General features: G+C 50.9%; 1 protein-coding gene across 1 annotated transcript; it reads left to right on the top strand.

Annotated features, from left to right (window-relative positions):
* The first annotated feature begins 37526 nt into the window (after positions 1 to 37526).
* On the top strand, positions 37527 to 49777 carry LOC135893249 (butyrophilin-like protein 9). The gene is made up of 10 exons (XM_065421050.1): positions 37527 to 37596; positions 38378 to 38725; positions 39844 to 40128; positions 43112 to 43213; positions 43439 to 43495; positions 44822 to 44857; positions 47024 to 47050; positions 48107 to 48127; positions 48276 to 48302; positions 48927 to 49777. The coding sequence occupies exons 1-10, from the start codon at positions 37527 to 37529 to the stop codon at positions 49775 to 49777; spliced, it is 1824 nt and encodes a 607-aa protein (XP_065277122.1).
* The last annotated feature ends 21505 nt before the right edge of the window (positions 49778 to 71282 follow it).

Here is a 71282-nt window from a genome sequence, read left to right as displayed (position 1 = left end):
GAGTCAGTGTCTCCTACCTCCTGAGTGCCTTAATCCCCGGGCTGGAGAGTCTCGTGCTCTTTGGCCCAAGGAATAGCAAATTGTTACCTACTATTTAGGGGTCAAACACACACTTCTGAAGCTGGCCTGAAAAAACGTATTAAAAACCTTTGCCAAACTAAAACTAATTGGGTCAAATTTGTGAATAATTTTGGGTTGGCCAAAACAGTATTTTTCAGTAAGTAAACTATTTGTCCAGAAATTTTCATCCAGCTCTACTTGTGAGAAAACAAACTGGTTTGTTGTTGTAGGATCATTTGTGAGTGCCAGGACTGCACACAAAGGGGTTTGTTTGAAGGTTTGTAGCTGCTGGGATTGCATTTTGATTTATTTTTGTAGGTGCATCTGTGAGCACTGTGACACTTTCCATGTGGGATTGTTGTTGTAGGGTTGTCCATAAGTATTGAGGCTACTCATATGTTGGGGCTGCATGCATACTGGTTTGCTATGAAAGGGTCTTTTTGTGAGCTGTGGGGCCACTCCTGCTGGTTTGATTTTGTAGTGTTTGTTAGCGCACGGGCTGTGATCACACTGGATTGTTGTTGTAAGGATGCTTGTGAGTGCTCGGGCTGGGGTTGCACTGTATTGTTATTGTAGGGTTACTCATGAATGCCGTCTGTGTTGTTAATAACAACAGTGAGGTGGAATAAGAATCCCCAGTTGTTTTCATGTGTAAATTGCTGCCTCGCTCAGTGTGAAACTCCAATGTGGGGTGAAGCTGTTCTATGGGGCAGGGGAGGTGACTTCACTGTTTGGGGGAGATCCCCCTGTGTTTCTCTGCGTTGTTTCCCCAACTCTGCCCCAGAGAAGAAACTCCCTCTCTCTCCCAAAGTCATCCCTCAGGGGGTTGTTTTTTGTTTGTTTTTTATAAATTCCACTGCTGGGATAAAGGCAGGTCCATAGGTTTGGGTCTTACCCACAAGGGGCCCCCCTGTTTCTCCTAGAGCAGGGTGTGTGAGAAGCTGAAGCTACCTTTGTAGTTTGTGTGTGTGTAGAGCAATCCCTTTGGGTGCCCCATCATGCTAGGACCCCCCCATTCTGTGACATGTGACTGAGGGGAGCAGGGGCAGTCACAGCCGTGGACACACCCTGAAAGTGCTGCTGGAGAAAAAGAGGCCGCACCCCATCCCAGTGTCTGTGCCCTGAGCAGAAGCCTGGGCCCTTGAACCCGAGATGTCAGGGAATGTCGGGGAGTGGCGGGCCAGACCCCCGAGGATGCAGCGAGCAGGAGGGGAGGCAGAGAGGTGAGCGCACTGGATTTTTAAATCAGTTTTTTATTGGTTTAACACTTGGTGTGTTTGGCAATGGCAATTCCCCCCCCCCCAATAATGTTGCTTCTTCTATACACAGGTTTGTTTATTTTGATGTTGTCTTTCGGATGCTGGGGCTGTGCACACACTGGGTTGTTGTCATTTCCGTGTCTGTTTTCAGATTAGCCCTGGTTGTTAACACCTGTATGAAGCACACAAATGTTACTTGCCCTGGCTTTAGAAGGGCAAACTGAGGCACCCAGACAGGAGGGGACTTACCAAAGTTTACATGGTGAGTCATTAGCACAGCTGGGATTGGAATCCAAGTGCATCAAGCCCTGGCGTTAGCCCCATGATCCTTGTTCCCACCCTCTGCAATGGGAAGTCTCGTGTCTTGTCAGTGCATGGAAGTGACACCATTGACCTCTGGAAGCAAAATATAACTGGGGGCTGGGATCTGTCTGGATTAGGGTGCAGCCGTAGTTGCACCTGAGCTAGGGTTGTGTTAAAGACATTTGTGTTTTGACAATGGAAAAGATGGTGAATATACTTTGGTTTTGAGTGTGTTTTAATAAAACAAAACTTGGGTTAAAATCTTTATCCATTGATGGACTATTTGGTGTATTGATTGTATAGTTTGTGTCTCATTGCACACTCCACTGGGCCAGCCAGTTCCCCCAATTTGGGACTGGATCAGAGCCTGAGTGCCCTCTATTGGAAAGGCCCCATATCCCATTTCATTTCTGGCTGATATTGGAGGGTTGAAACCATGGCTGTTTTTAGCTGAGGCTGTCATGAGGTTCCCCGCTGGGTGGGGAGTGTCAGAGAGGGGTTAGAACTGAAGGAACAGAACCAGACAGCGGGAGAGAGAAATTTTCCTGTTGAGAAACCAGCCCTTTCCCAATGCGGAATTTGAGGAGAAGCCAATGTGGGGGTGGCCACAGGGATGTTACGTGGGTGCTAATGGCAGGGGAGGTGTCTGCTAGACAGTCTGTCTGCTACTGTCAGCTCCACATAACAGAGAAGTTCATGAAACTCTGGTGCAGAGACAAAAAACATGAAAAATTTGCACAATTGCAATTGTAGCTTTGGCCAGTGGATGGCGGTATAAAGGTGTGACTGGAAAAAATAGAGACAAGGCCTGGGAGGTAGTATCTTTTATTGGACCAATACAGGTAAAATGGAGTATTCCACTGGGATTGGTGTAAAGTGCCATCTAGTGGATGGGAAGGTGCCTTCACTGGTATAAGCCAGCAGGGGTCAGAGATGAAATATTTCCTGGGTTTTTTGTTAGCTCTGCTCCCCTACTTTAAGAATTGCACGTTGTCTAGTAACTCTTGCAGCACCGTTGACATTCCCAGCCAAGTGTATATCGCTGAAGACCCTGTATAGACGTGAGACATCCAAGGGGGCATGTGCCCTTCAGTGATGGCAAACGCCCCCACACCCACCCACAGATTAGCCCCAGTCGCTGTTCTCTGGCCACTCATCCTGTGACTCCCCCGATGGGAACTTTACACTGATCAGAAAATAAACACCAAGGAAACTAACAAGAGAAACCCAAATAATTAACAGGAGATGGGACCTTTCACTCAGACACTCTGCACTGTTACAACATAACATTTCTATTGTGGTAGCACCTAGAGACCAACCAGGTCAGGGCCCCATTATGCCTGGCAGTGTACAAAAAGAGAGCGAATGACAGCCCCTACCCCAAAGAGCTCACAGGCTAATATCTGAATCCCAAGCATCCACTGGAGACAGAAGAAAACCCCAGTATGGTACTGCTTACCACTATATGCTGGCTAGCATCTATATCTCTCATATTAATAATATGTACAATCCTCACCATATATATATATGATATGCATTAAGCACAAATAATATTAAACACAAATATTAGAGCAATTATGTAGCTTAAGTTGGCCTACAATTTTATTATAGTCCTGTTCACTTGCGCTTAGTATCCTATCACATCTTGCATTTGCTGAAGGAAGCTTTGGCTTATAAATAGGGAAACTGTCAGGATCAGGACATGTGAGGATTTTATCTTAGCAATATGTAGGGAGTTACTCTTACAGATCTGTATTCGAATGTCAAAGGAAGAGGGCAAGACATATGATTATTCCAGCCTAGTACAGACCTAGGGGTTGCCGTCATGCCCCTTGGTACCATGCGTTCAGAACAAAGAAATAAGGGGTACGCCATGGTACCAGAAAAACAAGGTAGAAAGCTGATTGGTTAAATCTAGTGTCAGATGACATACCCAGCACCTTTTACCTCTGAACAGGTAGGGTATAAAAAGAGGGCTTGGGGAGCACACCTTTTGTGTAAGGGGAATGTAACAACGCTGCACGAGATGGCTTCTCAGAGACTGGTATCGTATTGAACCTTTTCCCTATACTATATCATTGTTGGCTTAAACTAATAAACCTGACTGATATTGGTAATTTGGGCTCTTGAATACATTTCATAACAAACAACAGTGTAGTCAAGCCATTGATTTTACAATTTATCCACAGTACAGAATATCAAATCAGAAATAGAGACCTTGTTCCATAGCTCCTGTCCACCGAGCCCCCAACTGCAATTTACTGTGACTATATACGTTACAGCAGCCCCTGGAGACCCCAGCCATGGTCAGGGTCCCTTTGCACTGGATGCTGCACAGACACTAATGGCTGGTCTGTATGGTACTCCTGGGGGAATTCTGCGCCAAAAAATGAAAAAATCCTGTGCAAAATATTTTTAAATTCTGCAAAATTCTGCAAATTTTGTTTGTTAAAATAACACAATATAATCACGCCAGTTTCAATTGTTTTGGCAATTTATTTAAAACTATGATACAATGGGTGAAGAATGGGAGTTGGGAGCATTGGAGGAAATCCCCAAACCCCCTTTGTCTAATAGTAATGTAGTTTGACCCTTTATTTCTAGTTATTAATACACAAATACATGCAGCCATATGCTCAGTATTACATCACAGGCAACTGAAGAGCAAGTGAGGGCTGGTGGATCAAACTCACAATTTATATTGGCTACTGACTATCTCCAGAAAGGTCAGTAGGAAACAGTTCACGGAGCACGTTTTGATGGGAAAATTTATCAGTCCAAAAATTACATTATGCTGTGCCTGAGGGGACAGAGGCTGCCACACGCCTACCTCCAAACACCCCAATGCCCTGGCCCTCCACGCCGGGCATGCTGGAGTAGTGAGCCCGAATCTCACCCACTCGCCCAGCCCCACCTCCCAGGGGGAGTACTTTGGCCTGTCACCTCAGCTCCCATCTGTGAAATGGGGATAATAATTTTGCCTTGTCTCAGGGAAGAATGTTCAAAGCCCTAAGGGATTTAGCAGCAGAAGTACATGACTGTGCTTTGTGCCCACTGCCTTGTGCTCCTAAATCCCTCATAAGTGCTAGAAAATCTTCCCTTAGATTGTGACCTCTTCTGGGTGGGGGTTGTCCCTCACTAAGGGTTTTTCTGCACAAGGAGCAGCTGGCAGAGACGTAAATCATTGCGGGGGTGGGGGAACTGGGCATGCATGGGGAGATGTCAACCACCACCAGGGGGGCAGGGCTGGGCATGCGTGCCATAGGGTGCTTCTCCTGGGGACGCTTTTACTCAAATGTATGAGGGGCATTTTCCAGTTTACCTCATAGTGAAAATGGTGTAAATTAACCCTGATGAAGGCTCTCTAATTCCGGAATAAGGGTGTCCCTACAGGGAATTATCCCAAGATAACTGCAGTGATTATTGACATCAGTATAGTTCTGCTGGGCGATTTCCTTCTGCAGACAAACCCTTAGTGAGAGACAGCCCCTGTCTGGAAGAGTTCACAATCTAAGGGAAGATTTTCAAAAGCACTTGAGGGATTTAGGAGCACAAGGGAGTGGACGTGTCATGCACGTGTGCTCCTAAATCCCTTAAGGACTTTAAAAATTCAGCCCTGAGACAAGGTAGAATTATTGTCCCCATTTCACAGATGGGGAGCTGAGTCACAGAGAGATGAAGTGACAAGCCCAAGGACTCTGCAGCAGAGTTGGGACTCGAACCCCAGTCTCTCAGCAGTGTCACCTTGGTGCCTTAACCATGAGCCCAGCCTTAAGCCCTAAATGTGCAGTGTCTCTGGAAGGAGGGATTATTTGTACAGAAGGAAGGACAGGGCTGGGCTGTCTGGCTGGGACAGTTCATGGCAGGGCTAAGATCTGACAGAGCTCGGCATGGCCCTGGCCTGGCTGGGAGTGAGCAGAGGCCTGTAGGCTGCAGGGCAGAGAGTTGCCAGGTACCCAGTTTTCGTCCGGAAGGTCCTGTCGAAAAGGGGAACTGGCAGTGCCCAGTCAGCTGTACTGACCGGACCCACCCTGATGGTCCGGTTATTGGGGGGGGAGGGGGCAGTGGGTCATCAACCCGAATCAGCCCCTGCTCAGCCAGGGCCACCTACTACCTCCAGGCAGGTTCTGCATCAGGCTGCAGTAGCTCCCATCCCAGCCCTGGAGCAGAGGCAGCTCAGCAGGTTGAGGGAGATGGAGACGATCCAGCGACGAGGAGTGGGGGCAGAGCAGCGAGGGATGGAGGGAGGCGGGAGAGGGGTGGGGGGGGGACAGGGTCTGGGGAAGAGGCAGAGAAGGGGTGGGGCCTCAGGGGAAGAGGCAGGCAGGGGCGGGGACTCGGGGGTCTGGTTTTCAGCCAATAGAAAGTTGGCAACCCTAGTCACTGACTGACAATGTCCCTGATGGGGAAACGGAGGAGGACTGAAGGTGGCTGGAGGAGTTCCCTGGGGAAAAACTGTTACCGCAGGGGCCTATTCTGCAGCACTGACCAATGGTGTCTCCCCAACACCCGCTCAGAGCTGGTCACTGGTATCTCCCCAGCCCCCTCCTCACCCTCCCTCCTGCTCACAGCTGGTCAGTGGGGAGCTCCCTTTGCCTCCTCCCCCAAAATGCTGCCGCTCCCGCCACAAGTCTCCTCCACCTCCGCAGGCTGGGGCAGGCCCCGTTTCTCCATCATGAAGGTGATGACGGGCGCAGACACCAGAAGAAGCAGGACCAGGGCACAGCGGGTGGCCCAGATGGTGAGGGACATGGCCGGCCCTGCAAATGGAAAGGGACACGGTAATGGCCATGTGCAAAGCCGCGTGTGGGACTGCAGTGCCAGTACTGGACACAGAGCAGCAGCTCTGTAATGGGGACCCCGTGTGAGCTCGAGGAGGCCTAGATCTAAGGTGGGATCATGCTGCAGGGGGCCCTAAGTGATGGCGCTTCTTGGGGAGGGTCCACCCTTTACCCCAGCACTGGGTCACTCTTACCACAGTTTGCTCAGGCTACACCCAGATTCTGTGCAAAGGCCTCACAAGAGCTTGTGACAGACCCAGCAGCCCAGACCCTATTGCCCCTCTCCAGTGTGGCTGGCAGTTCACCATGGGGGTGACCCCACCCTGGGCAGAGGGCAGTATGAGGCCTTGGCACCAGCTGTGTCCTCAGAAAAGGGTGACAGTGGGACGTAACCAATTCCATGGGGCTGTCCTACCCTTCTGTCTTGAAAGAATTGCAACGGCACAGCCCAGTTCGTACTAGGAGTGACTGTGCTGCAGGCCGAGGAGTTACCCACCCCAGGGTGAGTTTGTCCCAGACTTTATGCCCTGAGGTCAGAGCTGGGGGCACAGAGCCTGGCTCTGATAATCAGGGGGTGACAGAGCAATAGCCCGTTACCTGTGCGGGTCGGCTCCTCCCCTCCTCCTCCGCTGCTCGTGCTGCCTGTGGGACAAGGGCAAAGAGAATTGCACCGTGTGGGAGAGATGCCTGCAGCCTCCCAGCGACAGTCAGAGTGGTTCTAACAGCCACTGGGGCCAGATTTCTCGTGGGAGAAAATGAGCATCACACTACTGGAGTCACTGGGGCCAGATCCCCAGGTGCTGTAAATTGGCATCCCTCCATTGGAGTCCATAGGGCTTTGCCAGTTTACACCACTGTTCCCTGGACTCTCTCTCTTGTTCTGAGTGTCACACTGAGTTTCCCCACTGCAGACTCAGTGAGGATGTCACTGTCCATTTAACAAACCAACATTTCCCTGATCCCTGGCAGCTGTCACTGAGGTCGAAGCTCCGCGGGGGTGAAAATGCTCCAGGAAGCCCTGAGACAGGATTTCCCTGACCCCTTGTCAGACGCACTGGTCCGTGGAGCACCCTCGGGGATCTGAATGTGCTGGAGACCCCTGCACCCTTCAGACAGCCCGGGGCTCACCTGGTGGACAGAGCGGGATGTGTGATAGGCTGTGTGCACGGGCGACATTCCCCAGCCGCCCCTGTGCCTGGGGCAGCACCAGGCCTAGACCCTGCTCACGCCCAGTGCTGAGGGTTCAGGGGAGTTAAGTGCTGCCTGGCCCTGGGGCTGGGCCCTCTGCACAGGCCGGGTTTCACTGCAGAGAGCTGGGTCTCCCCCTGGTGTAAGTGCTGCAGGCAGAGGCGTTACCCCAGGGGTGAGTTTGGCCCAAAGTCTCTATGCAGCGAGGGGAGAGCTGGGGGGACAGAGCCGGGCTCAGATCCCTGGGGTCTGGCCCAAGAGTGTCTCTGTGAGCTGTGGGGTCAGACTCCTCTCCACTGCTGCTCGCCTGGCCTGTGCAATGGGGACAAGGAGAATCTGGGCCTGTCAGTGCCTCCAGGTGACACTCAGTGTGTGAGAAAAATGGCTGTGATGGCTGAGCCCAGCCCCCTGCACCAGTCAAATGGGACATGACTGTTCCCCAAATGGAAACCACCCCAGAGGGGCTCCCCCTGGATCTCTCAGACCTGCCAAGTGTCATGTGCTCCACGCGCATTTGGCAGCCCTGTCACCCTGCGTAGAAGCTGTGGGTGTGGGCCTGGACTCCTCACTCGGTGTCCTAGAGCCAGGGGGTGGCACTCAGCTACAAGCCAGGAGACCCTACGCTCTAGACCCAGCTCTTCCACTGAGTGTTATTAACTTCTCTGTGCACCTCACAGCCCCAGGTACTGCCTCTACAGTACAGGTGACAACTGTCATTCACTCCTTGTACAGATCAATGTGGTGGCAGAAGGTCACTTGAGGCAGTGCTGGGAATACAGAAAAAGTATTGAATACAGCAAATCCCAGTCCCATCTAGTTTCTCTAGCTGCCTTTCAGAGGGAATGTGCCAGATTTATGTGCTTGGCTATGCTGCCCTTAACACTACTCACAGTCTGCTCCCTGAGCCAGGAAGAGAACCCAGGATTCCTGGGAACCAATGTCCCCATCCCGTCTCATTAACAACTGAGTGACACACATACAAAGCAGGTGTCGTGTCTCCATCTAGGGGCTGTTGCACATGGAGGATAACAACCTACTTCTGCCCATCACCCTGTCACTCAGCTGTGTGTCTCTGGATTCTCTCTCAGCCATTGTACTCTCTCTGCGGTTCATTACTCTTACCAGTGATGCTGAACTGCTTGGCAGGGCTGAGTTGGGATCTGCTCACCCGGTTGTCTCTGTCCTTGGTCTCATACCCACAGGAGTAATTCCCGGAGCTGCTCCTGGATACTGTATGGTCCCAGCTGTAGATGACCTTCTCTGATCCTTTCTGCGATGAAATCTCCTCCCCGTCCTTACAGAAGACGATGCGGGTGGCAGGGACCTGGGAGAACACGGAGCACTGGAGCCGCATGGAGTCACCTGGCCGGGCGGACGTTGGGCTCAGGTGGAGGTTGGGGGCACGGCGAGCGCCTGGGAAGGGGAATGGTTCAGATCTGTCAGTGGGGCTGTTGGTGGTGCCCATTTAGGGGGGGAGCCTGGAAGCAGTTTGCCAAAGGAAGCTGGTTACTGTGGAAACAGCTCACAGCTGCTCCGAGTATGTCTACACTGTAATCAAATCCCCATGGCTGACCCATGCCAGCTGACTCAGGATGGCAGGGCTTGGGCTATGGGGCTGTTTGCACAGCACAAGCCGGATGTGGGCATCTAACTGCAGTGTAGATGCACTCTGCCTGCTGCAGGGCTGTGGGGTCTACACAATGTGTCTGGAGCAGGCTCTTATTTCAGCACAGCTGGGTAACAAGGGGATAATGTCAGATCTGAGACTGTCAGCTCTTCGGGGGCAGTGACCAGAGCCTCACATAGGGGTGTGCAGCACCTGGCGCGATGGGGCCCTGATCCCTGAGAGAGCGTCTGGGGCAACAGTAATCATAATAATTAATAATAATCTTCTGTAGCTGGAAGCCTTTTCTATCAATACAAACCCCTCTGGCATGAGTGTGTCTGGGGACAGACAGACTGACTCACCGGGAGCTGAGCAGATCTCCTGGCTGCTGGGACTCAGCGCTGGGAACAGAAAGGTGACGTGTGGTTAGTGCTGGAGATAAAATCCCCCCCTTGTCTGAGGTCCCTCTTCAGGGACAAAAGCTGTCTTTAATAGACAGGGAAATCAATTCCTGATTTGTTTTTTGGTGAAGAAGCAAACGGGGCAGGACGTTAGATCTGGGACATGGCAGATTCCTCACGCACACAGACCTTGGCTGAGCTGGGAACCCACTTTCCCTTCAGCTCTCTAGCCTAGTGGTTTCTGCTCCTGATGAGCTTAGGAGGGGACAATTCGCAGTCGCTCCGAGATCCCACCTGCTCCCTTTGCCCTGTCTGAATTCAGCAGAAGGGAAACTCTGGTCTCTCTCTCTCTTCTCCGATCTGTCCCAGTCTGCTCCCCTTGGTAGGAAACTCCAGTGAGTCCCTCTCCCAGTCCACGGGGTCTGTAGATGTTGGATGAGCCTGACTCTTTTTCCTCCATCCTGGTCTCCAGTCCCTGGTGAGAAGGACCCAGCTCCCCCAGGGTGAAATTCACCCTCTGGGGCTAAGGGGACATAAATGGAATCTGGGCCTCAAGTTGGACCCTCTGCACAGGGGTGAATTTCAGAGAACAGCAACCACGGCACTGCACTGGCCTCCCCACCTGCTTAATCTGCCCCTGTCCTGTCCTCCATCCCCAGTCACTTCTGCCCTGACTGCCCTTGCTCCCCATTCTGGGCTCCTGAGGAGTTTGCTGTCCCTGCTGAGAGAAAGACACCAGGTCCCTTCCCCCTACTGGTCCCTTCTGCATCCCTGCTCATTCTGCTGTCCCTGCTGAGAGATGGGTACCAGGGCACTGCCGGATGGGGAAGAACACAAGGCAGTTGAGAAAGAGCATCCAGACGTGACCTCTGAACAGGTGGGGCTGGAATCAGTGTGAATTAGGGGGGGGGATAGCTCAGTGGTTTGAGTGTTGGCCTGCTAAACCCAGGGTTGTGAGTTCAAGCCTTGAGGGGGCCATTTAGGGATCTGGGGCAAAAATCTGTCTGTGGATTGGTCCTGCTTTGAGCAGGGGGTTGGACTAGATGATTTCCTGAGGTCCCTTCTAACCCTGACATTCTATGACTAAGCAAGTGGGGGAACCAGGCAAAAGATGAAAAAAAGAAAGTCTTGTGAATAGACGTTAACAGCTCTGTGGGAAGCCGAACAGCAGAGGGCCTCAAGGGAAATGTGTCAGGCACACAAGGCAGAGCAACTTTGCAGAGAAATGGATGCAGAAGTGGATTGTCCTGGGATGGTGGCTGGGCACATTTCACGCCTGGGATGGAGTCAGCTCTGCACAGCAGCTAGACAGGGGATATTTGGAGGAGTGGGGATGTTCAGAGGAGCTCAAATATTAGATGGATGATGGGGGAGCTCATGGTTGGGGGAAATCAGATGTTGGGGATAGGTGGGCTTTCAGATGTTTGGGGAATGGACTGGAGGCTGTGTTTGAGGGATGTTTTGCAGAGATCAGATGATGGAAATGATCAGGGTGCTTAGATGTTCAGCGTATGCACGGGAGAGCTCAGCTGATCAGGGGATGGTTTGAGGAGCTAGCTGTAAGGGGGGAACATGCTGCAGGGGGCACGTTCCCCTGATGGAAGGTCTAAGTGATGGAGGCTGTTGGGGAGGCTCCTCCCTTTGCCCTGAGGGGTTGGAGGAGCAGGGAATGGCCCAGGTTTGCTCAGGCTGCACTGGGCCTCTCTGCAAAAGCCTCACAAGAGCCAGCGAAAGACGCCGCAGCCCAGACCCTATCGCCCCTCTCCAGTGTGGCTGGCAGTTCACCGCGGGGGTGACCCGCCCTGGCCACAGTGGCCGCACGAGGCCTTGGCATGAGCTGTGTGCTCAGGAGAGAAGGTTCAGAGAAGGGCAACTAAAATGATTAGGGGTTTGGAGAGGGTCCCATATGAGGATAGATTAAAGAGGGTAGGACTTTTCAGCTTGGAAAAGAGGAGACTAAGGGGGGATATGATAGAGGTATATAAAATTATGAGTGATGTGGAGAAAGTAGACAAGGAAAAGTTATTTACTTATTCCCATAATACAAGAACTAGGGGTCACCAAATAAAATTAATCGGCAGCAGGTTTAAAACAAATAACAGGAAGTTCTTCTTCACACAGCGCACAGTCAACTTGTGGAACTCCTTACCTGAGGAGGTTGTGAAGGCTAGGACTATAACAGCGTTTAAAAAGAGAACTGGATAAATTAATGGAGGTTAAGTCCATTAATGGCTATTAGCCACGATGGGTAAGGAATTGTGTCCCTAGCCTCTGTTTGTCAGAGGGTGGAGATGGCTGGCAGGAGAGAGATCACTTGATCATTACCTGTTAGGTTCACTCCCTCTGGGGCACCTGGCATTGGCCACTGTCGGTAGACAGATACTGGGCTAGATGGACCTTTGGTCTGACCCAGTACGGCCGTTCTTATGTTCTTATGAGAGGGTGGAAGTGGGATGTAAGCGATGCCGGGGGCTGTGCTGTGCCTCTGCCCTGCGGAAATTGTACCAGCAGAGCCCATCCCATCCAGGGATTACTACACTGCAGGCCGAGGAGTTACCCACCCCGGGGTGAGTTTGGCCCAGACTTTATGCAGTGAGGCCAGAGCTGGGGGCACAGAGCTGGGCTCTGATAATCAGGGTGTGACAGAGCAATAGCCCGTTACCTGTGCGGGTCGGCTCGTCCCCTCCTCCGCTGCTGCTCGCGCTGCCTGTGGGACAAGGGCAAAGAGAATTGAGACGTCTGCAGCCTCCACAGGGACGCGCCTCCCAGCGACAGACAGAGCGGTTCTGCCAGCCACTGGGGCCAGATCCCCAACGGGTTTAAATCAGCATCACTCTGCTGGAGTCCAACGTCCAGATCCCCAGCTGGCGTAAATTGGCGTCCCTCCACTGGAATCCATAGGGCTCTGCCACTGTACACCTGCCAAGGAGCTGGTCCCTGGGTCTGCCCCTGTTGTAACTGCTGCAGGCCGAGGCATTACCTCAGGGTGAGTTTGGCTCAAAGTCTCTATGCAGCGAGGGGAGAGCTGGGGGGACAGAGCTGGGCTCGGATCCCCGGGGTCTGGCCCAAGAGCGTCTCCGTGAACTGTAGGGTCTGACTCCTCTCCACTGCTGCTCGCCTGGACTGTGCAATGGGGACAAGGAGAATCTGGGCCTGTCAGTGCCTCCAGGTGACACTCAGTGTGTGCGAAACGCAGCTGCGATGGCTGAGCCCAGCCCCCTGCGCCAATCAAATGGGATATGACTGTTCCCCAAATGGAAACCTCCCCAAAGGAGATCCCTGAGTGGCTCACTCAGCCCAGCCACATTCAATGCACTTTATGGGCATTTGTCAGCCCTGTCCATCTGTGTAGAAGCTGTGTGTGGGGGCATGGACTCCCCACTCGGTGTCCTGGAGCCTGGGGGTGGAACTCAGTGACAAGCCAGGAGACCCTACGCTCTAGGCCCAGCTCTTCCACTGAGTGTTATTAACTTCTCTCTGCACTTCACAGCCCCTAGTACTATCCAAACGCTCATGTCACTGCAGTTTAGGTGACAGTTGTCATTCACCCCTTGTATGGATAATGAAGGGTACACAGGGTCACTTGAGGTGGTGCTGGCAATAGAGGGGAGGGTTCTCACATAGCAAACCCCAGTCTCATTCACTTTGTCTTGGTGCCTTTTAGAGGGAATGTGCCAGATTTATGTGCTTGGCTATGCTGCCTCTAATACTAACCACAGTCTGCTCCCAGAGCCAGGAAGAGAACCCAGGAGTCCTGGGAACCAACAACCCACCGCTGTTTAACTAACAGTTGTGTGACCAACGGACAAAAAAAACATTGTGTCTGCAGCTATGCGCTGGTGCACACACATAACCTACTTCTGCCTGGCACACCCGTCACTGAGCTATCTGCATCTGGATTCTCTCTGCCATTGCATGGACAATTGCACTTGCTGTGTAGATCATCCCTCTTACCAGTGATGTTGAGGTGCTGGGCAGGGCTGAGCTGGGATCTGGTCACCTGGTTGTTGCTGTCCTTGATCTCGTACCTGCAGGAGTAATTCCCGCTGCTACCCCTGGACACCGGATGGACATAGTTGTAGGCGACCTCGTCCTCTGAGCCCGTCTGGGACAAAACCTCCTCCCCATCCTTACAGAAGACAACGCGGGTGACTGGGGCACGTGAGATCATGGCACACTGGAGCCACACGGAGACCCCCGGCTGGGCGGATGTCTGGCTCATGTAGAGGGTGGGAGCATGGAGAGCGCCTGGAAAGGGGAATGGGTCAGAGCCGTCAATGTGGCTGTCGGTGGAGCTCGGTCCATTTCAGCTGGAGCCCAGGGAGCAGTTTGCTAAAGGAAGCTGGTTGCAGTGGTATGTCTACACTGCAATCAGAAACCCACGGCTGACCCATGCCAGCTGACTCGGACTCGCAGGGTTCAGGCTACGGGGCTGTTTACATGGCACAAGCCAGCTGCAGGCCTCTACTTGCAGAGTGGACGTACTGTGCCTGCTCTGGGGCTCCAGGGTCTGTGCAATACCCCTGGATCGGGCTGTTATTTCAGCACAGCTGGGTATCGGGGGGATAATGTCAGATGTGAGACTGTCAGCTCTTCGGGGGCAGGGACCAGAGCGTCACATAGGGGGGTGCAGCACCTGGCGCAATGGGGCCCTGATCCCTGAGTGGGGCGTCTGGAGTCACAGTAATAATTATAATCATTAATAATAGTCTTCTGTAGTTGGAAGCCTTTTCTATCAAGATGGATAGATAGATAAACAGAGGGATGAGTGTTTCTGGGGACAGACAGACAGACGGACTCACCGGGAGCTGAGCAGATCTCCTGGCTGCTGGGACTCAGCGCTGGGAACAGAAAGGTGACGTGTGGTTAGTGCTGGAGATAAAATCTCCCCCTTGTCTGAGGTCCCTCTGCAGGGACAAAAACTGTGTTTAATAGACAGGGAAAACATTCCTGATTCATGTTTTGCTGAAGAAGCAAACCAGGCAGGACGTTAGATCTGGGACATGGCAGATTCCTCGCACACACAGACCTTGGCTGAGCTGGGACCAACTTTCCCTTCAGCTCTCTAGAGGGCCAGATCCTCAGCTGGCCTAAACCAGCATTGACTCCAGTGGAACTACACTGATTTACACCAGCTGGGGATGTGTCTCCTCTGATCCCAGTGGAGTGACACCCAATCACGCCAGCTGCGGATCTGGCCCAGTAACTCTCATACTCAGTGTTTACACTGGTTCCCATTTCTCTCCCACTAAAGAGGATTTGCCGACAGTCTGGGCCAGGGGCTGCTCTCGGTTCTGTTTTCTCCCAATCTGGTACAAATTTGCACAGGATTCCCACATACTCACCGGGAAGCAACAGGCACAGAGACAGGATGATCGGGGTGGTGGGGTGAATCACAAGGGATGGAAACAGCCAAGCAGCATCTGCTGCTGCCGGGGTCAGCAGGGGACAATCCGCAGTGGCTCCCTGCTCCCACCTTCCCCCTTTGCCCTGTATGACTTCAGGAGAAGGGAAACTCCAGTTTCCATCTCTGCTTAGATCTGCCCCGTCTGCTCCCCCTGGTAGGGAACTCCAGCCAGCCCCTCTCCCTGCACCCACGCCCCCTGTGGTCTGCAGGGCTCAGGCAGCAGATACACCGCAGCCTCTCTCTGACCTGCTCTGTCCCCAACTTGGGTCAGATATTTGTCACCACTCCCCATTTCCTGCCCCATGCCATCTCCTTTTCCTGCCCTGGCCACAATGTCTCTATTTAGGGCTGGAAGATTGAGAACCGAAGTGGCCTGGTTTGCATGTTTGAACCTAAAATCTCACTGAGGAAACACCTCCCGTTCCATCTCACTGCCTGGGGACCAAGACAGCCCTCTGGCTAAAGGCACAACTAGGCCAGAGTGAAAGGTCACTGGGTGATTGCGGGGCCTGGGATGTTGGATGAGCCTGAACTTTTTGCCTCCACCCTGGTCTCCAATCCCGGGTGAGAAGGACCCAGCTCCCCCAGGGGGTAATTTTCTCTGGGCTTAAAAGGGAAATAAATAGGGTCTGGGCCTCATGCTGGACCCTCTGCACAGGGGTGAATTCCCCCCCCCCCCCGAGAACAGCAACCATGGGGCTGCACTGGCTTCCCCACCCGCTTAGTCTCTTCCACCACACCCAGCTCCACCCACTTCTGCACACACCACCTTGACTGCTGCTGCTGCCCATTTTGGGTTCCTGAGGAGTCTGCTGTCCCTGCTGAGAGATACAGAACACTGCCAGGTGCGGAAGAACACAAGGCAGTTGAGAAAGAGCTTCCAGAAGTGACCTCCGAGCAGGTAGAAGCTGGAATCAGTGTGACTAAGCAAGTGGTGGAATCAGGGTAAACGGTCAAAGAAACATGTAGGAAAAAAAGAGTCTTCTGAATAGATGTTAACACCTCTGGGGGAAACCAAACATCTGAGGGCCTCAAGGGAAATGTGTCAGAAGTAGAAGGCAGAGCAGTTTTGCAGAGTAATTGATGCAGAAGTGGATTGTCCTGGGATGGTGGCTGGGCACATTTCACCCCTGGGATGGAGTCAGCTACACAGCAGCTGGACAAGGGTGTACTGGGGATCTCAGATGCTCGGGGATCGTAGGGGGGGTCAGATGTTTGGGGAATGTTTTAGGGAATGGAATGATTGAAGAAACTCAGATGTTTGGTGGATGGTCGAAACTCAGATGGTGAGGGGAGCTCAGATGTTGTGGATTGTTGGGGGACTCAGATGTTCAGGGCATGATCAGGGGGCTCAGATGTTGTGGATTTTTGTGGGCCTCAGATTTTTGGGGGATGGACCAACAGCTCAGATGTGCAGGGTATGGTTGGGGGTTCAGATGCTGGGGATGGTTGGGGAAGCTCAGATGTTTGAGAGATGGTCAAGTGAGCTGTGACCCTGACAGCCTGGTCAACTGGTGTGTGACCCATAACAACTTAACAGGAGGCACTGAAATGATCAAGAGGGCCATTCCTTGTAGATAGTTTTCAAAGCCATGTTATGTAGACTCGAATCTTTAACATGTTTGCCTTTATTAGAGAATCATGAGTAGATTCTAATTGTATTCCTCTCCTTCCCTGGAGCACACACGGAGTCCGATCGTATGGCATTGATAGTCTGAATGGCTAATTGCCTTACGTGAATGAATGTAACTAATTACCTGTGTATGCATAAGAAACAGAAGATTAACTTCAAAGCAAAGGGCTTGCTGGGACAATTGCCATCAAGAGGCTATCAGCCAGCTAGAGAACTATAAAAAAAGCAAATCTCAGATCTGCCTAACCTTTTACAGGAACTGAGCCACAGGACTGAGGTCTCTAGGTTTACTCTGGATTTGCCCTGGAATTCTCATGGAAGGATTTGAACAACGTAGAGATAAGGAGATGATTGAAGAAGTCAGAAAAATGACTGGACAAGGCACCCTCTCACAAATCATCTACAAAAGATGACATCAGTGGCTGGGGCACGTGCTGGGAATGGAAATAGAATGCTTACCAAATACTGCTCTTGAATGGAAGTCAGAAAACGCAAGAAGTAAGGGGGAAGACCGTGAATAACATGGAAATGAACAATTCTGAACAACATCAAGCACCTCAATGTGAAATGGGAAGATTTAGAGAGAAGGGCAGTTGACAGGCAAGGATGGTAAATGTGGGAAGCCCAATGTGCAGCAAAGTACGGGATGGACTATGGTCTAAGGTCTACATCTGAACTGCCTATTGGGCTAAACGTTTTTTAATTGATTCCAGCAGGACTTTTACAAATCAGCAACCCCACCATCTCTGCTATGAAACTGACTTAAGGACTTTATACACATTTGTATGTATATTGATCTCTTAACTATACATAACTCGCTTTCTTTTTTCCTTTGTTAATACATCTTAGATTTAGTTAATAAGGATTGGCTGTAAGCATGTTTTTGGGTGAGATCTGAAATATTCATTGACCTGTTGGGGAATATGTCCGATCTTTTGGGATTGGTAGTGTGACATTGCACTTCATATGTTTTATGAAAATATGTTTATAAGTGTGAATATAATGTAACTGGAATATACTTTATGCAAAAGGTCTCTTGTAAGGTATCATTACAAATTTTATAATCTACTGAATGTGTTCATCCTATTTGTATGAATGTATCATTCTTGTATCTGAAGTTAGTAATATGAAGTATTACTCTGAAGTTCTATTGTAACTATGCAAAGTGTGGGCCACTAATGGTGGCTTGGAATCTTGATGGCTCCCATTAAGTAGGACAATTGGTTTTAAATGGTTCTGTTTACTTGTAAGGCTTCCTGTATACATCGGTGCCAGTCAGTGAGTAATGAAGTCTCACAGGCCATGTGAGTATGTAACATGATATTAGAATCCATCTTATACCTGGTGCTTTTCCCTTTAGAAGGAAGGGTGGGAACCCAAAGAAAGACAAAGGATTCCCGCGTTGTGCCAGAGATATAAAAGGGGGTGGAACAAAACAAAGGGGGCTGCCATTCATGAGAAATCCCCTAGTTACCACCTGAGCTGGAATTAACAAGGGCTGTACCAGCGGAAAGGATTGGGCCCAGACTAAGAAGGAGTCTAGTCTGTGAAAGAAGCTTATTGGAACCTCTCTGAGGGTGAGATTTACTTGTATTTAGTTTCTTAAATGCATTAGGCTTAGACTTGTGTGTTTTGTTTTATTTTGCTTGGTAACTTACTTTCTTCTGTCTGTTGTTACTTGAAACCACTTGAATCCTACTTTTTATACTTAATAAAATCACTTTGGTTTATTAACAAACCCAGAGTAAGTGATTAATACCTGGGGGAGCAAACAGCTGTGCATATCTCTCTATCAGTGTTATAGAAGGCAGACAGTTTATGAGTTTATCCTGCATAAGCTTTATACAGAGTAAAACGGATTTATTTGGGGTTTGGATCCCATTGGGAACTGGGTGTCTGGGTGCTGGAGATAGGTGACTTGCTGAGCAGTTTTTGATTAAAGTCTGCAGCTTTGGGGGCATGGACCAGACCTGGGTCTGTGTTGCAGCAGACTAGTATGTCTGACTCAACAAGGCAGGGTTCTGGAGTCCCAAGCTGGCAGTGGAAAACTGGCTCAGAGGTAACTTTAGCACATCAGGTGACAGTCCCAAGGGGGTCTCTGTGATCGAACCCGTCACAGGTAGAACTTTAAGTATGGTGAATAAGGTTTTCAATAAACCTTCACTATGTTAGATTTGGGTGTCTGGGTGGGAGCCAAAGGCTGGATTGCTGAAAGGGGACTGTAATGTGGCTTCTTGGTAACCAGTATGATATTACAGAAGCTGTCTGGTTACTGGCTTGGTGAATCTAATTATAGAATAAACTTCCATTTAAAAATCAGTTTTGGGGATTGTCTGCCCTATTGCTTGCAGTTTGCCCTGAGTAATCATTCTCAGTGTGGCCCCTCCAGGCAACATGGTCACAGGAGCTCATATATTTGGGAGATGGTTGGGGGATGTTGTGATGGTTGCTGAGTTCAGATATTTCGGGGATGGACCAGGGACTCAGATGTTTGGGGGGATGTTTTGGGGAGCTCAGATATTTAGGGGATGGTTGGGGGAGCTAAGATGTTTGGGGAATAGACCAAGGGCTCTGATGTTTGGGGGATGTTTTGTGAAGCTCAGATGTTGGGGAAGGTTGGAGGAACTCAGATGTTCAGAGGATGGACGGGGGAGCTCAGATGTTTGGGGGACAGACCAGGGCCACAGATGTTTTGGGATGTTTGGGGGAGCTCAGATGTCTGGGACATGGTCAGGGGAGCTCAGATTTTGGGGGATGGTTGGGGGGCTCAAATGTTTGGGGGAATAGTTTCAGGAGATCAGATGTTTGGTGGATGGTTGGGGAAACTTGGATTTGGGGGATTATTGGGAGGGTGCAGATGATCAGGGGATGATTTGGGGAGAGAGATCTCAGGGGGGATCATGTGTAGGGGGCACATTCCCACAGTGGGAGGCCTAAGTGATGGAGGCTGTTGGGGAGGCTCCTCCCTTTGCCCAGAATAACTCTGAGTTGTCGGAGGAGCAGGGAACGTGAAAAGGCCTCACAAGAGCCAGCAACAGATGCAGTAGCCCAGACCCTATCGCCCCTCTCCAGTGTGGCTGGCAGTTCACCACGGAGGCTCAGATCCCTGGGCTGTCAGGCTTGACTCCTCCCATCTCTGTGAGCTGTCAGGTCTGACTCCTCTCCACTGCTGCTCGCCTGGCCTGTAGAATGAGGATGTGGAGATTCTGGGCCTGTCAGTGCCTCCAGGTGACACTCAGTGTGTGAGAAACGGGGCTGCGATATCTGCGCCCAGCCCCCTACACCAGTTAATTGGAACATGACTGTTCCCTGAATGGAAACCTCCCCAAAGGAGCTCCCTGAGTGGCTCAATCAGCCCAGCCAAATGCCATGGACTTTATGGCCATCTGTCAGCCCTGTCCCGCTGTGTAGAAGCTGTGGGTGTGGGCATGGACTCCCCACATGGAGTACTGGAACCTGGGGGGTGACTCTCAGCTACAAGCCAGGAGACCCCGTGCTCTAGGCCCAGCTCTTCCACTGACTGCTAGTAACTTCTCTCTGCACTTCACAGCCGCTAGCTCATGCCGCTATGGTATAGGTCACAGCTGTCATTCACCCCTTGTACAGATAAGGAAAAGTTGCACAAGGTCACATGAGGCAGTGCTGGGATTAGAAGGGAGGTTTTCACACAGCAAACACCGGTCAAATCCACTTTGTCTTGGTGCCTTTAAAAGGGAATGTGCCAGATTTATGTGCTTGGCTATGCTGCCTCTAATACTAACCACAGTCTGCTCCCAGAGTCAGGGAGAGAACCCAGGAGTCCTGGGAATCAATAACCCACTGCTGTCTAACTAACAGTTGTGTGACCGACAGACAAAGTGAGTATCTTGTCTGCAACTAGAGGCTGGTGCATATGGACGATAGCAACGTACTTCTTCTGCCTGACACCCCTGTTGCTCAGGTATCTGCAGGTGGATTCTCTCTCTGCCATTTCATGGACAATTGTACTCGCTCTGCCGTTCACTCTCCTTACCGGTAATACTGAGGTGCTGGGCAGGGCTGAGCTGGGATCCGTTCACCCGGTTATCGCTGTCCTTGATCTCATACCCACAAGTGTAATTCCCAGAGCTGCGCATGGACACCACATGTTCCCAGCTGTAGATGACCTTTTCCTCCGAGCCCTTCTGGGATGTAACCTCCTCTCCATCTTTACAGAAGATGATGTGGGCTGCTGGGGCATGGGAAATCACGGAGCACTGGAGCCACACGGAGACCCCGGGCCGGGCAGACATCTGGCTCAGGTAGAGGGTGGGGGCAGGGAGAGCACCTGGGAAGGGGAATGGGTCAGAGCTGTCAATGGGGCAGTCAGTGTCCCCCATTTTAGGGGGAGCCCAGGAAGCATTTTGCCAAAGGAAGTTGGTTACTGTGGAAGCAGCTCTCAGCTGCTAAGGGTACGTCTACACTGCAATGAAAAACCCACGGTTGACCTATGCCAGCTGACTTGGACTCACAGTGTTCAGGCTACGGGGCTGTTTACACACCTTGAGCCTCTCATTGCAGTGTAGACGTACTGTGCCTGCTCCAGGGCTGTGGGGTCTGTGCAACAGCCCTGGAGCAGACTCTTATTTCAGCACAGCTGGGTTACAGGCATGATAGATAAAGGGATGAGTGTGGGGGGGGACAGACAGACAGACGGACTCACCGGGAGCTGAGCAGATCTCCTGGCTGCTGGGACTCAGCGCTGGGAACAGAAAGGTGCCGTGTGATTAGTGCTGGAGATAAAATCTCCCCCTTTTCTGAGGTCCCTCTTCAGGGACAAAAACTGCCTTTAATAGATAGGGAAAAATTCCTGATTTGTGTTTGGTGAAGAAGCAAACAGGGCAGGACATTAGTTCTTGGGCATGGCAGATTCCTCGCGCACACACAGACCTTGGCTGAGCTGGGACTGCCTTTCCTTTAAGGTCTCCAGAGGGTCAGATCCTCAGCTGGTGTAAACCGGCATTGAGTCCCGTGGAGCTACACTGATTTACACCAGCTGGGGATCTGGCCCAGTAGCTCTCACACTCAGTGTTTACACTGGTTCCCTTTGCTCTCCCTGCCTCCACAGTCCTGACCAGGTGCTGGTCTCAGCTTTCTTTCCTCCCTGCCTCCTATGAATTAGCACAGGGGTCCCACATACTCACCGGGAAGCAAGAGGCACAGACACAGGATCATTGGAAAGGTGGAGGGAACCGATCGGGTTGGAAATGACACAGCAACTTCTGCTCCTGTTGGGGTCCGGAGGGGACAATCCACAGTCACTCCCTGCTCCTACCTGCGCACTCTGCCCTGTCTGACTTCAGCAGAAGGGAAGCTCCAGCCTGTCTCTCTTCTCCGATCTGCCCCTGTCTGATACCCAGGGTTGGATGCTCCAGCCAGCCCCACTCCCTGATGCCAGGCCCCCCTGGGGTCTGTAGGGCTGATGCAGCAGAGTCTCTTTCTGATCTGCTTTGTCCCCTCCTTGGGTCTGATACTCATCACCACTCCCCGTTTCCTGCCCCACGCCGCCCCCCTTCCGTGCTCCGGCCACAGCATCTCTATTTAGGGCTGGAGGATTGAGAACTGAAGGGGCCTGGTTTGCTTGTTCGAGTCTAAACATATCACTGAGGAAACACCCCCGGCCCATCTCACTGCCTGGGGACCGAGACAGCCCCCTGGCTAAAGGCACAGCTGGGCCGGGGTGAAAGGTCACTGGGTGACTGGGGGACCTGGGATGTTGGATGAGCCTGAACCTTTTGCCTCCAACCTGGTCTCCAGTCCCTGGTGAGAAGGACCCAGCTCCACTGGGAGCAAATTCACCCTTTGGGATTAAGAGGGAAATAAATGGGTCTGGGCCACATGCTGGACCCTCTCCACAGGGGTGAATTTCACCCCCAGAGAACGGTAACCATGAGACTACACAGCCTTCCCCACCTGCTTAGTCTCCACCTGCCCTGTGCTCCACACCCAGCTCCAGCCACTTCTTCCCGTCCTGCCCTGACTGACCCTGCTCCCCATTCTGGGCTGCTGAGGAGTCTGCTGTCCCTGCTGAGAGATGGGTACCAGGGCACTGCCGGATGGGGAAGAACACAAGGCAGTTGAGAAAGAGCATCCAGAAGTGACCTCTGAGCAGGTCGGGAGCCGGAATCAGTGTGACTAAGCAAGTGGGGGAACCAGGGAAAAGGCCAAAGAAACATGTGGGAAAGAAAGAAAGTCTTGTGAATAGACGTTACCACCTTTGCAGGAAGCCAAGCAGGAGAGGGCCTCAAGGGAAATCTGTCAGGAGCACAAGGCAGAGCAGTTTTGGAGATCAACTTTTCATCGTAATTGATGCAGGAGTGGATTGTCCTGGGATGGTGGCTGGGCACATTTCACCGCTGGGATGGAGTCAGCTCTGCAGAGGAGCTGGACAGGGGAGATTTCGGGGGAGCTCAGATATTTGGGGATGGCTGTGGGAACTAAGATGTATAGTGGATGGTCAGTGGAGCATAGTGTGAGACTACCTGCTAGAAGCAGTGCCCAGAAAACAGCAACATGAAAAAGGGTAAATATTTTTTGCGATTGTTTCTAAATCAGTTTTTCAAATTCTTTTGTGAAAAATATTTGTTTTCATAATTTTTTCCCATTTTTTCCCTTTTCTTGGTGGGAAGATGGAAAAAAGGGAGGGAGAGGGAATCCAAAATGAGAAATCTTTTTAAAACTATTCAGTGAACAAATGAAATTTGTCATCAATTTTGTTTAATTTTCCAATTGTTATTTTTAAAAAAACAACAAAAACATTTTAAATTTTTTCTTTGAAAAAATGGAAATGTCAGAAAAAATGAAAATGTTTAACAAAACTTCTCACTTTTTTTAAATGGTCATTTTTAGATCACAAAATTTTGGTGGCTCTGTTCCCAAGTGATCCCCGGGGCTGTGGTTCAGGCTGAGCTGTTGGCACCCTTGGGTGGCAGCTGGGCCCTGCTTGTAGCTCAGACAATGAACAGGAACAGAAACAGGGGAAATCCCCACCATGGTAGGGAGTAGGGGGGGCAAAGGGGAGATTGATGATGGGATGTGAAGAAGGGGAACTCACCCCAGCTCCGCCAGCCAGAGCTGCAAATGCAGACACGTGAAAAGCAACCGTAGAGTGAGTTCCTCCTGCTGCAAAGACCCTGCAGCTCCATCACTCGCACAGACCTGAAAAGAGCAGAGAGACGGTCCACACAGGAGAGAAATGACCAGGTGTCTTCTCTAGGCTAGTGCTTCAACAGAGACTTGAAAGGAATCATCTGCACAGAGCCTGTGACAGAGACAGAGACTGATCGATAGATCAATAGATAGGTAGGGGGTTATGTATGGGGCTAGAGAGCTAGACGGAGGATGTATATGGGGATAGATAGATGGATAAGCTCAGTGACCAAGACTTTCAGAAACAATTAGTGATTCTGGGGCCCAGTTGATGCCACTTTAAAGGAGCTGACTTCCAGCAGGTGGGGGCTCAGTACAGTCTGTCACCCCTTAAGCTGTCTCACGTTGGGCTCCCAAAACCACTGGCCATTTTGGAAGGTTTGGCCAGAAGTGCTTGTGCCAATTATGCATGTGCCAAATCTGAGTGTGAGACCAGCTGTAGGGGTGCGAGGGGCTGCGTCCCCATGGCCCAGTCTGTCCTTGGCCCTCAGGTGAGACTGCAATCAAGGGAGATCAGTGCCAGCTGTGATGGGGATTTTGTGATAAAGCTCCTCTGGCACAACCACGCTGTGCGGACGCTGAGCGCCAGTCCAGTTCTCAGCTGCCCCAACATTCTCTGCGGTGTGAACATTGATCATTTCCTGCTGAGGCAATAGAGGCGGCTGTGTGAAAGCTGTGGGCCCCCTGACATGTTCCCAAAGCAAATGGACTCGACCCAGCACCTACCCCGATAAACCACACAGCCCCAATGCTATAGTAATTCATGGGAAGTTATCTGGTATCAGCTAAGGAGTGAATTTATACTGTCCAGTTACAGCAGTGTAAGTCCCTGTGCACACCCAGGTTCTGGTATAAGACAGACATTTTCTGGTTTACTTTATCTTGTTTTGGAAGCAATATAAACGATAAGGTGTAAATTTTTGACAGTGAGGATAATTAACCACTGGAAAAACCATGGGCTGTAGCAGATTCTCCATCACTGGCAATTTATAAATCAAAGGTGGATGTTTTTGTCAAAGAGATGCTCCAGTTAAACAGGAATTAGTTTGGGGCAGTTCTCTGGCCTGTGTGATACAGGAGGTCAGACTAGATGATCACAGTGGTCCCTTCTGGCCTGAGAATCTATGAATAAACCCGACAAAGGCTCTGATTCCACAGTAAGAGTGTCCCCATGGGAATTCTACCAGCAAAGCTAGAGCGATTTAATTATACTGGTAAATTTCCCTGTCTATAGAGAAGCCATGAGATGAAACAGCTCTTCCCATCAATGCTCTGCCTGTCCTTGTACACCCCATGGCATTACAGTATCTGAGCCTCTCACAAGCATTAATGGGGTTTCTCCTCACACATTCCCGAGAGGTAGGGAAGTTCATCCTCATTTCACTCATGGAGAAACTGAGGCACAGAGAGAGACTAAGTGACTGAGCACAGGGCACACAGAAGTCCACAGCCGAGTCAGGGGTTGAACCAAAGACCAGTCCACTGCCCTAGCAACTAGATCATCCTTCCGCCCTTCAGCCCCCAGCCCTCGCTAAGCCTGGGTTACTATGACCAGCTTTGTACCTGCCTGGAAGGCCAATGACCCTGGGCTATTTCCAGGAGCGCCGCCAGCTTTTTTGCCGCCCTAGGTGGTGGAAGGTCCTGCCCCCGAAATGCCGCCCCCAACAGAGGCGGCGGAAGGTCCCACCCCCGAAATACCGCCGACGACCGGGGCGGCCGAAGATCCCCAAATGTTAGTGCCCTAGGCGACCGCCTGGGTCACCTAATGGGTTGCGCCGGCTCTGGCTATTTCAGCCAAAGTGGGAAAGAGCCTGGATGGGATGGGACTGGGAAACAGGGAAAAAATCAGAGATACAAGCTGGGAACTCTGCCACAGGGGTTTTAATTGATCTCACAGAGCGTCCCACCCCCCACTGCTTCTGGGCTAGATCATGCCTCCCTTCCCCAGGCCCAAACCCCAGGGCAGGCAGGGCAGAATTGGACCCGTCTCCCCGACCCTGCTGGGGATATTGATGGAGCCAGATGCAGCAGGACTAGAGAGCTATCGGCTGGTGCTCAGAAGCGGGAAGGGATAGGAGAGTTCGTGTCATGAGTAGCGGCTCCTGCTCAGTGACTCTCTGCAAACACAGTCCAGCTGCTCTGTGCAACCATGTAGGGTAGGAACCACAGATGAACCAACAGCGCCTTGAGCATCTGCAGAGTCCCCCGTGCAAACACCTCTTCCCCTGTCCCCAGCAGTGAGCTCTCCCCAGCCTGACCCTGAGCTAGCAGCCCAGCGGGGCGGGGGTGTATCAAATGCTGTGATGTGGGATTGAATAACCCACTCACAGTGTTATTTTTGTCCTCACATGTTAACCTGCCTCATTCTCTCTCTCTTTCTCTCTCTCTCTCTGGCTCTCCATTTAGTCTGTCCTCATGAGGTTTCCAGGGCAGTTTATTTTCATAGTTGTACATTTCAAGGCCAGAAGGGACCAATGGGACCATCTAGTCAGAGCGTCCGCACAGCCCAGGCCAGAGAGTCTCCCCCAGGGATCCCTGCATCGAGCTGCTACCTTCTGGCTGAGCTAGAGCCTGTCTGGTAGAAAGAGACGTCCTCTCTCAGTTTAACGGCTCCCATTTCTAAACACTACAGAGATACAGGCTCACCTGTGACTTAAAAAAAAGAAGGGAGACAGGGCACGTGCAGACTGCAAAAAATCCTGTGGCAGAGCGAGTCTCAGAGCCTGGGTCAACTGACTTGGGCTCATGGGGCTTGTGCTACAGGGCTAAAAATAGCATTTCTGCTTGGGCCCAGGGTCACTGCCACCCCCTCTGAGAGCAGTGCGCCCCGAAGGGGCACAGTTAGAACAAGCCTCCTGCTGGGTCTGGCTGGGCTGGATTCACTGCAAGGAGCCATGGAGAGAGGCAGGGATCACAGTTGCCCAAAGCCCAGTTTCAGAGCCATGGAGGCCTCAGGGATGGGGAGTGGATGGAGGGCAGGGGTGTAACAGCACTCAGTGCAGACCTGCAATGGGCCTCCCATGGGATGGGAGGAAGAACAGGAACCCATCGGTGTATAAACTCCTCACTGCTCCCCCTGTCTCCGCAGTAACCGAACACCTGCCCTGGGTCCTGGCCAGATCATACCTCTGCCAGGTTAATGTGTTGGTTGCAGAGTTTGAATCTCAGAAACTCGTCTCTTTCATCAACAGATGTTGTTCCAATACAAGATATCGCCTTGCCCTGGTTAATGTTTGACAGGTGCCCTGATGCTTTCACTTTCCCCGCTCAGAGTTCACACACAGCTCCGGGATCCATTTCCCCCTCTGCCCCAACACGTCAGTTCGGTTCCTTGGGCGTTTTGTGTGGGGCTGGGACCCCTGGCTCGCCGCATTGCATCTCCTGGGAAATGCTGAATCCTTAAGGTAGGCCCCTCCCCATTATTACCCCCTTTCCTTCACTCTTAGGGGTGCTCATGCCCCTGCCCCCGGGAGCATGTTCCCCTGCCATCGCCTGTTCCCACCTCCCATCAGTGCTGGGCAAACCCCGATGGTGGGTGTGATTCACTGCTCAGCCCATTATCCCCTCACTTCAGGGTGTAGCCAGCTGGGGTTCCTTGTGACATTTCCCGGAGGGTGTGATGGGGTGCACGGGTGATTTGGTGCCTCTTCAAAAGGGCCGCACAGCCTGCCCTGCTGATGCCCCTAGGAGGAGGGGCTCCCAGGCCAGAAGTGTGGGGGGGGGGGAGGGGAGCGGTCATTTGGCTCAGAGATCTAAATGGAAGGTGCCTCCCTGGCTATTATTATTATGTGTATTACAGTAGCACCTAGTGCCCCAGCTGAGATTGGCGCCTCCATTGTGCTGGGTGCTGCCCAGATCACAACTGAAGTCAGAGCCTCACTGTGCTGGGTGCTGCACATATAGACCGTGAGAGACCATCCCTGCCCCAAAGAGCCTCAATCTGGCATCAGGTGTAGCTGAGCCTAGCTGGGCTCAGACCCTTTCAAGCCTCGTCTCCATGGGACATTACATTGTGTTAGAACATGTGTTAACCCAGCACAGGACGCTGACCGCACAGGCCTGGTCTGTGCTGGAGGGATGTGTGGTGTTAGATAACGTATTAACTGTCAGACCTAGTAGTTCATCAAGTCATCAGCTCACGCTCTGCCAACAATAGCAGCCTTGAATGTCGGCCTGTCCCCTCGAGCACCTTCGCGCTTTCTCCCACGCTGCCGCCATGCACGAGAACAGCTCCCTGCCAAAGTTCACAAAGCCACCATCTTCCCTTCTTCAAAATCCCCCCCCCCCCCCGAGCCTGCCTCTGCCATGGGGCCTATTGAGCGCTGCCGTCTGGCGCTAGCTAGGCTAGCGGCCAGCTGGGACTCTGCTTCCCTGCTACGCTCCCTCTTCTGTTTTGTTATCTCATCCTCCCAACCCATCACCACTGAAGGGTTTGTCTGTTCACCCACTGGCTGTGTCCTGTGTGACATTTAGATGGTGAGTTCGCTGGGGCAGGGACTGTTGTTGCTATGTGTCTGTGCAGCACCTGGCACAGCGGGGTCCTGTCCCCTGACTGGGGTTCCTCGTTAATACTGTAATGCAAATCAAACACAACAGCAATAACTAGTCTGGTGTGACGAGCACTGTGCTGAACATGGTTTTTCTCCTGGTGTGGAAAAGGACGGCTGTGGTCAGCATTGTGTCAGCTGGCCACGGCGACCCCTGGGAGTCACTCTAGTGTTGTTATTGTGGTGGCTGGCACCTGGGGCCCAGTCCTGGAGCAAGGAGCCCAGTGTGGTGGACGCTGCACAGACACAGAACAGAGACAGTCTCTCTCTGCCCCAAAGAGCTCAGAGACCAAGGGAAAGACTCTAGGATTATCCACGACCAGCTGACACCATGTTACACACGACATGTTGTGTCTTCACTGAGGCTGAATTCCTAGCTGGAAACTAGAGCTGGTCAAGAATGTTTCATAAAAAACTTTTGTAATGAAAACTGGCTTTCAAAACTATATGAACATTTTCACCAAATTAAATTTTATTTAATTTGAAAATTGTCATTAAAATGTTTCACAACAAAAAATGTTCATTTCGATTCCAGTCTAGTGGAATCAAAAATTTTTTTTTTTTTTACTTTTAAGGAGGCAAAAACTAAGAAGTGAACTTGAAAAAATTTAATTCTGAATCCATTTGATTTTAATTGAATTTCCAATCTATTTGAAACCATTATTGCTTTGTTTTGAGTCGTTTTGTCAGAATATTGGACGATTTCAGGAAAACTTTTGAATGAAAAGAAAATTTTCCTCAAAAAAAAATAATCCCCATTTTCACCAGCCTCCCAGAATGCTCAGCACCTGCCGGGCCTCGGCTCTGTGGCTCTCCCAGAGCCCCGTTTTGCACAAGGGCAAACAGGTAATAAAATGGCCTAGAAACCTACGCTCACCTTTTGCTCTGGGGCGGGGCCGGAGATACAAGGATGACAGAGAGCACTTGGACTGGGGGCCAGACTCCAATTCCTCCTTCCTGGGCCAGCAGGTGCTGGGAGTTCTGCGAAGGTTGGGGCTGGATTCAGGCACTGCAGGACAGTTGGTTCTCCCTGACATGGAGCCCCCGTACACCTGCACCCTACTCAATGGACTGACAGTGGCTGGATCCCACCTTCCCCTCCTAGAAAGGCCAGCACATGGGCCCCCTCTGCCCCCAGTAGGGTTGGGACATTCCCTCCCTCACCTCCACTACTTCCCTTAGCCGTGGGGTGTCAGTTCTGCAAGATACATTTCTGCAAGATTATAATTTATTGAGGTTTGCTCATAAGGGACAGTATTATGAATATAGGATTTTGAGCCGTGCCTGGTAGCAAGGTGGAGAACACTGTGTAGCTGTGCATGGCAGTTCACCACAGACACTCTCTAGTTTGTTTTTAATTAAAGTTTATTCCTTTCTCATTCACTGGGTTGTTGTTTAATGAACCCCAAGATCATTCCATGGTGTCAGAAGTGCCGAGTGACAAAGAGACTGCAGAAGTCATTTTGAGGTTAACTCCTGCATTTGAAACTGAAAGTAGAAGCAAGGGGACTGGTGGCACAGCAAACAGAGAAGAAACAAAAGCTTTTCTTTGTGTTTTATGAGCACGGTACTAGTTTAACTACCTGAAGAAGGGAAGAAAGCCAAATGGTTGTTTTGCAAACTCAATCCAGTCTGCAACTGTCAGGCAATGTAGTAGAGAACTGGAAGAAATTCCGACAGAGATTTGAATTGTATTTAGCAGCCATAGGGGCAGAGGAGAAAAATGATAAAGTGAAATCATCAGTGTTTTTGCATGTCGTTGGGGAGGAAGCATTGGATATTTATAACAAGTTTGAAGAAGGTGAAAGAATGAAGTTAAGTAAAATTCTTACTACATCTGAGGGACATTGCACGCCAAAAAGAAATGAAACCTCTGAAAGGCACACATTTTTTACATGCATGCAAAAAACTGATGACACCATAGAGCAATATGTTAGAGAATTAAGGAAACTCAATAAAATCTGTGACTTGGGTGATTTGAGAGACTCTCTGGTCAGAGATAGACTCAGTTGTGGCATTAAAGACAATGTGTTAAGAGAGAGACTGCTCCGTGACGGAGATTTAACTTTAGAAAAAAGCTCTTCAGATCTGCAGGGCAGCAGAAACTGTGAAAGCACAAGTCAAAGAGCTGAATTCAGCAGGAGGGCTTATCCATGTATGAAGTACAAAAGAATATAGCCTGGGAAGCTCAAATCAAGAAGTTGAACCAGTCGCTATGAAAACCATTGGTAGTGGTGGACTGGATACAGACAGTTATGTGGATAGTCATCTGTCTTGGATGGTATCGACACAACAAATCCTGTATCTTGCACTTGCAGTCCCTTCTAATCTTATGATTCTATGTGGAAGGTGTGGATCACAGCATGGCCCCAAACAGTGTTTTGTGTTTGGAAAACTCTGTCATAAATGTGGGGAAAATAATCATTTTGCAAAATGCTGCAGATCCCAAATGTAGAAAAGTCAAGTGCATTCAGTTGAAGACAACCTGGTTTTACATAGACATGCTGGGATTAAGCAAACCTGATGAGAGGGGCTGGATACTGCCTATGAAAGTGAATGAAACAATTATTCCACTGAAATTGGATACAGGAGCTCAGGTTAATATTCTGTCTGAAGGACATGATGAGAGACTGAAAATAAGACCAAAACTGGGACCAACAAAAATAAAAGTAACTGGTTATTCTGGAACAAATATATCAGTGATGGGGAGGTGCATTGCTAGCATTAACTATAAAAACACCACATACACGCTCCTGTTCATTGTGGTGCCAAAGGAGGTGACACCAATTTTAGGCCTGGCCACCTGTGAAAAACTCAATCTAGTAAAATGGATGCTCTCACTACAAGATCATACTGAATGTGGCTATGAGGCACTCATTTGGGAATATCTTGATCTGTTCGAAGGGTTGGGTTGCTTTCAGGGTGAACATACAATCCAGATAAACAAGCAGTTCCCTCCAGTTATCCATCCTTGTAGAAAGGTGCCATTTTTACTCTGTGATAAACTCAAGGCTGAGCTCACAAGGATGGAAGTAATGCAAGTAATACAAAAAATCAAAGAGCCAATGGAATGGGTGAGCTTCCTAATTATTGTGGAGAAAAATAACGGCCAGCTACACATACGCTTAGATCTGAGAGACTTCAACAAGGCTATAAAAAGAGAACATTTCAAACTGCCAACCAGGGAAGAGATTATAGCTCATACAATAGTTCAATAAATTGGATGCACCCTCAGGATTTTGGCAGCTAAAATTAACTGAAGAAAGCTCAAAACTATCACATTTAATACCCCATTTGGAAGATACAGATTCTTACACTTACCCTTTGGCATAGCTTCAGCACCAGAAGCGTACCACAAAACCATACATATGATTGTTGCCTGCTACAGGATCTATTAATATATTCATGGGTATCGACACCTCAATGGATGATATCATGATCTGGGGCCCAACTAAAGAGGAGTAGACTGGGAAGTCTTGAATGCAACTAGAGTTGCAAACTTGAAACTAAACAGGGAGAAATGTGTTTTAGGGGTTATAGAACTGACTTTTATTGGAGATATTATTTCCAACAAAGATGTAACACCTGATGAGAGGAAGGTTTCAGCCATTGAAATGATGCCATGTCCCCAGTCAAAGAAAGATGTCCAATGGTTCCTGGGAATGCTTAATTATCTTGGAAAATTCATACCTAATCTATCTACAAAAACAGTGGCTTTGAGGCAACTCCTAGAAAATAAATATAAATGGTACTTGGGTGCAGAACAGGAGGAATCATGGGAAGGTTTGAAATAACAACTGATACAAGAACCAGTATTGAAGTTCTATGTGCTAGACAGGCATTTTAAAATTTCAGAAAATACTTTACTGTCTGGATTAGGTGCGGTTATTTTAGAGAAACATGGAGATTGTTAGCCACCAGTGGCGTAAACATCCAAATCACTGATTGAGGCAGAAACCAGATACACACAGATTGAGAAGGAGCTTTTAGGAATATTGTTTGCCTGTGAGAGATTCAATTAATATATTTATGTCCAGGCAGTGGATATTGAAACAGACCACAAGCCCCTGATAATGTTATTTGGCAAACCACTAAATTGATTTAGTTGGGAATTGGTCCTGCTTTGAGCAGGGGGTTGGACTAGATGACCTCCTGAGGTCCCTTCCAACCCTGATATTCTATGATTCTATGATTCTAAATGACTGTATCTTAAGGATTCAAAGAATGTTGATAAAGCTACAGAAGTATGTTCACTGCAGATGCACTTTCTAGAGTGATGACTCCCACTTCAAAACTAAAGTAGACCTTAGAGATAGAGAGGCAAGGCTACATAGATTGGATTGTAAAGTCAATTCCTGTAGCTAACAGGAAACTGCAACAAATAAGAGGTGAAATGGAGAAAAACTAATTGTTGGGGATCCTTAAAGAAGTTATAATGGAAGAGTGGCCTGAAGAAATAACTAGTTGCTGTCCAAGTGTAAGAGACTATTGGAACTGCAGATATGAAATACCCCGGGATAATTCTGCTCCAAAAAATGAGAAATTCTGCAAAATTCTGCCTATTTTATTTGTCAAAATAACACAATGTAATCACACCAGTTTCAATTATTTTTGGTCATTTATTTCAAAATACCTGTCAGCAAATATGTCTGTAACAATACAGACAAAAAAAAAAAAGATTTAGGAAATGTTTTGGGTTTTTTGTTTGACAAATAGATTCCTTACTAGGCATATTAATACAGAACTGTGAGTAATAATTCATTTAAACTACAATACAGAACCATATTCCCCACTCCCCTCAGAAGCAGTGCAAAGGCTTGGGAGAGTTGGGGTAACAGAGGAGCTGAGGGAGAGGGAAGTAATTGCTGGGAAGGAGTCTGGGTGTGAACTTGGAGGGTTGTTGGGTGTGGGTGGGAGAAATACAGAACAGGTTTTGGGGTGGTGGGGAGGGATTGTTAGGGAGCCTTCCCCATGCAGACCCCGGCTGGTCCCCAGCCTCTCCCATTCAGTCAGATACATCTGCGCCGTCCCCATGCATCCCTGCAGCCCCCTCCATTCCCATGTGTCCCTGCACCCCTCCCCTGTCCTCGTGTCCCTCCACCCCCACTCAGACTGTGTCCCTGTGCCCCCACCCAGCCACCCCATTTCTTCATGTATTTCTGCACCCCTCCCCCTGTCCCCATGGGTCTGTGAACCCCCACTCAGACACCCCCATTCAGACACCCCATGTGTCCCTGCACCCCTGTCCCCATGTGTCCTTGCACCCCCACTCAGCCACTTCTCCTCCCCATCCTTATGTGTCCCTGTACCCCCTCCCCATGTCCCTCCACCCCCACTCAGATACCCCCATTCAGACACCCCCATGTGTCCCTGCACCCCTGTCCCCATGTGTCCTTGCATCCCCACTCAGCCACTTCTCCTCCCCCATCCTTATGTGTCCCTGCACCCCTCCCCCTGTCCCCATGTATCCCTCCACCCCCACTCAGATACCTCCACTCAGAGACCCCCATCTGTCCCTGCACCCCATCCCCATCCCCATTTGTCACTTTGCCCCCACTCAGCCACCCCCTTCCCTATGTGTCCCTGCATCCCTGTTCAATGAGCCACATCCCCACATCCCCATGTGTCCCTGCACCCCTTTCCCTTGTCTCCATGGTCTCTTATACCCCATTCAGCTGGACCCCCTAGCCACATGTGTCCCTGCACCCCTGTCCCCAGTGTGTCCCCTTGTGGCCCTGTTCTTCCACTACCATTCAGCCCCTGCCCCAGTCTGTCCTCCCCCAGTAGCCCTTATGAACCCATCTGTAACTCTCCAGCAGCCCATGTGCCCCATGCTGTCTGTCCCTGGCCCACAACTGTGAGGAAGACAGCCCCTTCTCTTCCCTATTGGCAGCTGGGTTTGGCCCAGGAATGGCTGCTCTGTTCTGGCAACACAGCAGCCCCTGGTGGGCAAAAGGCATAACTGCAACAACTTTGCAGCAGAATTTATTTTGGAGGGAAAAAATTCTGCTCGACACATAAATTATGCATGTGCGCAGTGGTGCAGAATTGCCCCATGAGTAATGAACCTATTGTGATAGATGGGGTAATTTTCAAGGGCAACAAGGTTGTAATACCAATGAGCCTCCAGAAACAAATGCTATAGAAGATCCAGGAGGATCATTTAGGAATCGAGAAGTGCAAACAATGATCATGAGAGGTGATGTATTGGCCGTGGATCAATCACTACATTATAACTAGAGCAGGAAACCTCTTTTCATACTTGAAATAAAAGCCATGCCAACAGACAGAGCTGCTGAGACCTCACCCAGTTCCACAAAGGCCTTTTGAGAAGGTCAGCACTGACTTATTTACCTGGCAATGAAAGGATTATTTAATATTCACATTTTATTATTCTCTGTATCTAGAAATTTGCACACTGCACAGTAGTAATAGTAAGTCAGTGACAGCCGGCATGAAAATAATCTTCTCCAGACGTGGAATTCCAGATGAAGTCTTTAGCAATAAGAGGCTGCAATTTTCCAGTGCAGATTTTAAGTAATTTGCCATAGATTGGGATTTTCATCACAAAACAGCAAATCCAAATGATCCCCAATAGAACAGACTTGTGGAAAGGTCTGTGTGGACAGTAAAAAACCTTATGAAAAAGACTTTTGGTGGTGAGGGTGATATGCATACAGCTATATTGATTTACCGAATTACAGCTCTGGAGAATGGCTCCTCTCCATGTCAGCTGTTAATGGGAAGAAGGATCAGATCTCATTTACCAGTCACTGATAACTTGTTGAAATCTCATAACAATGAAACCAGATGGAAGATGAAAGAAAATCAGAAGTGGAAGCAGAAATATTATTTTGAGAAAAGGGCCTGTGATCTCCCAAAATAACAGAATGTTGGGAATCATTAAGAAAGGGATAGATAAGATAGAAAATATCATGTTACCTCTATATAAATCCATGCTATGCCCACATCTTTTAAACTGCATACAGATATGGCCTATCTCAAGAAAGATCTATTGTAGTGCCTAAGCCTTAACCCTGTCCTGGCACTGGCCTGTAGTGTCTAGGCTTTCACCCTCCCCTGGACACGGGCCTATAGCACCTAGGCCTTAACCCTGCCCCGGGCATGGTTCTATAAGGCCTAGGTCTTAACTCTTCCCTCAGGAATATCATGTCATTCCCAAATGACCTTGGATGGGCTCAGAAGGGAGGTCTTGTTGGGTGCATGGTCCTGATTGTTATGCTCCCCACATATACAGAGGTGTGACATAAAATCATAAATCTTCTGGCTGGAAGCTTTGCAGCGTAACACGGCTTTAATGCTCAGAATCCAGAACAAGGACCCAAAAGAGAAAGAGACAAAGCAGGCTGCTCCCTAAGGCACAGAGGCCCAGGTCATCCTGCCTTGCTCTAGCCTGCTCTGTGTAGAGCTGCCTGCTGGACCCAGATCACACACTTCACTACAGAGCCCCCTGCCTGCCAGCAGGACCAGGAAAACCCCCATTTACAGTGACAGCTTACAATTCCAATACAGTTTTCAATGCACCATGCAATGATGGACAGGCTTGGAGGGAGCTGGATGTGAAACAGAAATAGCTCCACAGATGCTAAGGCCAGAAGAGTCCATTGAGTCCATCCAGTCTGACCCTGTGTACACAGGCCGGAGAGTTGGGGGGAGAATGTCTGAGGCTCTGAGCAGAGCTGAGATGGCCCCTGATGACCCTCAGTGTATCTTGTAATGTCTACTGATGTGATGGTCTTCTGTTGATGTCAGAGGAGGGGGAGCAGGTATCTGACAGCACCCCCTGGTGTCTGTCACAGCCACTGCCAGCCCCATACCTATCACTTGGCAGCATCACTTACAAAGGTGGATGACTTCTTGTCAGTCTGACCTGTAGAAAGGTGCCCAGATATCACCCAGTGGCCAGGGTATGAGACGGGTCCCCTCTGGGCCTGATCCACACAGCACGTGACTGAGAATATATTATTGCCCTTATATAAATCGATGGTACGCCCACATCTCGAATACTGTGTACAGATGTGGTCTCCTCATCTAAAAAAAGATATACTGGCACTAGAAAAGGTTCAGAAAAGGGCAACTAAAATGATTAGGGGTTTGGAACGGGTCCCATATGAGGAGAGATTAAAGAGGCTAGGACTCTTCAGCTTGGAAAAGAGGAGACTAAGGGGGGATATGATAGAGGTATATAAAATCATGAGTGATGTGGAGAAAGTGGATAAGGAAGTTATTTACTTATTCCCATAATACAAGAACTAGGGGTCACCAAATGAAATTAATCGGCAGCAGGTTTAAAACAAATACAAGGAAGTTCTTCTTCACGTAGCACACAGTCAACGTGTGGAACTCCTTACCTGAGGAGGTTGTGAAGGCTAGGACTATAACTGCGTTTAAAAGAGAACTGGATAAATTCATGGAGGTTAAGTCCATGAATGGCTATTAGCCAGGATGGGTAAGGAATGGTGTCCCTAGCCTCTGTTTGTCAGAGGGTGGAGATGGATGGCAGGAGAGAGATCACTTGATCATTGCCTGTTGGTCCACTCCCTCTGGGGCACCTGGCATTGGCCACTGTCGGTAGACAGGATACTGGGCTAGATGGACCTTTGGTCTGACCCGGTACGGCCGTTCTTATGTTCTTATGTCACAGCCCCAGCTGCTCAGCCTGGCTCTTTAGCTCACACTGTAGAGCCGCATGCAGTTAGCTGTGGAGAGCCCCGGGTCAGGCATCTGCTGTGTTATCCCAGATGGAGACAGGCACAGAGCCAGGCCCCTTCTGCAGGGGGGACAGCGGTGTGGGTACCACTTGGGTTACCTCGGAAGTGGCCCTGATCTGCTGCAGGCTTCCCCTGCACTGGTATTGGGTGGGCACCTGCACCAGTGGCTGATTAGAGAACCGACAAGGGGAGGAAATGCGGGTGGATACCCGGCACTGTCTGGGGGTGGAAATTCCTAGTGCCAGGCCTGGGCAGGTGGCAGGGAAGCCTGGGAGGGGTGAAATCCTCTCCTGTCCCTGGGGAGTTGCTCTGTCTGGGAGCAGAGTGGGTCAGGTCACATGCTGGATGGGGCATGTTCCCTGCACTGCCAGCCCCTCATGCAGTCTGGGGAGTGTTAACCATCCCTGCTCTCTCCTTACAGGTCCCTGCCCGGGATGTCCCCATGGCGACGCGGTGGTGGCTGTATGTGTGCAGCCTGGGGATCCTTCTCCTGGCGCCGTGTTCTCTCTCTGGTAAAAGCGTTTGAATCCCAATTATTGCCCTCCCTGTCCCCCATGTACGCTGCCCCCTGCAGGGCTGAGGTAGGGGGATCTAAGGCCCAATTACACCCCCACCCTCTGGGACCGCCTCAGTCCTGCAGAGTAAAAGGGTCCAGGTCCAGGAGGCTGTGGGGTGGGGATGATGTTGGGGTGACCAGGGCATGTCCTAGCTCTGGGTGGCAGGATTGTCGGATCTTGCAGCAAGTCACCCAGCTCCTGTTACCCCTGAGAGAGGTTCCTAGAGCCCCCCTGACACTGATCCCTTCCTGTCCTGCCATGGCACCGAAGGCACCGTGCTGCCAGACCTGCCCCATTGGGAACCTGGATTCTCATGGCCTGCAAGGCTGAGATCTTCCCACCTGCCTGAGGGATGGGGGTGCCCAGTTCCCATTAGGATGAATGGGAGCTGCAGCATCGCTTACTCCAAGCCTTCAGCCACCATGAGTCAGGAACCAATAATCAGGAGATTGGCTAAAAAATCATCAGATTAAAAACAAAACAAACCCACCTTTTTGGGATCTTCTTGTTTCCTTTGCTTTTTGAGCCTTCCATCACCCTTGGGTCCCATTTTCATGCTTTCCTCTGCAATCACTAGAGCTAGAAACTGATTTTTGTTTTAAATGAAAGCTGAGATTCTCACAGAATCACATGCCTCCAGGAGCTGGGGCTTTATGAAAAACACATAGTAGCTCAAGGGTTGGCACCCTCTGCTCTTTCTGATCATTCAATCTGCTCCTGGGATTGTCTATTGCAGAGAAGTTCTCCCTGGCTGGCTCCCCGCGTCCCGTGGTGGGGGTAGTTGGCCGGGATGTGGTGTTACCCTGCCAGCTCACACCCCCAGCCCGGCTTCTCGGCATGGAAGTGCTGTGGAGGAAAATTGAACCAGGATTTGTTCTGATTCATGAGTACTCAGATGAGGGTACCCAGGGCCTTCCAGGGGAGGGTTACCAGACGCGGACGGAGCTGTTCCCGCAGGAGTTTAGCAGTGGGAACGTCTCTCTGAAGCTGAAACGGCTCCAAGTGGCAGATGCTGGGACATACCAGTGCCTTGTGAGGAACCCAGAATGGACCCAGGAAGCCACCACTGAGCTACAGGTCACAGGTGAGACACGGAACTAAGGGGCAGCCAGACCCTCCTCTGCCACTGGGGGTGCCCCTGCACTGAGCCCAGCACTGCAGTAAGGGTCCTGTGCTGTAGGGAGTGGTGTGCAGGACTCGGTAGGGGGCCCTGTCCCCTGACACTCAGCACTGACCCCACTGTGGTGCTAGCAGGCTCAGTGCTGCATTAAACGACCTCTTTTAAATGAGACATAAAGCTACGGCTCTCAGCTCTCATGCTCATTGCGGTGCTGTTTGAGGGAGTGGGACCTTTACCCCCATGTTCTGCCCAAATCCCAGCTCAGGTGATAATGAAATTTGACTTCCCTGAAACTCCACCTGCAGTTTCCCAGGGTTGGGATATTGTTTTTTATTCCCTGGACACTGACCCCACATTCAGTGCTGCACAAGGGCAGTGGAAGGGACGGTCTCTGCCCATTGAGCTCACTGAGTAACGTAGCCCCAGTCAGTACAGTTCAGAAACATCAAGCCCCTGGTGAGGGGCCCTCTTGTGATAATGCAGAGCATTGAGGTTGTTTTAAATCATCTCCCATCTTCAGTGGCTCCTAGTCCAAAGGATCCACAGGAGACATGTGCTTTTAGGGAGAGATTTAAAAGAGGGGAGGGTGGTTGTGTGCAGCACAGGAAGAGGGAAATCCAAGCACGAGGGGTGGCTTGGCCTGGGGCACCATTAGCAGTGCAGTAGAAGGACACCAGAGGGGACAGTTATTAGAAGAGTGGCATAGGATGAGTCGTAGCAGTGACGTAGGCAGGGTCACTATTCCTCACCTTCTGCTCTGTACCAAAGTGCAGTGATCCTGACAGCTGCTGGGCTGCACCCCAGATGTAGCTGCATTTCAGCAGCGGGTGCAGTGATCTCTGTGTAGCTGTATAAGCCTGCACCTTCCTCTGTGAGCCTGCAAGGCTCAGTGCTCTATGGAAATGGAAGATGATATTATTTAATTTCCCGAGTCGTCAGGATGAGGGATCCCAGGGAGGCTTTGCACGTATAGGAATGGAGCTTTCCAGCCACAGCCCCCTATATCCAGCGGTATCTGAGGACTCACATGGTGCTACCAAAGACATGATTTTCTGATACACACACTCTTTGTCTCCTCGCAGCTTTGGCTCCAGTGTTGATTGACGTGCTGGGCCCCCGGGGTCAGGGGATCGGGCTGATCTGTAGATCCACAGGCTGGTTCCCCAAACCCGAACTCCAGTGGGTTGGCAAGAATGGGCAGAATCTGATGATGGAGATTGTGACCGACATGACTCAGGAAAGGGAGAACCTGTATAGTGTTGTGAGTCACGTCACTGTCACAGAAGGAGAAGACAATGGAGACATCAGCTGCATAGTGCGGAATGGCCTGCTGGAGACCGAGCGACAATCGGCCATTCACCTCTCAGGTGAGTCCCCCCGTGCAGAAGGGGTTGTTGTTAGTGCTGTGGAGAATTGTTAAAGTTGCTAAGTTGTTACTGCTGCTAGTGTTGCTCTTCTGGGAGCTCCGATGTCAGCTGCACCAGCAGACGGTGCAGCGTGTTAATTCAGCCGACCCTGATGTTATTCATAGGAAAGATCACAGGCTCAGTTCAGTGGCGATGGCACTCAGCCAGGTTTATTGTGGACAAAGCCTAGAGCCCTGTAGAAGCCACAGTTACACTAATGCATGTATGCCTGCAACAAGGTACCCGCTCAGCCTGTGCACCAGGATGCTGTCCCCTCAGCTGGACAAAGATGCCTCACTTATCACTTCTCCTTTTAGACACTGATACCAACAAGTTACGTATTACATTCCAGAGGTTGTTAGTTATCACCCTTATCGTTGTACCTGCCAGCTGGAACAAAATATCCTCATCCATTAACCTGTCATCCCATCCTTATCCTACAAGGGGTCGGTGTGTTCCTGTACCATCTCTTAGGAATGCATTTACATAGTTACTTGAGAGAGCTGTGTGTTTTTGAACTATCCTCTTGAGTCAGGAATGTGCCTACTTGGTGCTAGCTAATAGCTGGTGTATTGTTATTTTTCCAAGGCCAGGCCTACTCTGGTTCACAGCCTTTGGTTCACACTTTTAGTTATACCTAGGGCTCCAACAAGGCCTACAGGGGTCACCACGGTAGTGCGGAGCCTGGAATTGCACTCAGCTAGCGCCTCTTTCTGGGACTGAGACAGAAAATGTCCTTCTAACCTGATTTGTGGGGCTATTAGTGACGGAGGTTTCTGTGAATTGGACAATCTGCCTGTCAGGAGCTGGGGCTGAGTCTTGTGAAATGAACTTGATATTGTTCTTTGAGGAGATGTTGCATTTGGTTGATAAAGGTAACTGGGGTGACATCATAGATTCAGGGTTTGTCTACACTAAAAACACTACAGCTGCAGCTCTATGGTTTAAACACTTACTACTGCGATGGAAGGGGTTCTTCCATGGCTGTAGTAAATCCACCTCTCCGAGGCGGTAGCTAGGTTGACAGAAGAATTCTTCCATCAACCTACTGGTGGCTACACCGGGGGTTAGGTGGCTTAAATACGTCGCAGAGGGTGTGAAATTTTTCACAGTTCTGAGCGATGTAATTAAGCCGACCTAACTCTGTGTTGTAGACCAGGTCTCAGACTCCATAAGGGTTTGACTTAGTCCTGCATGAAACTGATAAAAAAAATTAGCACTGTACAAACTCAATGTAGCCCATGCTATATGGATTAAAAACTGGCTAACTAATAGATCTCAAAGTCATTGTAATGAGGAATCAGCCTCAAATGGGGATATTTGTAGTGCTGTCCCAGGGGGATCTGTTCTGGGCCAATGCTATTCAATAGCTTTATCAATGAGCTAGAAGGAAATGTAAAATCATTGCTGATAAAATTTGCAGATGACCCCAAAATTGGTGGAATGGTAAAAAATGGTAGTGCAGACTGACCTGGATCGCTTGGTAAGGTGGGCTCACTCTAATAACATACTGTCAGTCATCCACACCCATGCTGTGGCTCCAGCGAAAATTCCCATTTTGTCACACATGCATTTCAACATAGCCAAATGCAAGGTCACACATTTATAAACAATGAGTGTAGGTCACACTTACAGGATGGGAGACTGTAACCTGGAAATCTGAAAAGGACTTGGATGTGAGCTCCCCGAGTGAGGATGGTGAATGCAACCCTTGTATGTATAAATGACAATTTCTATCAGGAGAAAGGAGGTGACATTACCTCTGTGTGTGGTGTTAGTGTAAAGCCGACAGACCCTGGTCGTCAGCAGGCAGGATCAAACCTGGGGCTTCTGGAGCTTAGGGCATGAGCCTCTACCACATGAGCTAAAAGCCAACTGGCTGTTAGCTAAAGCTGTAGCAGAGATTCATTTTATCTCTCTCTCTCAGTGGTCTCGGTGCCACTAGCTGGGACAGAGTACCACACCCAGATGGCATGTGGGTTACATAAGCAAGACCACTGTGGAATACTGTGTCCCATTCTAGTGCCCACACTGTCAGTTGGGGTAATGACAAATTGGAAAGTGCTCAGGAAATAGCTACAAGAATGATTAGAGGTCTGGAAACCTGCCTCACAGTGAGAAACATAGGAGCTCAAGTTATAGAGCTTATTCAATGGAAGGCTAAAAGGTGACTTGATCATAGTCTGTAAGTACCTAAATGGGGAGGAAATTTCTGACAGCGGATAGGTCTTTAACCTAGCAGACAAAGGCAGAACAAGTTCTGATGGCTGGAAGTTGAAGCTAGACAAATTCAGACTAGAAATAAGGTGCAAAATGTTAACATTGAGGGGAATTAACCATTGGAACAACTGACCTAGGGAGCTGGTGGATTCTCCATCACTTGGAATCTTTCAACCCAAACTGGATGACTCTTTCGATAAGATCCGCTGTGACTGGACTGGATGCAGAGATCACAGGGAGAGGGTCTCTGGCCTGGGTTATACAGGAAGTCAGACTAGATGATCATAATGAGCCCTTCTGACCTTAACATCTATGAATCCATAACATACTGAGGCCAACTGGGAAAATAATTGTTCTCTGCTGAACTTATCTGGACTGGACGTGGTGACTGAGAGCTGGGAGCTGTGTGACAGGGACCATCCGAACAGCCAGGCAGTGCTGGGCAGGCTGGGCAAGGAGTCTCTGACTTTTAGCTTGTAACAGCGGGAGGGATTTGGGCAGAGCAGAGTCCTGGCTCTTGGAACTGATGCTGTCCTGGCTTCTCCGGTTTCAATGGCTCCCATTAGTGGCTGTGATTTGAGCCTGGAGGGGACATGCCCTTCAGTCCTGGGAATTTCGGAGGATCTCTGATCCAGAACTCAGCTGTCAAGCCACGTGGCAAACCCCGTTCTCCAGCTCCAGAATGGGACCATGCTCCTCTCACACTGCGCTCTCTGTTTGCCAGGTGACGTCTTCCCCCGTGTTTCTCCCTGGCGGGCTGCATTCTGGGTGATTTTCACTCTGTTTCTCATTGCTGCTGGAGCTTGTGCATATCTTGGATACACAGGTAATGGGAATGTGTTACTTGCATGTTTAGAGCCTGGTCCTAGAGGGCACTGGACTGGGGCATGGGAGTGTCTTATTGTTCAGATATTGACCTTGTTTTGGTTTTAGGAAATAAACCAAACTAACAAACACACTGAGGTCCCCGGCCCCACATGTATCAACAAATTGCTCAGTGTTTCCCCTTCCTTCTCTGCCTCACTGCAATGTCTGATTCTCTGTCTCACAGCGAAACGAAAGGCCTCTCAGAAGAAACGCTCTAAAGAGGAGGCTAAATTATTTTGTGGTAGGTCTCCTGCTCTATCTCTTATTGTGTCTATTGAGATGAATGAGCTTTGTGACTGCTTGGTATTACCTGTGGGCTCAGTGCAATGAAAGGGATGGAGCCAGGAGGTTTTTGCCTAGTGGTTCCTCATCTCCCCCATGTTCTCCACACACTGATGGTAACAGGTTGGTAAATGTGTATTTTGCAGCAGATACCCAAGTGTCCGTGCTTGTGAGATTCCCTGTGTGTGTGTGCGACATGATGACAGTTTGCAATGACAATTCTGGGTCAGATTCTGTCCCACTCATCCTGGGCAATTGCTCGGTGATTCTATTCTCCATAAAGGAAACGACATGGGAAGGTCAATGACGCTCTGTGAGATGATTCCATCCTTGTGACTGTCGAATGCACAGGACACAGGGAGGGTGATTAACCACTGGAACAAGCTCCCCAGGGCAGTGGTGAATTCTCCATCTCCTGATGGCATCACATCCAGACTGGGCACCTTTCTGGAAGGTGCTGTAGCTAAACCTGAGTTATTGGCTCAGTGTGGGGGGAACTGGGTGGGATTCTCTGGCCTGTGATACACAGCAGGTCAGAGGAGATGAACTAATTGTTCTGCTTGGCCTGAAACTCTATGAATCAAGCAATAGACACAGCAGCACCACGTGTCTAATTTATTCCACTGTGAACTTTTCAGTATTTAAGAACAATATTGATTTTCATTGTGATGGTGCTGAGTGGTGCTGACCCATTCTGCTGGGCACTATGCACACACGCAGGGAAATACAGATGAAAGGTGCAGAGAATGGATACAACATGCCAGCACAGTGACTGGGGTTCTCACGGCAATCACAGCCCAGAAGAGCCCTAAGGCCCCCCTCTTTCATCTCCTTTGCCCTCTGTCATGTCCCCTTGTGGCCACCATTCCTACAGCTGGGAAAGGCTGGATGGGACTCCCTGAGCAATCAGTGCGGTTCTGTAACTAGCCACAGTGGTCGCTGTGTAGTAACTGACCCCACTCCACGGTTCTACTAGCCCTGCTGCACTAGCCTAAGGCCTGTGCCACACACAGCCCTGCACCAGTTTAACTCAAGGTGTGTTTTGTAACATAATTAGTTAAACTCGTGTAAAATTGTGTGTAAACAAGGGCTAAGGAGTGAGAGACTCCCCCAGGTCTCGAGCCTGTAGGTGCATATCACTAACCGCCAGCCCTGCTCCTGTCAAACCTGCCGGCTCCTGCACTGGGGCTGGGAGTGCGGGTATGGGATGTCTGTGACTAACCCCAGACATTAGGGAGTGTACAGCAACACCCAGTGTGTGTCTCTTTTCTCTTCCCCATTTCAGAACCTGAACAGACTGAGAAGACGACCTTGGAATCAGGTATTTTGCTAAACCCCTAGTGAACGTGTGTCTGCGCTTTCACACTATAATGAGATGGGAAAATCACCACATGCGCTGTATGGACTTCAGTCACCTTCATGCTCATTTCCCCCCTGCCCTGGAAACAAACAATGCAGAATTTGTAGCTCACATTTCAGTATCATCCGAAACAACAGAGACTGAATTTAATGCACGTGGAATGGTGGGCCTCAGGCTATGTCTACACTGCCCAATGGTTCAGATTACAGGGGTGTGAATAGGAATGTGCACCAAAGTGCTGCCCTGTAACAACCCTGTGTGGATTCCATGGGTATGAACTAAAAGATTCTTAGTTAAAAATTTAACGTAGTCCTAACTGAAGAGAGACGGGTGAGTGTGCACCAGCAGCATCCACACGTGAGAATCCCAGCATAGCACTTCCGTGCATGTTGCAAATCACACCCCCGTAGGCTGTGTTGCCCAGGGTCATAAATCCAAAGCAGTGGTAACGTAATTGTTTCACTCCACGTGGTGTCAGGAATAAATCAATGGGAACATAGCACTTCCAGCTGATGAAAGCGTGATACAAATAAGTGTGCTCTTATCTAAAATGACTATTTATTAGATTTAAGCACAAACAAACATACACAATAGGTTTAGAACATCCCAAATAATTACCTACAATCTGAGATGGTATCGAGTAATTAACAGCAGGACAACGATGGCCAGTTACTTCCAAGCCGGAGAGAAGGAAAAAGTCTCTCAGTATAGCTCCAGAGAACCGCTCCAAAATACATTCTATTATCTACTCTTTTTATAACTAGCTTTTACAAAACACACAGCTCATAGTGACCCTTATTGGGTCATCACGTCTCCTCACTTCAATAAACTACTTATCACTAAACCATTCCTAACAATCTTAGCCATAAGAAGCTTCTGTATCAAAGACGCCCAAACTCAAGGTCTCCATCCACTTATTTTATTGCAGTCCCATCATTTGCTGACTCTTTCCTCCCCTCCTCCCTTTCTAATTAGCAGAAATCACAAGCCTGCAGCTAGTATGTGACCTTGCCTCCAGAAGCCCAGCTTGTCCAAATTAACTCTTAACTATGTGGTGTTCTATTTTATTAATTCCTGGTGGCTGAATGCACACTCTGTGGCTGTGATTAGCTTAGTCAAGTTCTGGGGTAACACACACCTCAATTCCGGGGTAACAGCCAAACAATGGGGCTCTGTAGACAAACCCTTAGTCAGGGGCTGGGCAAACTTCCTCCATTCAGGTCTGTGGATTTATCTCAGTTCTGAACTGCAAAATCGCTGCTATGCCAATGCTGGACTCCACAGTCCTGTCCTCTTCCCCCTACCCCCGAGGCTAAGCCTTGGCTGCAAATGAACACAGACTCTGTGTCTGGGCTCGGTGAGGTGCATTCTGATGGGCCCCACCACCCACATTGTTCTCACAAGAGCTGGGGCAGAACCTGACCCCAGATCTCTAGCAGTGGACAGTAAATCCAGTGCCACACAGTGCCATGGAGCTGTTCCCAAGTTAACTCCTGCCAACCACTGACCCTAGAGTTACACACTTCTGCAAATCAGCAAAACAAAGGGATTGCCCAGCACAGGAATGGGAGGTCTGAGTCTGGGTGACAGGCTGCAGCAATGCAGGCCTCTCTCTATGTGATACATGTTCTGGCAGTGCTGTCAGTGGGGGAGGGGTGATGCCCCCATTGGCCATTTGTGGGCTCTGTTTAGGGCTGATCTGGGACCTTGTTTGTTGTTCATTAACAACAGTTTTGTCTGACATGTCCTGTCAGTTCTGAGACCCTTTGCGCATTGGGTCCATCTACACTACAGGAGGAAGCGAGCTTCTCAGCTTGGGTAGCCAGACCAATGCTAGGTACCGGGGGTGGGGGGTGGCTCAGTGTACCTACCCGAGTGTGTTCCCGGGGGTCTGAGCGGGTTTGTACTTGAACAGCCAACCCAAGCTGCTGCACCTGCTACCCCCAGATACCTGGCTACTTTTAGTGCACTAGCTCAAGCAGAGCTAGCGTGTCTCTGTTTGCCCAAACTGGGAAGCTCACTCCCAGCTGCAGTGTAGACGTACCCAGAGTTTGGAACAGCCCCATGTCACTGTGCTTAGAATAACCACGCTGAACCCACGATGGTCTCCTTCTCTTCTCTCCCCAGAGTGCCAGGAGCTGCGTGAGAAGCTTGGTAAGTTCATACACCTCCCCACTAGAGCCCCTGGGCAGCAGCTCCCAGCCACACACGGTGCTGAGCAGATCCAGAAGCACCGACACCGCAGGGCAGGGCTGAGTGAACAATTTGGGCCAAAATCAGAGTCACATTAGAATCACCCAGTCCATTGGCAGCACTATGAGCTCTCTGCAGCAGACGCAGGGTTACCTGCTCTCATGTCTGGATAGACAGACAGGTGTCACCTTGGCTTGGACAATCCAATGCCAATCACATTGTTATGGTGCAGGAGAAGGGGGCCAGCCACTTTCTATAGATGACTGTGGCAGTGCAGGCTGTCCTTTCCCAGAACATGGAGATGAGCAAGAGACCAGATTCACGCTCACATTTCCATGCGTTGTTGCCAAGACTGGACGCCAGGTCTGAGCGCTAATCCTCTCCAGATCTGTCTATGCCCCGGTTACACTTGGAGTGTGTAGCTTTGTTGCTCCAAAAGGTTATTAGTAATTCTCTTTAGTTGGTAGGGTTGAGAATGTCAGAGCTGCATATATCCAGACATGCATGTTCCATCTAAGTTAAATGTTTTGCAAATCCCAGCCTGATTTTTATCCTGTCAGTGTCCCTTCAAAATCCCCCAGTCTGCTGGGGGCCTCAACAACCAAACAGCAGCTTCTCACAGGCCTGGATTGTGCTCTGGGTGACACTGATGTCAATCCAGATTCGCCCCAGTGAAGCATCTGGAGTTATGGATTTACAGCAGTGTCACTGACAACAACAGAGAGTCCTTTTTACAGATCCAGACTAACACGGCTACCCCTCTGATACTGAGAACAACATTTGCTCCAGTCCCCGATACTAAGAGACAATATAAAGGCATCTCTGACAGCCAGTCGTTGCTGTCAGCAGAGATCTCTGGGGTGAAAGGGCCTGTCTCTCACTTCACACAGCCGGGACATTTCTCCTTCAGCAGTGAGGGCCCATGAACCACATGTAAAGCGATCACTCCACAGCAGCTCCCAAAACTGAGCCTTCTGCCTAAATGACAGGGAATAACTCCGTCTCTTTCCATTTCAGACAAGGCGGTCACACAGCTAGGTAAGAGGATGTGTTTCCATGTCACATTTCACATCACTCAGTTCCTTTCTATTTGCCAATGACCCTCTCCCAGAACAGCATCTCCTGAGGGAGCGAGTTCCCTGTGTTTGCCGGGCCCCTGACCATGTTTGTTCCTCTTCCCTTGCAGAGTTCAGGAGGGCTCGGAGCTACATGGGTGAGTGGGGCTGGGAGGGGCTGAGCAGATGCTGCACTGGGGTTAGTGGTATCGGCATTACATAGCTGAGCTGGCAGAGGTGTGGGGTCCCCATGGGGCAGGTGGGAAGGGCGTGCGCTGGCTGCAGAGCCATGGGGCTGGATGCCATGTATGGTCCTGAACATGCTGCCCTGAGCTGTAAGTCTCACCCCTGGGCAGGTCCCTCGCAATCCCCCCTCAGCTAGTCCTGATGACCCCCCATCTCCCATTGGCCCTTCAGTGATGATCCATCCCTACCCGCTCATCTGCCCCTACAGCCCCACTCAGCCCTCCCGCCGCAGCCTGCAGAGTCTTCACCCCCTGGACACCTTCCATGGCCACCCAGAGCCCTAATGCCTCCCAGGGACAGATCCTGTGCAGGGGGGAGTTAGAAGATGCAAGGAGCCCAACCCCCTCTGCCCCTCCCCCCACCTCTCCACCAGTTCAGGGACCAGGCCCAGCCACAGCCTGGAGCTCCAACTAGTCACCTCAACCCTTAACACTCTGTCCTTCACTCCGGCTGTGCTGGCTGGAATCTCTCCTGTGGGATCGTAGGGTCCCTGGCTGACCTGTGGCTAATGGGGTTATTCTGGTTTTTCTCCCCAGTCCTCATCACCCTGGATTCAGATTGCAAACACCCCAAACTCACTGTGTCTGCGGATGGCAGAACAGTTCAGCACAACCCCCCATCCCCAGGGCCGGCTGCCCCCTCTGCCACTCTGATCGCCGTGGGGAGGGAGGGGTTTGTGGCCAGGAAGGATCACAGGGGCGGTGGTGGAGTTTGCAGGGGGTACTGGGAGGTGGAGGTGGGGGACAGCCGGGACTGGGAGCTAGGGGTGCTGAGTGAGTCTGTGAGGGACAGAGTGAGACAGGAGAGGCTGGAGAGACTCCCTGAGGGGGGGTGCTGGGCTCTGGGGAGATCTGGGGAGCGGTATCACCCCAGTGAGGCCGACACTGTGATCCAGACCTGGGGTGTGACACCGACAGTGATTGGGGTGTATCTGGATCTAGAAGGGGGGAGACTCTCATTTTATAGTGTCAGTGCAATGGCCCTTATCCTGGAGATTCCTGTGGAAGCTTCTGAGAGATTGTTCCCATTCCTCAGCCCTGGGCATACTGCAGGGCAGGACCAGGGGAAACCCCTCAGCATCTGCCCCCCCAGCGACTGGGATTTCCGCCAGGAATTAATGGTTAGTGGGTCTGTTAGTCAGGGAGATCCAGGGGCAGGAAACAACACAGGGCCACCTGCAACAGGAGAAACAGCTCCAGCCCCTGGAGACAAGCAAGTGAAAGAAAACAGCGCAGGGCCAACTATGAGAAAAAGTGTCCAAAAACTCCTGCCCACCAGCTGGATCCCCATGTGGTGGAATGGGCATAAAACAGAGCAGGAGCATCCACAACTGGAAACAGCCCCCAAAGAGAAGGGGGAAAAGAAACATCAAAACCCTGAGGTCTGAACCCCTCCCATGGGGCAAAGGGAATCATGCGAGAAAAATGCTCCGAACTTGACTCCCGAGGGGTCTCTGGAGATGACTTTTGTTCCAGGGATACCAGGGCCAGGAAATACGACGGGGGAATCAACCCAAGCGCCGACACCTGGGAAAGAACCTCGCCCCACAAGGAATTTGGGGAAATGGCGACACCTCAGATGTTTCCTCCCCCTGAACTCAAAGGAAAACCGCAGCGATTCATGATAACGCTTTGACCCATCCGACCCCCAGTTACATCGGAATGTGTTGATTGGAGGGAACTGCGTTTACGCGACTGTTAAATGTAGGAAATTCAATACACACTGGTCGGTCGGGGGATGCAGAGGGGAAGGGTCTCGCAGTGGCACTGACTCACTCCCATTGCAGACACACACACACTGCTCCTGCCAGCCTCAGGCACAAGGTAGGGGCTTTAGGGGCTGCAGCCCGGGCCCCCGGCTCAAGGGGGACCCCGCAAAAATGAATCACAGGGAGCGATCTCTGGGGCGCTCAGGCTGCTTGCCCTGGCCCCACATCACACCGCTGCTGGCACGTCTCTGAGGCCCCTGGCCGGGGGGGGGGAGTGGGAGGTGGCTCCACTCTCTGCCCTCGCGCTGCCCCCGGCCAATGGGAGTTACGGGGGCAGCATTTGCGGGTGTGGGCAGTGCACGGAGACACGTTGTCCCCCTCCCCCGAGAGGTGCACAGAGACGTACCAGCAGCCAGCCGCTTCTAGGAGCGATGTGGGACTATGGCAGGCAGGCAGCCTGCCTGAGCCCTGCTGCGCTGCCAGCCTGGAGCCGCCTGTGGTAAGTGCCTCCCGGATGGAGCCTATCCCTCGCACCCCCTCCTGCACCCCAACCACCTGCCCCAGCCCGGAGCCCCCTCCTGCACCCAAACTCCCTCCCAGACCCTGCACCCCCTCCTGAACCCCAATCCCCTGCCCCAGTCCCCTCCTGTACCAAACTCCCTCCCAGGAAAAAGACTTGTATACAGGGGCCCCACAAAATCTAATAGCCCCAGGCACACAGGAGAGTTAATCCGGCCTTACTCAGGCAGTGCGAGTGGGTAACAGGATCAGGCCCTCTGTTGTCAGACTGGATTGTGATAGCACCCTGAGGGCTGAGCAGCACCCTGAAGGCTGAACCCGCCTCCCAACTGCTGGAGCCCTCCCCCGGGCTCTGGCAGGGCTGGCTGGTCTCACGGGGCAGCAGGGATGATGGACGATGCTGCAGAAGCTTCTCGTGGAACAAGTATGTGGGGAAGTTCAGATGATGTTGGAAATTGTAGTGGGGGGGGTGCAGGAGGGGAACAGGCTGCCAGCTGCAGTGTTGTGAAGTCTCATGGTATTTGCTGTTTCCCTTAAAGCCCCAGCTCCTGGAGCCTTGGGATTGTGGGAGAATCTCAGCTTTTGTTTAAAGCAAATAAAAAGTCAGTTTCTAGCCTGTGGCTGTGGTGTGGAGCTGTAAAGTGTGACCCCAATGCCCCTGTGCGCCGTGTCTGGCTTTACTGCTGGGTGTGCTGCATTTGAACCCTAGGGCCTGGCTGTTGGTTTAGTGCAGGGTGTGATGGGACCCAGCAGCGCATGGGGGGCTGGGAGCCCTGGGCAGTGCCGCCCACAAATGCTGGGTCCACGCTCGGTAAAAGGTGTGTGTGCGATGAGCTGGCTGGGCCCAGGCAATGCTCTCAGCATCAGATCCCAGTGGAGACAAGGCCGCCTCGGCGCCGGGTTATTTTACCTCCCTGTAGCTGGTGGAGGGGAACCCCAGGGAGGTGTTAACGGTGTGAAAACATATACCTCATAGCACAGGAAATATGCCCCAGCCTGGCACACTCTGTTCTGGCTAATCCCAGCCCCAAAGGTGTTTTGCCAGGCACTGAAGAGGAATCACCTGAGCTTGACCATTCTGAGCTTCCAGGAACTGCAGCCAAAACCCAGCAACCAGAGGGACAAAATGAAACCAGTGTGAGCTAGAGGCATTTGCAAGAGTAATGGGGCCATTCCCGGAGCCCCAGAGATCCCTCCAGGCCCCATTTCCACTTTACTCCCTCTTCCTCCAGCCCCTTCCAGGCCAGATCCGCCCTCCAAGGAGAACTCCTTCCAGGCCTCATCATTGCTGTATGGCCCGTATCCAAGGTCACCCATGCATATCCCAGGCACTGCCCCCGGGGGCCCATGGGTAGAGCTGCTCCAAAGGCTTTGCTGCAGGAATGTCCTTGCTGAAAAGTGGGGGATTCTCAGAAATGGGAGGGGGGGGGGGGGGTCTTTGGGATTTTTCCTTTTCTTTGGAGAAAACATTTTTAATGTTTTGACAGGCAATTCCAGCCCAGAGCAATAATTGGTGTTGATTCGGGTTTTGAAAACAAAAACGCCTGGAAATTTCAAGTTTTGTTTCCCCTCCTTGTTCTCATTTTCAAGGGCTGAAGGCAGCTGCAGCATTGAGGCTGAGGGGGCTGGATTCCCTTTGTGTGACAGGCCTCCTCTGGCTCCCTGGTCCTGCCAGTCACGTGCCTCTGGGGTGGCTCCATGGCTCTGTGCTGCCATTATGGGGCGGGGGGGAAGGAGGGATGAAGCATATGACCCATCCAATGAGGCTCTGCAGGACCTCGGCTGTCGCTGAGACTCAGCCAGTGGGAGCTCTGGGAGCTCTGTATCCATCAGTCTGGAGTATGGCCAACACAGAGCCCAGAGCGCGCATCCCGCCAGGCCCACGTACACCTGCCCCGATCCGTGTCTACCCCTGGAACAGCAGTTTGAGGCTCCTCCAGGTGTCACCACGGATCACAGCATCCTCCCAGCCAGAGGGGAAAAGCTTTCACAGCACATCAGGCCAGTGCCTGTTAACCCCTAAGAGGTCGCAGGGGGCCTCGTGTAGGGCACAGGGCAGGAGGAAGCGTGGCAGATTCCCCAGGGTGCTGCCATGCAGGGGTAATCCCAGTGAGCCTGTTGGGGTTAGGGATCAGCTCCTCATGGCCAGAGTGGGCCTGGTGCTTTACAGATCCCAAACACCTCATGGTTTTATCCTTTTCAAGAGCCATCACAACAGAAGACGCTCAGGGGCTTTTGGTCTGAGCCCGGTGGGACTCGCTCACTTTCCCGCACTCTGTGAGGGCGGCTCTGTCACTGCTCAGACCCCCGGCTCTTGGGCATCAGAGTCAGGCTCCCCTGGAGAATGTCAGAGACGGAGAGAAAGAGCCACAGAGACACCAGCTGAGCCAGAAATATCACCGTGTGAGAGATTCTTCAATCCCACATCACAGCCTGTGACACCCCCGCCCCGCTGGGCTGCTAGCTCGGGGTCAGGCTGGGCAGAGCTCACTGCTGGGCGGGGAAAGAGGCGTCTGCACAGGGGACTCTGCAGATGCTCATGGCACTGTCAGCTCATCCTGTGGTTCCCTCTCTGCACAGAGCAGCTGGACTGTGTGTGCAGAGTCACTGAGCAGAAGCCGCAGCTCACAGCACCAACTCTCCTCTCCCTTCGCTCTCCTGAGCAGCAGCTGGTCGCTCTCTAGTCCTGCAGTGTCTAATTCTGCCCGGGGGTTGGGCTGGGGGAGGGAGGCAGGATTCAGCCCAGGGTCCAGGCCCAGCAGGGGGTGGGACACTCTGAGATCAATGAAGCCCCTGCAGCTTATTTCCCAGCCTGTGTCTCTGACACTTGCCTTGTGTTTTCGGGCCCATGCCAGCCAGGCTCTCCCCACACTGGGACACAAACAGCCCCTGTGCGTTGGCTTCCAGGGCCAGTAGGGACGTTAGCTCAGCCAGTCTGACCTGGACAGCCCAGAGACTCCCCCAGCCCCCTGCATTGAGCCAATAGCTCGTGTGGACCAAAGCCTCTCCCAGGAAGGCTCCAGCCTGGCTCTGACACTGTCAGGGGATGGAGAATCCCCCCCTGCCCTGGGTGGTTTGTCCCAGTGTTAATCACCTGCCTGGCTAGAAATTGGGGCCTGTTTCTCACTGGGACTTGTCTGGCGTCAGCTGGGCCCAGGCTCCCCAAGGCTCAGCCTGTTCCCTGTGTTAGATGGGGGAGGGATGTGATGGGGAAGGGTTTGTGGGAGCTTTGGGTGAATAGCCCCAAGTCACTGGAGCCCTGGGCTGTGGGCTCAGCTCTGACGTAGCATTGTCAGCCCTAGAGCTCACAGCCCATCGCCAAGGGGGGCTGGACAGGTGGGGACTGGCTGCCCCAAGCGCCTCCGTGAGGGACCAGGGGGTGGATGGAGCCCAGCTCCCCTAATCCTGGGGACTGGACGGCGCCACCTCCCCGGAGGCAGCAGCGTGTGGCCCAGAGGTGACAACTAAGGGCTCCTCAGGCGACACACGGCCACAGCTGGTGTCCCAGCGGGGGACCTCCCAGCGCCTGTGCAGGGCACGGCTCACACATGAGGGCAGGCGGCTGGGGGCTGTCTGGCCCCGCTCTGCATGGAGAAGGAGCTGCTCTTTCTCACCTGCTCCGGGTCCTTCAGCACCTGGGGCCAGATTCAGGAGCTCAGTGATGGAGACGGGCCCCTCGTGCGACTGACAGAGTGCGCAAGGAAGTGAGGTGCCTAACTCTCATTGGCTGCCAACAGGAGTCAGGCGCCCAGCCTGCCTAGGAGCTCTACTGAATCCCACTATGCGCCTGGCTTCAGCGCTAGGTGCCTAAATACCTTTGTCACGCTGGCTCCTGGTGCAGAGAGGCAGCATGGCCTAGTGGACAGAGCACTGGCCTGGAAATCAGGTGTTCTGACTCCTGTTCCTGGCTCTGCCCTGCTGGGTGACCTTGAGCCAGTGATATTCCCACCTTCCTGTGCCTCAGTTTCCCCATCTGTTTCCCTCCTGCGTAAAGCACTTTCACATCTGTGGATGAGCAAGGTATGATTATTGTTAAACCCTCCAGCCAGGCCAGGCCTGTGCTGCCCTCTGTTACTAAATCAGGGGAGTGTTTTTACTGATATATTTGATGTGTGTTTGATTCTCAGGCTTCCGGCGCTAAATAAAGACGCTGTGGCTGGCGGGGTGTATGTGTATGGGACAGGAAACGGGGAGCGGTGACGATCAGACGTGAGGACAGGACGGGGCAGAGCAGAGAGGGGACAGAACATCCCTGCTGCCTCAGCCATAGGTCCCTGATGGGGATTCAGACAGAGACAGTGTCTGGGTTCGCAGCCCAGCCCTGAGGGGCTGAGGGAGAGTTTGGGAAGGGAGAGGAGTCTTCCACCCTGAGGCCTAAAACAGAGCACGGGGGAGAGGGGGGAGGTTGTGCTCTCCCCTCAGTGTAAGGAGCAGAGGGGGCAGGACTCACTGCAGATTGTCCCTTCCTGACCCCGTCAAAAGCAGAAGCTGCTGGGCTGTTACCACCCTGATTCAGACCCCCTCACTGTCCCGATGATCCTGTCTCTGTGCCTCTTGCTGCCCGGTGAGTATCTGGGACCCTGTGCTAATTCGTAGGGCGTTGGGAGGAAACAGAACCGAGAGCAGCCCCTGGCCCAGACTGTTGGCAAATCCTCTTCAGTGGCAGGAGGGTTGTGCTGTTGTGATGTTCGAGGGAGTGGGACTGTCCCAAACCAGCACAGGGCCAGCGCTTGGTGCGGGGGATGGGCTGGGACTAGCAGTTGGCACACGCTGGGGTTACAGTGACAGCTTCATAGAGCTTAAGGCCAGGAGGGACCATTAGCCCATCCAGTCTGACCCCCTGATAGCCCAGAGCAGAGAACTTCCCCCAGCTCCCCTGCACTGAGCCCAGTCACTTGTGTTTGATTAAAGCATCCCCCAGAAAGGCCTCTGGCCTGGCTGTGACTCCCCCACTTCCCTGGGGAGCTGGCGCCGGGGGTTAATCCCCAGCACGGGGAGAAACTGCTGCCTCCTTTCTCACTGGAGTTTGCCCAGACTCTGCGTCCAGCCCTCGGGTCTGTTTCTGCCTGTCTCTGCTGCACTGAGGAGCCCGTCAGCACCTGGGGTTTCTCCCCAGGAAGGAGCTTAGACACCATGACCAGCCCAGCTGTCTGACCAGCTCCACACACGGAGCTCCCCCGGCCTCTCCTGTGAGGCCTGTTCTCCAGCCCTCGCAGCATTTGTCTGGCTCTGCTCTGCACCCGCTGCACTTTTCCAACAGCCTTTTAAACTGGGGCTCCCAGAACCAGGCACGGGATTCAGTATCGTCCTCACCAAGGCCACACGCTGGGGGAAATCCCCTCCCTGATCCTATTCCCTGCTCCCCTCGTTACACAGCCCAGGGGCGCATCAGCCCTGTTCCCCAGCGGCGCCCTGGGAGCTCATGTCGAGTTACTTGTCCCCTGGCACTTCTAAATCCTTTCCCGGGTCCCTGCTGTCCCGGCCCAGGCCCCAGGCTGCAGGTCTGGCCGGCGTTCCTTGTTGGGAGCTGTGACCTGGCATTTGACTGTGTTCAAACCCCTGGTGTGTCACTGGGCCCAGCTCCCCACGCCAGGCACATGGAGTCAGGACAGGCTGGGCTCGGGGCAGGATGCTCATGGAGTGTCAGCTCAGCCTGGAGGCAGAGAGAGCAGGGAGGGCTGTTGCCATTGGAGGGTGAGGGATTATCGGGGTCCAGGCCCAGGGCTCTTTGTTACCGACGGGCCAGAAACCCTGAGCTGGGATCCAGGCTGGGCTCCGGTTCTGGATTCCCCCAGAATTTGGGGGTTCTGGGTCTGGGGCTCAGGGTCAGACTCTTTATAGTGCCAGACCCAAGTCACACAACTTGGATCCAACCCCAGATCTGTGTTTTTGGGAGAGGACCCAGGGGTCAGGGCTCTGCACAGTGCCTGGCACTGCCTCAAGGAGCAGGTGGGGGTGCTCCTGGTGGGATGGGAGGAGCTGAAACCGGGGCCTGTGCTCATGCGGGGAGCAGAGATCCCATCAGCTATTCAGGGCGTCTCACGGCAGGGAAGAGTCTAGCCCGGTACTGAACACACGGCACCTTTCTGTTCCCAGCGCTGAGTCCCAGCAGCCAGGAGATCTGCTCAGCTCCCGGTGAGTCCGTCTGTCTGTCTGTCTGTCTGTGCCATATCTACCCATGGCATTTACCCCTCTGTCTCCAAGGCATCCAGCCACACCCCTTGGGCTGCTCCTTGCTCAGTGCGGTGCCAGCAGACGGGGCTGTGTGGGATCCGAGCAGGGTGAGCAGGTCTCCTGACCATCCCCTCCCAGCCATGTTGCCTGTCAGCTCTGCTCTGTCCAGGGGCCAGTGTGACACGTGGGTGAGAGAGTCACATCCACAACCCATCCCACCCCCGGGGCACTGGCCCTGGTAAGCAGAGAACCCCACGGCTTTGACCCCAAGGTATTTACCTTCCCATGGCCCCAGCTTCCAGCCCCTCACCTCTCTCCTGGCCGTACTGCCCCAACTGCGTCAGTGGGGTGCCCGCACTGGGGTCTCTTGTTCTAGGAGAGTGCGCAGCACCAGACAATGGGAACCCAGTGTGACGGGTTGGATCACAGAAACCCCCTTGGGAGCTGCCACCCAATGTGCAAAGACTACCCCTGCTTCTGTTTTCCCTGCCAGCTCAGGACTCCAGCACCCTGTCTTGCTGAGCCAGACACTCCAGTCTGCTCTAACAAAGTCTCAGGGTCTGAATTACTAGTCCCAAAGCTGCAAGTTTACCCGAAACCAGCTCACAGGAGTGTGCTTGTCTTTAGCACTCAGATGCCCAACTCCCAATGGGGTCTAAACCCAGATAAATCCGTTTTACCCTGCATAAAGTTTATGCAGGGCAAACTCATAAATTGTTCGCCCTCTATAACACTGATAGAGAGATATGCACAGTTGTTTGCTCCCCCAGGTATTAATACATACTCTGAGTAAATTACTAAATAAAAAGTGATTTTATTAAATACAGACAGTAGGATTTAAGTGGTTCAAAGTAGTAACAGACAGAACAAAGTAAGTCACAAGCAAAATAAAATAAAATGCGCAAATCTATGCCTAATCAAACTAAATACAGATAATCTCACCCTCAGAGATGCTTCAGTAAGTTTTTCTCAGACTGGACACCTTCCAGGCCTGGGCACAATTCTTTCCCCTGGTACTAGTGAGGACCTAGTTGAGGAAATGGTAGTAGGGGACAACCTTGGCTCGAGTGACCATGAGCTAATTCGGTTTAAACTAAATGGAAGGATTAACAGAAATAAAACTGTGACTAAGGTTTACGATTTCAAAAAGGCCAACTTTAATAAATTAAGGCGACTACTTAGGGAAGTGGATTGGGCTAACATACTTAGAGAGCTAAAGGCAGATGAGGCCTGGGATTATTTCAAGCTGAAGTTGCACGAGCTGTCCGAGGCCTGGATCCCGAGAAAGGGGAAACGATTAGTAGGCAGGAGAATTAGACCTAGCTGGATGAGCGGGCGTCTCAAAGGGGCGATTAAGAAAAAACAGAAAGCGTACAAAGAATGGAAGAGGGGACAGATCGGCAAGGAAACCTACCTTATTGAGGTCAGAGCATGTAGGGATGCGGTGAGAAAGGCCAAAAGCCGTGTAGAGTTGGACCTCGCGAGGGGAATTAAATCCAATAGTAAGAGGTTTTATAGCCATATAAATAGGAAGAAAACAAAGAAAGAGGAAGTGGGACCGCTGAAGCATGTAAATGGAGTGGAGATTAAGGATAATCTAGGCATGGCACAATATCTAAATGAATATTTTGCGTCGGTGTTTAATAAGGCTAATGAAGGGCTTAGGAATAGAGGGAGCGAGACAGAGGGGAATAAAGGAGGGGCGATTGCAATTACAGTATCAGAGGTGGAAGCCAAACTTGACCAGCTAAATGGGACTAAATCGGGCGGACCAGATGATCTCCATCCTAGAATATTGAAGGAGCTGGCGCGAGAAATTGCAAGCCCCTTGGCGATAATTTTTAATAAATCTGTAAACTCGGGGGTGGTACCGATGGACTGGAAAATAGCTAATGTGGTTCCTATTTTCAAGAAGGGGAAAAAAAGTGACCCGGGTAACTACAGGCCTGTTAGTTTAACTTCTGTAGTATGCAAGGTCTTGGAAAAAAATTTGAAGGAAAAAGTAGTTAAGGACCTTGAGGTGAATGGCAATTGGGACAAATTACAACATGGGTTTACGAAAGGCAGATCGTGCCAAACCAACTTGATCTCCTTCTTTGAGAAAGTAACAGACCTTCTAGATAAAGGAAAGGCGGTGGATCTAATTTACCTCGATTTTAGTAAAGCGTTTGATACTGTGCCGCACGAGGAATTATTGGTTAAATTGGAAAAGATGGGGATCGATATGAAATTCCAGAGGTGGATAAAGAACTGGTTAAAGGGGAGACTGCAGCGGGTAGTACTGAAAGGTGAACTGTCGGGTTGGACGGAGGTCACCAGTGGGGTTCCTCAAGGTTCGGTTTTGGGTCCGATTTTATTCAATCTATTTGTTACTGACCTCGGAACCGAATGTAGGAGTGGGCTGATAAAGTTTGCGGATGACACAAAGTTGGGAGGTATTGCCAATTCGGAGAAGGATCGGGATATTCTGCAGGGAGACTTGGATGACCTTGTAAATTGGAGTAACAATAATAGGATGAGATTTAATAGTGAGAAGTGTAAGGTGATGCATTTAGGGATGACTAATAAAAATTTTAGTTATAAGTTAGGGACGCATAGGTTGGAAGTGACGGAGGAGGAGAAGGACCTCGGAGTCCTGGTTGATCGCAGGATGACTATGAGTCGGCAATGTGACGTGGCTGTGAAAAAAGCTAATGCGATTTTGGGATGCGTTAGGCGAGGTATTTCTAGTAGGGACAGGGAGGTGCTGCTTCCGTTATACAAGGCGTTGGTGAGACCTCATTTGGAGTACTGTGTGCAGTTCTGGTCTCCTATGTTTAAAAAGGATGAACTCAAACTGGAACGGGTACAGAGAAGGGCCACTAGGATGATCCGAGGAATGGAAAACCTTTCCTATGAAAGGAGACTCGAGGAGCTCGGTTTGTTTAGCCTAACCAAAAGAAGGCTGAGGGGGGATATGATTGCTCTCTTTAAATATATCAAAGGGATTAATACCAAGGAGGGAGAGGAATTATTTCAGCTCAGTAGTAATGTGGACACGAGAACGAATGGATATAAACTGGCCGTGGGGAAGTTTAGGCTTGAAATTAGAAGAAGGTTTCTAACCGTCAGAGGGGTGAAATTTTGGAACAGCCTTCTGAGGGAAACGGTGGGGGCGAAAGACCTTTCTGGCTTCAACATTAGGCTTGATAAGTTTATGGAGGGAATGGTTTGAAGGGGTAACGTGATTTTAGGCATTAACGTGCCATCGCGGGTAAAATGAGGGTCCGGCTGTAGAATCTTGCCTGTATGCTCGGGGTTCTGCTGATCGCCATATTTGGGGTCGGGAAGGAATTTTCCTCCAGGGTAGATTGGCAGAGGCCCTGGAGGTTTTTCGCCTTCCTCCGCAGCATAGGGCAGGGGTCGCAGGCTGGAAGATTCTGTTGTGGGTGGGTCAGCTTTTGTGGCCTGCATCATGCGGGAGGTCAGACTAGATGACCATATTGGTCCCTTCTGACCTTAAAGTCTATGAGTCTATGAGTCTATGAGTCTACAGCTTTTGTTCCAGCTTAGGTGTTATCTAGGGGATTCTCCATGATGGCTCCTCTCTCTCTCTCCGTTCTCTTCCACCCCTTTATATATCTTTTGCATAAGGCGGGAACCCTTTGTTCCTCTGGGTTTCCACCCCCTCCCCTCACTGGAAAAGCACCAGGTTAAAGATGGATTTCAGTTCAGGTGACATGATCACATGTCACTGCAAGACTTCATTACTCACTTGCCAGCACACACATATACAGGGAGACTCACAGGTAAACAGCCATCTGCAGACAATGGGAGTCATCAAGATTTCAAACCATCATTAATGGCCCACACTTTACATAATTACAATAGGCCCTCAGAGTTACATTTTATATTTCTAGTTTTAGATACAAGAGTGGTACATTTCTACAAATAGGATGATCACACTCAGTAGCTTATGAGCTTTGTAATGATACCTTACAAAAGACCTTTTGCACAAAGCATATCCCATTTGCATTATAGTCACTTATTATCAAATTTTTTATAAAACTATCCCAGTTACATTATATTCACTTATTATCATGTTTTTATAAAACCATGTAGACTGCACAACGTCACACCCAGCCCAGCCAAGCCCTTAGGCTCTTACACAACCCAAATTAACCCACTTGATAAAGCTTCTGGACACCAGAGAGAGCTCGTCCCCCCATCGGCCCAGCTGGGCTGGAATCAGAGCCTCCATCTGAGACATGGCACAGACCCACCTGCCATTTACCTGCTGCCCTACTGACAGCGCTGGGCACCACCGACAGCTCTGAACCATTCCCCTTCCCAGGTGCTCTCCGGGGCCCCATCCTCCACCTGAACCAGACATCCGCCCGGCCAGGGGACTCCGTGCGGCTCCAGTGCTCCATGTTCTCCAGGGCCCAGGCCACCCGCGTCATCTTCTGTAAGGATGGGGAGAAGGTTTCATCCCGAAGGGGCATATTGCGAAAACTCACCTACGACTATGACCATGTGGTGTCCAGGGGTAGCACCGGGAATTACGCCTGTGGGTACGAGATCAAGGACAGCAACAACCGTGTGATCAGATCCCAGCTCAGCCCTCCCCAGCGCCTCAGTGTCACTGGTAAGGCGCATATGAGTGAGTGAGTGAGTGTGTGTGTGTGTGTCCGTGTGTCCCATCAGAGCCTTGCCCAGCAACTCAGTGTCATGGGAAAGAGGGGTGAATGGCACAGTGAGAACAATTACATGAAAACCCCCTGAAAATCCAAATGCTGAAATTCCTCCATTTTCAAAACCTGACATCAAAAATTTCTAATAAAACATCTTTGTTCAAAGCTTGTCACAGGAAACCTCCCCCAACCCGTGTTTCACCCATCACAGCGCAGACGGCTCAGCCCTGGCACTGGGAGATGGGAACATCATAGAAATGTCAGGCTGGAAGGGACCTCAAGAAGTCATCAAGACCAGTCCCCAGTACTGAGACAGGATCAAGTAAACCTAGACCATCCCTGACAGGGGGTTTGTCCAACCTGTTCTTAATAACATCTGACAATGGGGATTCCACAACCTGCCTTGGAAGCCCGTTCCAGAGCTTAACTTCCCTTCTCGTTAGAAAGTTTTTCCTTCTATCGAACCTAAAACTCCCTTGCTGCAGATTAAACCCATCAGTTCTTGTCCTACCTTGAGTGGGCACTGAGAACAATTGATCCGCATCTCTGTATAACAGCGCTAAATGTATTTGGAGACTGTTATCAGGTCTCTCCCGAGTCTTCTTTTCTCAAGACTAAACATGCCCAGTGTTTTTAACCTTTCCTCCTACGTCAGGTTTTCTAAATCTTTCATCATTTTTGTTTCTCTTCTCTTGACGATCTCCAATTTGTCCACAACTTTTCTGAAGTGTCACACCCAGAACTGGACCCTGTACTCCCGCCGAGGCCTCACCAGTGCAGAGTAGAGCAGGACAATGACCTCTCGTGTCTTACATACAACGTTAGCCCTTTTCACAACTACCTCGCACTGCTGACTCAGATTCAGTTTCTGATCCACTCTAACCCCAGGCCCCTTTCAGCAGCACGGCCACCAGCCAGTTATTGCCCATGGTGTAGTTGTGCTAGGGCAGCGTATGGGCCTGGAATGGGGCCATCCTCTGCTCTGATCTCTTGTGTATGTATTGCCTAGGTGATGACTCCAGCAGTGGTGGTGTCGGGGGTTCCTCCCCACAAGGTAAATGCTTCTGAGGTGTTTTTTTATTCTGGGGACTCTATTTGGGAGAAGGTGGGTCCTGAGCTGGACAACCACCAGTCTGAGTGTGATCGCCGTGGCGATGGATGTAGAGGAAACACACAATGACACAACAGGGTGACAGGCTCGTCCAGTGCGGCACATTGCTCCTGCAGCTCTCCCAGGCTTTGACCAGCATTGCTGAGCTGGGCAACATCGTTGCAGGGCAGGAAAATGGCTCTTTCAAAGGGGGAATCCCAAACCCTTCTGGTGGGAAAGAGTTTCCTCTGGAGTTCACTAACCCCTTCTGTTAAACCAGCAGCCAGTGAATTATTTCCTCCCTCTCCACTCACTGTATTTGTTGTTGTTCTTGAAGGAGGCACCAGAGGCATCATCACACCTGGGCTCACAAGTTCTGTCTCGCTGTGTAATTAGTTATTTACACTCTGTGCTCCAGTCCTGGAACAGAGGCGTCACAAACAGCAGGCAGGCAAACGCCTCTTTAAGGAATCTCAGCCCAGCACCAGTGCCTGGTTCCCAGGCAGCAACCATGTCCCAGGAACTGACTTTAGCAGAGCCCCAATCTGGCTGTTTGCCCCAGCTCCCACCAAAGCGCCTGCATCAACAGACCAACACCGAAGGAGTATGCCTGCAAAGGCTGCGTGCAGCGCTTGTATGGCAAGGAAAAATGGTTTAGTAATAGCATGACCTAGTGACTCCTGCCAGGGTGACACTAATGTTAGCTGTGCCTCAAAAGCTGCTGGGAACATAGCATTTCTGTCCTGTGAGAAATCCTGAATCAGGATGAAAAGTCAAAATTTCAAATTTTGCAAGGAACAGAAATTCAGCAACATTTCGATTCTGAAGGACTGAAGAGCCGTGTCGAAAGGTTTTGATTTTGAAGAATCAGCATTTTCTGATGGAAAACTCTTCCCCTGGGTATTTTTTGACAAGCTCTGCACACATCTCTGCATGCCATACAGATCTCTGGCCCTCACTCAGGAAAGCTCTCAAGTGTGTGCTCCAGTCCAACCCTATCCAGGACAGCACCTATGTATGTGCTTAACTTTAAGCACCTGCTACAATCCCATTGCTGGACCTAAAATGGCTGTTTGAAGTTAAGTTTGTACCTGGGCGCTGTCCCGAATAGTGATGCTTCCCTGAAGCAGGGCAGTTCCCACAGGGATGTTTCCTGCCTTGAGGAGCTCACCCTGAGAGCTGGGGGGAAATCCAGGTTTGTTGCCACAAAAAATTGTGAAGAAAACTATTTCATTCAGAACTTGTGATGGGAAATTTCAGTGTTTTGATGAAAAAATATTCATGAAGCTCAACAAAAACTTTTCATTTGGCCTCATTTTGACTAGACAGTTTCTTTTCCTGGGGGGTTTCGGAACCAAAATGAGACAAAACTGTCAATTCAAAACTAAACTAAATGTCTTTCATTTCAAAATTATGTTTGTGGAAAGACTAAGAAGGTCCTTGCACGTGAATTGTTTCGGGGAAACTTTTTGATTTCAGATAAACTGTGTTTTGATTAAAAAAAAAATGGCAAAAAATTTTTTTTGGAAAAACTTCAACGAACTTTACTCACAAAGAACAGCCAATAACGTCGCCCTGCAGATAACCGCGGGGTGAGCTCCCCGGGTATGTTCATGAGGACTTTAGGGGTCACTTACCACAGGACTCTGCCAGCTCCAGCCAGTGGACTTGCCAGTGGCTGCTTGGAGAGGCCATTCACATCGAGGTTCTTTCCTAGGGACGGATCTGAAGCTCCTGTTGGGAATTACAATCCCTGCTGTCCTGGTTCTGACTGTGGTGCTTTATCTGCTGGGAAAGAAAGGTGGGTATGACTGTGAGGCTAAGCCGTGTTAGCAAATGTACACACAGACATGACAGAGACAACCCCTTAGGTCCCCTGTCCCCAGTGCGCCTGGGATGGGGGGAGAGAGATGATCAAAGGCACAGTGAAATTGTGGTTTTGGGAGGCTGGCTGGTGAGAAAGATCAAAGAGATGATGAAAGGGATTATCATTGTGATTATTTCTATTGCATTAGCATCTTGGCACCCCAGTCAGGAATCAGGCCTCCACTGTGCCAGGTGCTGCTCAGATCAGTAATGAAGGGGACAGTCCCTGCCCCAGAGATGGTCACAATCTAGGACTCAGTCAGGGCAGTGTGTACGGCTGGAATATCGACACGCAGATCACTAACGCTGCAGTTCAGGAAGGCATCCCCTAGTCAGGAAGGGCCCTTACATCTGTGCCCGTGTGTAAGTGGTTTCCTGAATCAGGATCTAACAACTCTAAAAATAGAGCTCTGGACACAGCTCTACCCTGCCAACCTTTCCTCACACAGCGTCCCCAGCCCCAAGCTTTCACAGCACTCGAGTCACCCCAACAATCTCGAGATTGGCTTAAAACTCATGGGATTTCCAACAAGTCACCAGTGTGTGTTCTTTGTATTTGCCTGGGGGGATCTGATCTTTGCGGGGTCTCTCAGGTCACATTTTCAGGCTTTTCTCCCCAAACACGAGGGTTATAAATTTACACTTTTTTTTTTTAATGGAAGCCAAGATTCTCATTGAAGCCCCTGACTCTCAGACCTGGGGCTTTACGTAGAACATGAATTGCCAGGAGATTGCCACTAAAATTGTCAGGCTTGGCCACACCACTCCCAGGGGTAGTCAGTGGGGCTCGTGGAGGAGAGAGCTGGGCTGGGCTATGGTGACAGTCTCTGTATCAATATGATGATAAATTTGGGCCGTGATGCTCAGTTTCCATCTCTCTCTCTCTCTCTGTCCATGAGAAAACGTGTCTTCGTCTCTGATCACATTGTCTCACTGCTTCCAGTTATGTCTCTACCAAGGGATCAAAGGTAGGAGGCGATTTTTCCCTCTCCCATCTCGTTTTCTTTCTGGGTCCCTTATGTCTGCCTCACAGAAGGGCTGGCAGCTGAGTAGCTCAGCTCTCCTGATGCAGGGGGTGTCAGTCTGTTCTGGAGGAATTTTTGAAAAGGCCAGGGAAGGATGAACTCCCTGGTTGTGGTGGAATCTGGGGGTTAGGAGGAGACGCTTTAAGGAAGAGGTTTGCCAAAGCAACGTGTTCCCATCGAATTCACTGGCAGCAGAATGAGCGTGTTTGAAAATCACCCCAAGATGTTTGAAAGAATGAAAGTGACCCTGCTTCACACTCAGGGGGTGTGGGGTCTGGTCGGCCACAAAGCGACACCGACCGACCCAGCCAGTTCCCTAGAACCGGGTCTGTTCTTCTGCGGCAGGGCTGGGAGTGGCCAGGCTTGGCTGGGAACCAAGGGTCTCCAGTCCATCCAGCTGCTGTGGGTAACATCAAATGTTAGCTCCGTCGGCTGCATCTGGTTTAGTGCCAGGCTTGGCATGTCCACACACGGACTTGCCCCAAAACGGCCACAGTGGGTTCGCTCACAGCAGCCGTGATTTTGGTGCAGGTCTGTGCATGGGGTGGCCGTAGCGCTTCTCTGCCTGCTGGGGAGATAGGGTGACCAGATGACAGGAAGAAAATATCGGGACACAAGGGGGGGGGGTCACTGGCGGAGCAAAACAAACCAAAAACTGAGTGCTGCCGGTGTAACGACACAAACAGCTCCCTCTCCCAATTCTCTACTGTGGCCCAGTGCTGCCGGCAGTCGGGGGCAGGAGCTGAGAACAGCCGAGTGCTGCAGGCAGTCAGAGGAGATTATGCACCCTCCCTTAGCTATGTTTCAGAGTAGCAGCCGTGTTAGTCTGTATCCGCAAAAATAAGTACTCCTGTTATTTTTCCCTTAGCTATGCATACCTTCAGCCTCTGGTTTTCAGGAGAGGGGGGGAAAAAACCAACGGAGAACAGCTGAGTGCTGCCGGCGGAGAAAAAAAAAAAAAAAAAAGCGGAGTGCAGCGTCCCAACCGAAGATCAATCGGGACGTGGGACAAATACCTAAATATCGGGATGGTCCCGATTTTATCGGGACGTCTGGTCACCCTATGGGGAGAGCCGGGCAGCAGGGACACCCATGGGGATTCAGAGCGCGCTGTCCATGTGACCAACATGCTGTGCTGAGGGGGCTCTGAGCCAGTCGCCTCTGCAGCACGGCCCAGGGGAACCAGCTCATTGGGCTCCAGGCTGCCCCCAGTTTCCTTGGAGCTGCTAAGTGCCGCTGGCTCTGTCTGCCCATCACCCAGTCAGGGGGTTCTGAGGGAACCCTCCTCCACCGTCCACACACACAGACTCTGCAGGGGCCCCGCAGAGAGTGTCTAAGGGTCGCCCCCGATTGCTCAGCAGCCAGAATCTGCCACTCAGGGCTCCCCCAGACTCCTGCTCCCCTCCCCCCCGACTTCCCAGTCACCTTCTGCAGCCAGCCAGGCCCGCTGCTGCCCTTCTGAGGGACACGGGGCCCATACGCTTGTTCTAAACCCTGCCTGGCCCATGCCGGCCTCACAGCCCCAGAGCTCGGAGTCGATTCATCAGCTGCACATTGCCCCATGAGGCACTCCAGCAAATCTACATGGCCCCGGCCCAGCTGGATATGATAGGGGGAGAAGCCAGCCCTGGGGGTGAGGCAGAGAGAGCCAGGTGGGAGTCCAGGGAGTCCATGGGGTGACCAGCTGGACACAGAGAGGGAAAGGCGCATGGGGAGACTAAGGGCAGTTTCCAGGCTCTGCCAGTGTCCGGCCCAGCCTGGATTCCCAGTGCAGCGACTCTGCCAATAAAACTGGTAGGGGTAGGGGGGACATGACACACAGAACCTCAGTACCAGGGGTCCTCTCCCCTGACTCCCAGCTGTGTATGTTCCCTGCCTGCCTCCTGCGCCCCATCCTATAGGGCTCCTTAGCTGCCTCTCCCCAAATATTCCCTCCCTCCTTCCCTCCTCCTGCCATATGATCAGTCTCTGCCCCCAAACACCCCCACCCTGCTCCCCTGGGACGTGGGAGCTGGTTAGCCGACTGCGCCAGAAGTGGGGTCTGAAGCTGCATTTTCACACTGTGCAGAGTTGAGCCTTAACGATGAACATTCCGTCTTTCTACACTGTGAGCAGCCCTGGGCCAAAATTCCAGTTTTATTTGAATGAAAAAATTTCAAATAAACAATTTTGTTCAAAATCTTTCACAAAAAATGTTTTTCTGACAAAATAATTTAAAGTTAAACAAAACAAAATAAAAATGTCCATTCAATGGAAAACAAAACGAGCATTTTGTTTAAGACTTTTTCGTTGAAAATTTCATTAAATAAGATGGTTTTGGCCAAACATTTGATTTTGATTAAGCTATTATTCATGAAAAAATATTATGTTGAAAAATGTCACCCAGTTCTAACTTTGTGAAAATTACCGAGTTCTCTTCAACTTCTGTCCTGAGATGTCAGGGATTTTCAGTTCCCCCCAAGCTTAACTCCATGCTGACCTAGTGGGGTTTTTGATTAATTGGTTTCTTGGCCATTTTGCTGAAGTAGAACAGGACGTTCAAGTCTCATCTTTATTAGCCTTTCCCTGCATAAACAGTGAAGCCGCCATGTTCCCTGATTACCCAGACGTAGGGCCTGCTGCCTTTCCACTGAGTGTGAGCTGAATGGAGATGTAAGGTCCTAGCAGGAGAATGAGCTATAGGAAGAAATCTCCTCACAGCTGGACCTCTGAAAGCAGACTCAGTGTCACCAAGGTGACAGAGAGAGCACACGGCATCACTGATAACCCCTGTCCATATTACTCCCCACAGGGAACGAGCCCAGCACAACACCAGCAACACACATGAAGATCATATTGAATGTAAGAGCTTTTGGAGAGTATTGGGGTTACCGGGGTCACCTGCACATGAGGGAGAAAGGCAGGGAATGGGAGTAAATGTGTTAATTGGTGGGGGCTGGACAGATCCCAGCTTAGACTGTCTGGCCAAGAGTTACAACAACAAATTTCCTGTGATCAAAGTGGATGAGGACAAAGAGTTCTTGGGCTCCCAGGACTTGTGCATCTGAGTCCCTGAGGTTCCTTTTTTCCACCCTTTGTAACCCCCAGTCCTGCATTGCCATAGCTTAGGGGACTGAGCCAAAGTGCTACCACTTACTGTCCTTCATGGAAAGGGCATATCCTGGGGAAAGCTCCCATTGGAAATTGTTCCACCTCCTTCACTGGGAGCTGGGTGCAAGAGTGCCTCATGGGAGCCATAGTTCAGGTGCCTCATGCTCCTGTTCTCTTTGAGCCGGGCTCTCTGGCTTTCCCATGATGCACCACTTTCTCCCCTCTTGGAGAAGGGATGTAGACCCTGGTTGCAGTGTATCATGGGAGATGAAGTTCAGCCAACCAGCTCAACCCATAGAGGAGAATATCAGCAAGAGGCAACTGAACTACAAGTCCCACCACGGTGGTATTTGAATCAGAATATTCCTGTTTTTGGCCAAAATATTTCAGTTTTGGGGCACTCATTTTTTGAACAAAATGTTGAAATTTTCTGCCAAGAGGTGACCCTGTTTCTGACAAAATAGCTCTGTGGAAACCCAGACAGACAGTTTCCACTGAACATCTTCAACAGTCACATTAAATCCTTCTGCTTCGGTATCCCCTAGCGACCTGCTCAGGATCAGGCTCTATTGTGTTCAATGCTGCCCACGGGGGAGCCCTGCCCTGGCTGGGGGAGACGAGGGAGCAGGGGGGTTATAATTCATGCTCAGCGAGGTGCCTTCCCTTAAGGGCATTTACACCCAAGTGACAATGTGTAACTGTCATTCTCTCCCCAGATGCCTCCGTGAATTGGCTGGGAAGCTCCAGGGTGAGTCTCAGCTTTTATTAATGATAAAGTAAAGTGATAGAAAAGAGCGATTCGTTTGCCTGTTCCAGCTCGGCAGAGACCCGTGGGCTTGGAACATGGATTTACTCAGGATTCCCAGGCTTCTGGTTGTGTCTGTTACCCTGGTCTCACTGCTGCTGCCCCAGATCTCCACGCAGGAACAAGTCGCTATCTCCCATAGTTGCTGTGAGCCTGGCGAGTCAGGCCCTGCACCCCGTGGACACACAGACAAACATCCAAGAAAGAGGAAAACATCCTTCCCAAACTCCACACCACAGTGATGGGGGAGAATCCCCCACAGCCTGAAAATCTATCTGGCTACAGAGGGGCTTCCCCCACCAGCCTCTGCAGTCAGATAAACAACCAAGGCAGAGATGTTCAAGGTTTCAAAGTTCCCATTCAGACTCCTGGGAACTGGATGGTCAAATCCCCCAGGCAGGTTTGAAAACCTCCAAAATGTTACCCAAGTGGGAATCGGCTCTAGTGAGACGGATCCAATTAGTGAAGTCCCAGCACCACTCGCTGGTAACCCTCCTCCACCACAGGCCTCCCTAAGGGGAAGGAAGACAGGCAATGGGTGAAATCCTGGGAGTTTCCCAGTGACTTCAATGGGGGCAGGATTTCCCCCAATGGTCTCCATGCGATGTAGGTGTCAGTGCGGCGTGCACGGTCTCACACTGCTAGCAGCGGATGTGCGGTGGTGCACACACCCTGGGTATTATGTTAGTGGCAGGGAAAGCTGCTAACACAGAGCTTCTGTCCCCCAATTGCTTCCTTATGATAATTATTTAGCCACACTCCAGCTGACATTGGCAATGAACAATAACCCTGGATTTTTATTTCTCCTCCTCTAAAGATCCATGGGAGGAGTTTGGGTCACGGACGTTCTGTCCTAGTATTATTATTATTTTAATATGTATCATTTTATTGAGTGTTTAAAGCAGTGTCACAAAGGGAAGAGCTGTGTGCTGCTATCATGATGGTAGCTGGTCTCCTTGGAGTTAAGGGTGAAGTTAGCATTCTGTCATCGCTCTTATTTTCACACACACCTCCACAAACTCATTCCAGAGAGTATGACATTTGAATACCATGTCTCATCATCATCACTATGTAGATCTTGTCCTGAAAGTTTGGGGCAAACAACTCCAGTCTCTCAGAGAGAGGGAGTTTCATTCACTTTCCAGAGATTTTCCTAAAATTACTTTGGCTGTTCTTATGCATTAACGATCTGGAGGATCGCGTGAATTGCACCCTCTGCAAGTTCGCAGATGTCACTAAGCTGGGCAGAGAGGTAGATATGCTGGAGGATAGGGATAGGGTCCAGAGGGACCTAGACAAATTGGAGGATTGGGCCAAAAGAAATCTGATGAGGTTCAACAAGGACAAGTGCAGAGTCCTGCACTTAGGATGGAAGAATCCCATGCACTGCTACAGGCTGGGACCAACTGGCTAAGTGGCAGTTCTGCAGAAAAGGACCTGGGGATTATGGTGGATGAGAAGCTGGATATGAGTCAGCAGTGTGCCCTTGTTGTCAAGAAGGCTAATGGCATATTGAGCTGCATTAATAGGAATATTGCCAGCAGATTGAGGGAAGTGATTATTCCCCTCTATTTGGCACTGGTGAGGCCAAATCTGGAGTATTGCGTCCAGGTTTTACACCCCCCCCCCCCTACAGAAAGGATGTGGACAAATTGGAGAGAGTCCAGCAGAGGGCAACGAAAATGATTAGGGGGCTGGAGCACATGACTTATGAGGAGAGCTGAGGGAACTGGGCTTATATAGTCTGCAGAAGAGAAGAGTGAGGGGGGATTTGATAGCAGCCTTCAGCTACCTCTAGCGGTGTTCCAAAGAGGATGGATCTAGGCTGTTCTCAGTGGTAGCAGATGACAGGAAAGGAGCAATGGTCTCAAGTTGCAGTGGAACAGGTCTAGGTTGGATATTAGGAAACACTGTTTCACTAGGAGGGTGGTGAAGCACTGGA

Source organism: Emys orbicularis, chromosome 21 (assembly GCF_028017835.1).
Source record: "Emys orbicularis isolate rEmyOrb1 chromosome 21, rEmyOrb1.hap1, whole genome shotgun sequence".
NCBI lineage: Eukaryota > Metazoa > Chordata > Testudines > Emydidae > Emys > Emys orbicularis.
The sequence above is the reverse complement of the archived record's forward strand: the minus strand, read 5'-3'. Positions and strand labels throughout refer to the sequence as shown.

Bases quoted from the DNA above. Each gene is read 5' to 3' on its own strand.
- LOC135893249 (XM_065421050.1), top strand. From the start codon at position 37,527: ATGGCGACGCGGTGGTGGCTGTATGTGTGCAGCCTGGGGATCCTTCTC. The intron at 43,214-43,438 runs GTAATGGGAATG...TCTGTCTCACAG, and splicing joins TGCATATCTTGGATACACAG to CGAAACGAAAGGCCTCTCAG. The intron at 44,858-47,023 runs GTATTTTGCTAA...TTCTCTCCCCAG, and splicing joins GAAGACGACCTTGGAATCAG to AGTGCCAGGAGCTGCGTGAG.